Here is a 68460-nt window from a genome sequence, read left to right on the forward strand (position 1 = left end):
GCGTGAGGAACAGGAATCAAAGTGAGGGACTTTCCCACCTGCGTAACAAAACACCACAGGCTTGGTGGCTTAAATAAAAATTAATTTTCTTACAGATGTGCTGGCAAGAAGTCAAAGGTCAAGGTCCTGAAAAATGTGGTTCCTATGAGGCCCCTCTTCCTGGCTTGCAGATGGCTGCCTTCCTGCTGGGATCTCAGGACTTTTCCTCTACGTGCAGAAAGAGAGCTCTGGGGTCTCACTTCCACGCCCTATGACCTCATTTAACCTTAATTACCTCCTTAAAGGCCGTATTATCTCCAAATACAGTCACACTGGGGTTACAGCTTTACTCGATGAGTCCAGGGGAGACAAAATTCAGTCCATAGGCCGGGCGCGGTGGCTCAAGCCTGTAATCCCAGCACTTTGGGAGGCCGAGACAGGCGGATCACGAGGTCAGGAGATCGAGACCATCCTGGCTAACACGGTGAAACCCCGTCTCTACTAAAAAATACAGAAAACTAGCCGGGCGAGGTGGCGGGCGCCTGTAGTCCCAGCTACTCGGGAGGCTGAGGCAGGAGAATGGCATAAACCCGGGAGGCGGAGCATGCAGTGAGCTGAGATCCGGCCACTGCACTCCAGCCTGGGCCACAGAGCGAAACTCCGTCTCAAAAAAAAAAAAAAAAAAAAAAAAAAATTCAGTCCATAACAGGGACTGAGCTGGATGAGCAGGAGGATTTGTAAAGCCTCAGAGGGTGCTGTCCTCAGGAAGTAAACTAGGAGAACACCTAAATTTACCCTTCTTCATTATTCAAGAAGAGATACAGAGGAAGAAAAATGTCTCTTCTGGGAATGCCTCATCACAGCCAACAGTCACAGGTGTGTAGGGCTGAAATCCACATTTTGTGAGTGTGTATACACGTAGGTGTGTGGGTGCAAAAGCTTAAGGAGTAGAAAAGGGAGAGGCAGGGAATCCAAGGTGAAAACTGATTTTGAAGTGGTCTGTGGTTTGTAGTGTCACAAGAAACAAATTGATGCGATAGGAGAACAAAAAATCTTCTCTGTAGGACTATACTTGAAATTTTTAAAAATCTCCCAAAAGAAAGTTCAGAGGAATGTGAACTTAAAATAAAAAATGACTGACCACATTAGGAAACTAGTCACCATAAACTTGTTTCAGCAAAATCAACAAGCAACAAATTCAGATCCACAAAAAATATTGAAATTACCACACACAGAATGTAAAATAAGTACTTTTAATATGTTTAAAGAAAAGAGAAAGAGGGAATAATGGAACTATCCCAGGCAACCCAGGAAAGTTTAAGAAAGAACCAAACAACTCTTCTGAAAATAAAAAAAATAATAACTATAATTAACAACTTAATAGATGGGTAAAATAGGTTAGAGATAGAGTGAAGACAGAATTAATGAAATAGATTTAAAGAAATTATCCAGAATTCAACACCGAGACAGAGAGATGGGAAATACGAAACAGGGATTAAGAGATACGGAGAGGACGGTGAGATCATAAAACGGAAGTGTAATTTGATTTCCTGAAGGAGAGAATAGAGAGAATGAGGGAGACACAATATTCCAAGAGACAGTAGCTGAGAATTTTTCAGGATTTATGAAAAGTACCAATTCTCAGATTCAGGAATCTCAATGAATCCCAACAGGACAATGAAAAGAAATATGCAGCTAAACATACTGTAGTATGGCCACATTTGACTGTAGAACATTAAAGATCTTAAATAAGACTTGAGAAAGAAGGCAGATTAGCTACAAATACTGATCAGACTGGCAACTGTCATTTCAGAAGCAGCAATGGAAGCAAGAAAACCGCAGAATATTATTAAATACTGAGAAAACAGCTGTCAACCTATAATCGTATACCTAGCTAACTTTCAAGGATAATAAAATAGTAAACTTCTAGGTAAATCTACATAAACACTGACTGTACAAAATACTTTTGTAGTTAAACGGAGATAGAACTAGAATTCTAGGCAACAATTTGTAAGTTGAAGAGATCAATCAGACTTTGTACAAAAATCTCTAATGTATAGGAAGAGAGTAAAGATGTTTACTTTAGATTCTGTTAACTATGCAAGTTAAATTTCCTACTAAGCACTTCATTAAAAGTTAATTTTTACATATAAATAAAATACATATCAAAAGTGATTTGGAAACTGGGAAATGTTTAACTTTGAAAGTAGAAGAAAAGTAGATGGAAAAACAAAACAAAAACTCAAGCTGAAAGAAAGCAAGAAACAGAAAAGGTGGGACAAAAAGCACAAGATAAGATATAAATAAATATTAATATATCAGTATTCAAAATACTGATCTTTTTTTTGAATTGAATCATCAATTCAAAATCAAATATTTCATTTGATCATTACAGTAATCTGATGAGCTACGTAGAACCCATAGTATCTCTGCTCAACAGCATAAACACAGCAGAAATGTTACAAACTGGCTGGGCACAGTGGATCATGCCTGTAATCTCAGCACTTTGGGAGGCTGAGGTGGGCAGATCACTTGAGGTTAAGAGTTCAAGACCAGCCTGGCTAACATGGTGAAACCCCTTCTCTACTAAAAATACAAAAATTAGCTGGGCATGGTGGTACATGCCTGTAATATCAGCTACTCAGGAGGTTGAGGAACAAGAATTGTTTGAACCCAGGAGGCAAAGTTTGCAGTGACCCGAGATCACGCCACTGCACTCCAGCCTGGGTGACACAGTGGGACTCTGTCTCAAAAAAAAAAAAAAGGGAAAGAAATGTTACAAATTATGCAGTTATTAAAATTATTTTTTACATGTAAATAAAATACATATTAAAAGTGATTTGGCAACTGGGAAACAGAAGCAAAAGTGTTCACCACTAAAAATATCAAAAGGAAGGTAAATAAACCAACTCTTATAGAAGCTTTGCTGAATAGTTAAAAATGTTACAAGGAAACAATTGAGTATCTTAATGTCTAAAGCTCAAAAAGCCCATCAATTCATTTTGGTTTAGGAAGTCCCTTAGGTATTTATGGAATATATACAAACTTATAAGGTAAAGTATTATTCACATGAGATGAACACAAACTATCAGAAATCTTTGCTATACAAGTTGGGTAGCCACAGTTAAGAATATATTCCCCTCACACATACAATCTTAATTTCTTGGTTACAGCATTCGTTCAATGATGTGTTGGCAATTAATCGCATTCCAAAAAGTGTCTACAGTACAAAGGGAATTTTCATTTAAGGCTCCCCTCCCTTTTCATGTGTAGGATATTTTTGGAAGTATTTTTTTTTCCGTCCACTGAAAGAGAATTAAGAAAATTCCAACATGCCTTGGTGTCAGCAAGTGCGCTTTTTAGTCCAGGTACCAGCAAATGATTGATGAGCCTGTCAAGCCTACAGTAGCGGATAGAGAAAGTTGGCAGAAGTTCAGTGTTACTGAAAAAAAATCTCAAATACTTATTTCATCTCCTCTATTAAGTTTAATCACATTTTCAACATGCAGCCAAGAATGAAGCTTTGACAGTAAGCCATACATTTACACAGGCAGGCACTGTCAATTTTCTGCAGTCGCCACACTGAGATAACACAAGAGAGCTGGATATTTTCTTTCGTGTGCCTTTCTTTACTAAAGAGCAATAAAAAACATGTGAAAGATTTATCCTTACCTCAAATTCGTTTACCATAAATCTCTTGAAATTATTGCATTTACTTTTGCTTGGTTTATGGCAAATAAAAAATCAACTTAGTTCTTCAGTTAGATTTTTTTTTTTTTTTTTGAGACAGAGTCTCACTCTGTCACCCAAGCTGGAGAGTAGCGGTGCCATCTCAGCTCACTGCAACCTCCGCCTCCCAAGTTCTGGTGATTCTCGTGCCTCAGCCTCCTGAGTAGCTGGGATTACAGGCGCACACCACCACACCAGGCTAATTTTTGTATTTTTAGTAGAGACGGGGTTTCACCATGTTGGCCAGGCTGGGCTTGAACTCCTGGTCCTCAAATGATCCGCCTGCCTCAGCCTCCCAAAGTGTTGAGATTACAGGTGTGAGCCACTGCACCCAGCCTCAAATTAGACTGTTAAATGCAGGGTTTTAAAGATCACAGTGATGACAGAACTGGTACATGTTTCATCATAATATACCTGCTTATGAGAACAGACATTAGCACTAAAAAGGATTTACATTTAACATGGACCATTTGCCATGTGGGCAAACACTTCTGGTTCATTCAAAGCCAGGAACTTTATATGGTTCCAGAGGGACTCCCTGGCAGATTTTGTTGATTACTCCACTAAACAGTCGAAACATGTATAGATATTATTTATCTTATAAAGCTTACCCACAGCAAAACAGACACAAAAATGAGGTAAATACTATGGGCAAGATTATAGTTCTTGGAAAAACTAAATGTCAAAATATATTTTTGGTAAGCTGTTCTTACTAAGCATGATTTAAAAGCTGAAAATAGTTAAGTGTTGGAAGGCCACAAAACTTATAACATGTGTCTTCTCATCCACGGAAGCCCGTGGCATTATGCTGCACTGTAAAATGAGCAACCCTTCCCAAAAGGCAGTTCAAATACCAACATGGCCATCTTTGCTGCAGTAGAGACAATGTTTTCACTCTCACCTCTCTGAAAGGTGATGTCTGCTCCAAGGACAGTTGGGTTTTTTTTTCTGGTCTACATTACTCATGCAGTAACACTTTGTACGTTCTTCCAACAGCCAAGGAGGCTATGACAGCTAGCTTCTATACCTGCCCATTAAGCCACAACAATAAACAACTATTAACCCTATACAGAAATGAATTAAATGATCTTTTTAAGAAGTCTATACCTACAGTTCTCTGAGCTAATCAATGGAAAAGATGATCAATTCTGACTAACAAAGAGTACATTTATTCCATTGTCCTTCCTACTCCTCTTCATTCAAATAATCATATAGGCACTTAAAGCTGGAAGATGTAGCACCTTTCTTTAAACATCCAATCAGAACGCCAGTAGACGCTTCTTTCTTCTGATACAAGAGTGCCACTGAATATATTGCTAAGCTTGAAGCAGAGGCTAAATGGTTTGGTGGGAATATTTTTCTGGAGAGAGGTGAACATATTCACATTAATTTGTGATTGTTGTGGTTCAAGTACTTAAAATGTTGAAAATTTCGCTAGGTCCTTCTCCATTTCAGCATATTGTTCTTTAAGCCTCTGCATGGCTTTTCTGTGCTCTTCATCCACTTCAGCCCTTTTGTTGGGTTGCTCCTTCATGAAGTCGTCCCATTGGAGCGTATGCTGTTTCTCACTAGCTACTAAGTGGTCACTATGAATCTGAGAAAAGAAAATTAGAAAGTCACATGACATTTTCCAGACAATAATTTCATAAAGTTATCTCTTGATATTTGGTTACCGTAACAATCAGCTGGGAAGTCACAAGGAAAAAGTTGTGTTATAATATCCAAAAAAAGATGACACATTAGAAACATCTAAGGCTTCTCTCATTAAAATTAAACATGGATATTCTCATTTCTTTCTTTTTTTTTTTTTTCGAGACAGAGTCTCTCTCTCTGTCGCCCAGGCTGGAGTGCAGTGGCGCCATCTCGGCTCACTGCAAGCTCCGCCTTCCCGGTTCACACCATTCTCCTGCCTCAGCCTCTCGAGTAGCTGGGACTACAGGCGCCCGCCACCACGCCCGGCTAATTTTTTGTATTTTTAGTAGAGACGGGGTTTCACCGTGGTCTCGATCTCCTGACCCTGTGATCCGCCCGCCTCGGCCTCCCAAAGTGCTGGGATTACAGGCGTGAGCCACCGCGCCCGGCCTTCTTAAATTTTAAAAGCGGGCTGGGCACAGTGGCTCACGCCTGTAATCCCAGCATTCTAGGAGGCCAAGGCGGGTGGATCACCTGAGGTCAGGAGTTTGAGACCAGCCTAGCCAACATGGCAACACTCCGTCTCTACTAAAAATACAAAAAATTAGCCAGGTGTGGTGGCACATGGCTGTAGTCCCAGCTACCTGGGAGCCTGAGGCGTAAGAATCGCTTGAACCCAGAAGGCAGAGGTTGCAGTGAGCTGAGATGGCACCACTGCACTCTAGCCTGGGTGACAGAGTGAGACTCCGTCTCAAAAAAAAAAAGAAAAAAAAATTTTTTTAAAGCGTCTAGTATAAAATGATGAAATCAAACACAATCCAAGTATTTTTTCATATTTCTATTTCTCCTCAAATACCATTTCACTGCAGATATTTTAAAACCAATTTTAAAAATTACATGCTAAAAGAATCATTGCTATAAGAAGTCAAAGTGTCTGTCTTACATAAAATATTTTTAAGTGCATTAAAAAGAATCATAAATTATTAGTCACTAGAGGAGAACTTGAGAAATCTCTTCCGGGCTGGGCACAATGGCTTGCGCCTGTAATCCCAGTACTTTGGGAAGCTGAGGCGGGCAGATCACCTGAGGTCAGGAGTTCAAGACCAGCCTGGCCAACATGGCAGAACCCTGTCTCTACTAAAAATATAAAAATCAGCCGGTGTGGTGGCGTGCACCTGTGATCCCGGGGCCTGTGATCCCAGCTACTCGGGAAACTGAGGCAGGAGAACTGCTTAAACCCAGGAGACAGAGGTTGCAGTGAGATGAGATCACGCCATCCAGCCTGGGTGACAGAGTGAGACTCCATCTCAAAAAAAAAAAGAAAGAAAGAAATCTCCTGTGGGTCAGTTCTGGTCCTTAGAGCAAATCAGCATCTCAAACATCTGCGTCAAATGTCTCCGTTCTTGAGATGTTCCTTAATCCTGCTATATAAGGATGAAAGGTTTTTTCTTTTTCTTTCTAGCACCACAGTAATACAGATAAAATGCTGTATAAATAAAAAAGGTATAAATTTAGTTTTCTCCCTCCCTCCAAAGTATAATTTCAATTACTAACTTTGAATACGTACATCAAAAATCTAAATAGAGTATGAAAAAATAACTTTACATCCCTATTTCAATTATTCTACATGTATGTCATTAGCAGTTAAGTTTTGATACAGATTAGGTTCTATTAAACAAAAACTGGGATATGCAAACTATAAAAACATACAAGATCGAATTGCTTGAACCCGGGAGGCAGAGGTTGCAGTGAGCCGAGACCGCACCATTGCACTCCAGCCTGGGTGACAGAGCGAGACTCTGTCTCAAAAACAAAAACAAAACACACACACACACACACACACACACACACACACACACACCCCTACAAAGCACCCAAAGTCACTGTTAATTCTGGCATATTAATTCCAGCACTTGAATGAAAAAGAGACACCCAGTGTACTCAGATGCAGGTTAACTCAGATGTCAGCCACCAGAAAAACAGCTACTAGGAAAAAGAAACCATCTTCAGGCTGTTCATCATGTTCTTGCTGTTCTATTTTCTCTCTCATTCAGGTTAGGATGACAAACAGGATGAAGGGCTGAATAAACCAATGTGCTCTAAGTACCCATAAAATGCAAATTTCTGCTAGTTGTTTTGCATAGCTACTTCTAAAAGCCTCTCCTTTAAGATGACATTATTCTCATTTTACAGACAAAGAAATTAAGACTTAAGGACACTTTTATCCTCCATGGTCACTCACCTAATAGCTTGGTTGTAGATTCAAATTTAGGTCTTTCTGATACCCAAACCTACGCCTTTTCTATTACAGAGTACAAATCAGATCTTTCTAGAGGAAGTTTTACGTAGGTAGCTAAAAATCTCTTTCACAAGACAAACGCTCTTGTGAGAGCCTTTTTGCCAGGCTGATCTGAAGCTCCACAGCACCAAGACTGTTCAACTTCAGACTCACGTCAACTTCTTTCCAATTGAAAATTCCTGGTCAAACATTCCTCTAAAATGTTTGACTGCTCCTTTACAGTCAAACATTGCTCTAAAATATGCCCCACAGACACTTGGGATCTGAACAGATATTACAGTGGTGGGGAGAGAGGATTAGGGAGGGGTTTACTCATCCAATACATTTGTTGAACAGGTTAAACAAAATGCAAAGAATTACTTTTTAACTTTTCAGCCTTATAGATTATAACTCTCTAAAAGATGCATGAAGAGTTTATTGAACTATTCTGATGGAACTTTAGAAAAAACTGTTACAGTCTAAGAGAAAAGCCACAGTCACACTAGAAAAAGAAAAAATGCAGATAAACTTCATCAAAATGATATTTAGCTTTAGTTGTGTTTTAATAAATACAGAGAATATTAAACATGCATACTCAGATGTTATTTAATTTGTTCATTTCTTTGTAAATGAAAAGTCATCATTGGCTCAGCTGACCCTGTGATGTGGACCACAAGGCAACAGCCTGTGTTCCCCTTCCCAACCAGAATGCATTTTATCCAGTACAGCCCAAAAAAGAAAAATATAGCTTTGGCAGGCATATAAACCTCGCTTCAAATTCTGGTCCACCTGTCACTAGTTGCATGATGCTGAGCAACTTAGTTTCTTTAACTTTAAAATGAGGAAAATAAATACTCCGCATCCATAAATAATACTTAAAAAGACTAGAGGTAGAACATATCAAGTTCCTAGCTCAGTGCCTGAGGAACTTAATAAAAGGTAAATATTATACAAATCACAAGCAAAGCATCTAGAAGGCAGATCACTCTACTTTTATCCCCCTGCCATTAGTTTTTGTTCTTTAATTTTAATAATTTTAGCAACAGATTATTGTAATAATTCAAACAACATAGACAACTCAAGAGCAACAGACTTTCCCCTCCATTCCCATATTCAATTTAATCCTTGATGTAGCCATTATTAACCATTTGGCTACAAGAACAGTCTTTAAGATACTGCAATATATTAGTGAATAAGATACTGCCAAAGATCAGTATTTCTATTGTGTACTTTCAGAATATTATGAATAAAGATAAACATATTCAAGTAGCCTGTTCACATCAGGCATATCGCTTACTGGCCTTGTAGGCCAAGTGAAAATAAGCTAAAAGGTGACAATCGCCAAATCCAAATAAAAATCTAGTTTTGGAAGGCAGCTATGCTCACCACTATACCACCCAGCCACTGCACTCCAGCCCCAGCGACAGAGCGAGACTCCGTCTCAAAAAAAAAAAAAAAAAAAATCTAGTTTTGCTTCCTTATCAAGAAGTTCTTACCGTCACTCCATGCTATCGTTTCCTAGTCGCCCAGGCTGGAGTGCCATGGCACTATCTTAGCTCACTGCAACCTCTGCCTCCCGGGTTCAAGCGATTCTCCTGCCTCAGCCTCCCAAATAGCTGGGATTACAGGCGCCCACCACCACACCAGGCTAATTTTTGTATTTTTAGTAGAGACAAGGTTTCACCACGTTGGCCAGGCTGGTCTGGAACTCCTGACCTCAGGTGATCCGCCCACCTCTGCCTCCCAAAGTGCTGGAATTACAGGCATGAGCCACCCCGCCCCCCGCCTCCCCCCACCCCCCTTGCCCATTCTTACATTCTTTACAACAATCAGTAAAGAAAAAAGGGGGAGGCGGGGGTTGCCTATACATTCATGTATTGACAATACTGTGGTCTTTACATACAAATAAAACTCAGCTACCTGGAAATAACATGTATCTGAAACTTAGTTGAGAACGTGGTAAGACCTTTAAGTCATCCAAAAGAAAAAGATACTACAAAGTCCATTTACAAATATTGCAGGGCTCATGAAAAGCTCTTCTGATTCTGAGCCTATTTGACCTACATTATATACATTTCTAACCACCTTAGTTAACTAGTTTCTAAGACAACACCCTATTAAAAAATCACAAGTTAGAAAATGAAAAGGCTGATAAATGAGGGAAGAATAACAGGCATCAGCCTTATAGCAAAAGAGGAGGCAGATAAAAAACTTAAAACACACAGTGTCTGAGGGCAGCTGGTACAGAAACACAGCACAGTATCTCTCTTTCTCCTTCCCTAATGACATCACCATATTCACCATAATATAAAATCGGATATTCTCAATAATGCCTGATTCCTACAAAATTATTCTTAACATTTAATAAATTTTTTAAAAAACATAAAAGTATAGAATATCTTTTTAAAGATTTCCATCCAAAGTAATCAAAGTTCATGGTGACAGATGACAAGAAGACCCATCGAGACATGGAGACCTACAACATCTCCATTGAGGAGATGCCCTTCAATGTTGCTGACCTTGTCTGAGAGGCTGTCCTGCTACCTGGCCCCAGTTAGGGGCAGAGGAGCAGCAGGCGTGTGAGGATGGCATGGACATCTTGTCACTTTTTTCTCTGAACAAATACCACTTCTTGAGGCAAAAGAAGTTAACTGTGAACATGTCAGACACCCCTTTTCTTTGGGGTAGGCTCTTGCCCTAGGGGCCATTTCTTCTCCCCAAAAACACTAATTCATTTCCCTAAGCTAGTTACCTCCAGATTCCAGAGGCTCTCCCCACCCCAGCGGAGTTTCTCTGGATATCATTCAAGGGACTATGTCACTGCACTTCATTTGCTGGAACAAATCTGGAGGGAGAGCTCCTAAAACTCCTGAGTGAGGCTGCCCAGGGGATTGTCCCCATGTAGGGGAAGCAGAGGAGAGAAAATGGTAGCCATTTTTACACTGACATTGTTTTGTATAGTATTTATTGATTCAAGAAACATAAAATTCTGAATAAAATGACTTGGAAACTGCTCCTTAAAAATAAAATAAAGAAATCAGAAAAACAAAAAAAGTGGTTAAAGTTATAAGAACATTGTGCTTAAAGAATACAAAAACCTTGGCTTTTACATAGAATTACCATACAAAGCAGCAATTCCACTATTGGGCATATATCCAAAAAATTAAAAGTAGGAACTTGAACAGCTATTTGTACACCCACATTTACAGCAATGTTATGCATAATAGCTAAAGGTGGGAGAACCTAAATGTCCATAGACACAGATAAACAGAATGTAGTCTACACATACAATGGAATATTATTCAGCCTTAAAAAAGAAGGAAATTCTGACACATGCTACAGCATGGACGAATCTCGATATTACACTAAAGAAATAGGCCAGTCACAAAAGAGACAAACGTTATATGAGTCTACTTACACGATGAACCTAGAGCAGTCAAATTCATAGAGCTAGAAAGTAGAATGGTGGTTTCCAGGGGTGGAGAGAAAGGGGAATGAGGAGTTACTGCTTACTGGGTACAGAGTTTCAGTTTTGCAATATGAAAGAGTCCTGTGGGCCGGGTGTGGTGGCTCACGCCTGTAATCCCAGCACTTTGGGAAGCTGAGGTGGGTGGATCACCTGAGGTTAGGAGTTCAAGACCAGCCTGGCCAACATGGCGAAGCCCCGTCTCTACTGAAAATACAAAAATTAGTTGGGCATGATAGCAGGCGCCTGTTGTCCCAGTTACTGGGTAGGCTGAGGTGGGAGAATCGCTTGAACCTGGGAGGCGGAAGTTGCAGTGAGCCGAGATCATGCCACTGCACTGCACACTGGGTGACAAAAGCAAAACTCCATCTCAAAAAAATAGCAATAAATAAATTTAGAAAAAAAAGGTTCTGTGGATGGATGGTGGTGATGGTTGAACAACAATGTGAATATAGATAATGCCACTGAAATGTACATTTTAAAATGGTTATGAAGGTAAATGTTATGTTATATGAATTCTGCCACAATAAAAAAAAAGTAAATCAAGTTTCAGTGGGCTCTTCTTAAATGAAATCAATTGCACTCTTCAAGATAAACTTAGAAAATGCCAACTTCAAAAGAAAATGAAGAGAATTTATTAATAACCTATAACTACATACCAAAAGTAATTAACTATAATGGTGTTATCTCTTTCTACTTAGTAAAATGTATACATAAGTTACAACAGAGAAAGAAATAATAATAAACTGGCACGCATGCAGGCACACACTCACCGCCTTCCACCAGTTACAGATAATTTGAAATAGAAACCAATCCTGAAGATAGGTGTCTAGAACCAGGTACATAAAAGAAGTCTGGATTACAAAATAAAAACACACTTCTGCAGAGATTCGTCTAAGTCAGTGATTTTCAATGGGGGGCAGGAGAGGGCATTTTACACCCCTCTCCCCTAGGAGACTGTTGGTTATTATAACACAGGTTGTGGGGAGGTGCTACTGGCATCTAGTAGATAGAGGTCAAGGATGCTGCTAAACATCCTGCAATGTTTAGCAGCATCCTTGACCTCTATCAAGGATGTGGGACAGCACCCACAATAAGGAATTACCAGGTCCAAAGTGTCAACAGTGCTGAGGTTGAGAAACCCTGGTCTACAGGAAAACTCGGAATAATCCAACTAAGGTCTAAAAGGTCTTTTAGAGCATCTGCCAGTAACATACATGCCATTAATTTTATATACGCCTTACAGAGACACAGGAAAAACCATTTCCTTTGGTAAGGAGTGTCAGTATAACAACTGCCAAAAATGATTTTATGTGGAACAGTATGTACTGATATGTTACTCTATTTTCAAACTCTATTAAAAACAATGTATAAGCCATGTGAACCTGTTGCTCTCATGAAAGTAATCATAAAGAAGGATAACTGGACCTAATAAATATTTGTGGACAAACTGAATCAAAAGCATTCACATTTACTTCATAATCACTTCCAGTCTGGTTGAACAGGGCTTCAAAAGTTGACACCTGTGCATGAAACTGAATTTAAATTATTGACAGATACTATTAACCATCTCATCTCCACCGGTGGCATATTTTTAAGAGCAAGTGAATTTTATAAGCCAATAATATTTTCCTTTCACTATTCTTATTGCTAGTGCCCAAAATGCAACTTTGTACTAGTGGTAGTTTTTAAGACATGTCAAATAACTAGGGAATGTGCATTTATTGTTCTTCTGAATGTACTTTTAGATATCAATTGTGGGAAATATGATTTGTATGAATGACGTTTAACAGTTTACTTCCTACAGAAATCCACAAATTGTCTTGACATAAAAGAATTAATGAATTCAAGATCAGCCTGACCGGCCGGGCGCGGTGACTCAAGCCTATAATCCCAGCACTTTGGGAGGCCAAGACGGGCGGATCACGAGGTCAAGAGTTCGAGACTATCCTGGCTAACATGGTGAAACTCCGTCTCTACTAAAAAATACAAAAAAAAACTAGCCGGGCGAGGTGGCGGGCGCCTGTAGTCCCAGCTACTTGGGAGGCTGAGGCAGGAGAATGGCGTAAACTCGGGAGGCAGAGCTTGCAGTGAGCTGAGATCCAGCCACTGCACTCCAACCTGGGCGACAGAGCAAGACTCCATCTCAACAACAACAACAACAAAAGATCAGCCTGACCAAGATGGTGAAACCCCGTCTCTACTAAAAATACAAAAATTAGCCATGAGTGGTGGTGTGCGCCTGTAATCCCAGCTACTTGGGAGGCTGAGGCAGGAGAACCGCTTGAACCCAGGAGGCAGAGATTGCAGTGAGCTGAGATGGCGCCACTGCACTCCAGCCTGGGTAACAGAGTGAGACTCTATCTCAAAAAAAAAAAAAAAGAATTAATGAGTAATGGCAGGAGTCTATTTTATTTCATTACTACTCCCATCTTTGTTCTGAGAACCTTTCAAATATATAAAATGTACGCAATAGTATAACCAAGGGCAACAATTAACATTAGGTTGAAAATGCAGATAGAGGTCAGGTCTTTCGTTTTGTTTACATTGGCTAGATGAAAAATTAAACTTTATGACATACGTGTGTGTGCACGCACATGTGTATGTGTGGGGTTTGAAATCTCTGCCATGTCACAGTTTCAGAAGAAGCTACATATGGCAGTAAAACAAAAAAGTAAAAGAAAAAGAAAAAAGAAATAAAGACACAACTAAAAGTTTATTGCTCTAATAAAAATGTAAAGAATTTTTACTTTAAAAATGTAAAGAATTATTCTCTGAACAAAGAAGTATATCTGTTTATGACTTTAAGCTGGTTAATTTATTAAATTATCTTCAGGAAAGAAAATCAAGGTAACAAATCTAAGTCTGCTTACAAACTAAGTCTCACAGACTTACCAACTTCTGGTGAAACAAAGTTTCAGTATATTTTAAAATACTAATTTTTAATATATATTCTATAAAAATTAGTTTAAAAATACCCCCGGACATAATATCTATAAGAAATGTCCTTCAGGCTGGGCACAATGGCTCATGTCTGTAATTCCAGCAATTTGGGAGATTGAGGCGGGTAGATCATCCAAGGTCAGGAGTTCGAGACCAGCCTGGCCCACATGGCGAAACCCTGTCTCTACTAAAAATACAAAAATTAGCTTGGATTTCAGGTGTAATCCCAGCTACTTGGGAAGCTGAGGCAGAAGAACATTTAAACCTGGGAGGCGGAGATTGCAGTGAGCCATCGCACCACTGCCCTCTAGCCTGGGCGACCACGGAGTGAGACTTCGTCTCAAAGAAAAGAAAAAAAAAAAGAAAAAGAAAAAAAGAAATGTACTTCATATTAAATATTAAAATATTCTTTTTTTTTTTCCCCTGAGATGGAGTTTCACTCTTGTTGCCCAGACTGGAGTGCAAAACTCGGCTCACTGTAACCTCCGCCTCCCGGGTTCAAGTGATTCTCCTGCCTCAGCCTCCCCAGTAGCTGGGATTAAACGAGGCATGCACCACCACGTCCAGCTAATTATGTATTTTTTAGGAGAGATGGGGTTTTTCCATGTTGGTCAGGCTGGTCTCAAACTCCCGACCTCAAGTGATCCGCTCGCCTCAGCCTCTCAGAGTGCTGGGATACAGGTGTGAGCCACCACGCCCGGCTTAAAATATTATTTCTTGTGGCCAGTGCTTTTTAAACCATGGGCTAGACAGCACTTTTTAATTTGCAAAATCATCAATGGGAAGGTTTCTCAAGTGCTTCTTCACAGACTCTAACAGACTACGGCAGGGCTCTTATCCACACAGTGACTGCTCGCATATTAAACAAATAGCTGGCAGGAAAAAAATGCTACTCTACATTTTGACAGTGAGATACAATTTTCAAAGTCATTTCAAGTAATTTTTACAATGCAATTTACCCTTCGATCTATCAGATAAGTAGAATAGATCATTATTTTGCAGACCAGGAGCTGGAAGCTCAAGGATTTATCCAAAGGCTTATAGCTAGCTAGTAAAGGGAACCAATACCAGAAATAAAAGAAGCCAGGTATTTCTTACCCAATCTGGTCATCTTCCTACTATACATAGGGCCAATACACGACAGTAGAAATAGTTCAAAGCAACAAGAGAAACTGTTCAAATTAAAATTTAATTTTCAGTTCCTTCTGCTCAAGAATGACAAAAATTGCCATTTTTCAAACTATAACTGCTTTGACAATGTCTTAGAAAAACAGACCGATTAATATGCTGGTGCACACTCACCTGAATCTACTTAAATCATATAGCAACATGTCAGAGAGGTAACATGTAGCATGCGATACGTCTTCATTTTTATTTTGAGAGCCAAGAGAATCGCCTGCGTTGAAATGTACAGCCAGTGTTCTATCAGATAGTTATTCGGCTTCTCAAAAAACGGAAAGTTTCTGATGTCCCCACAACAAATTGTTTAATACAGCATTTAAAATCGTCCACAATAATCTCTAGAAATGTCCATTTAGACAGTCTCCATACCAGGTCCACGAGACAATACTGACTTCTCACATCTTTCGCCTTTACTTACAATGTATTCCTTGCCCTATAATATCTCTCTTCTCATCTTCCAGCAACTGAATTCCTACCAATCAAGGTCAGGCTTGAATGCCATCGTCTTCCTAATAAATTACACTTTTGCCAAGATCCTAAAAAGTTATTAGTAATGATCACAGTTCTCACTTTATCCTCTATTATTACAGGGTTAGCGCTTTGGGACTCCAAGACTTTTAGCTCCTTAAGTGTAGGAACTGCCCTAAAATTAACAAAATCCATCATCCCCAGTGGCACCTAGCAAAGCAGAGGAATTAAAAATGTATCTGCTGTCCAGTCTGTCATGGTCCACTTACATCCCCCAGCCCTGCCTGCCTCTCCAGCACTCTCTGCACACTGTGCAAGCACCCCATCCTGACACAAACTTCCCTGACCACAGATCTGCCTTGCCACTTCATCCAGGAGCTCAGCCATGGCCCTGCTTCCCGAATGGCCTGTGGGGTCCCACTATCCTTGGGCAGCATTCCCATCTGTCTTCAATGTCAAGTCCTTTCAATAAAGTGTAAATTAGCAAACTGTTGACTTTTCAAACTTTGTATCAACATTTAGATTTAAGCAGAGGGGACAGAAACTGAAACTCTGAGAAGGCTCATTCCATTATATTTTTATACAGTGACAGATCTGAACTATTACTGTGGATTAACCACAACACATTCCAGATAAATGGAGACAGTAACATTTGTTGGTACACACACACAAGCAAAAAGGCATTATTTTCAGAGTGACTTAGTCTTTTCAATGTTTTTTAATAAGTGTTAAGATGTATCTTCATTAGTTTAGAGCAATGAGTGAGTTACAAAAACACTTGATGATAATTGCAAGTGAAAAACACCAAATTATCACAGGAACTTAAATTCTTGTGCTTTTTCTCCACATCTGAATTTAGTTAACATATAATTCGAATAAGCAAAGCACTGCCCAGCGAATGATTCAAATACTCCTATGCCTATTCATTAAATAGCCTATCCACAGGCATGAATGCTTCCTTTTCTGGAAGAAATATACATAATATACTCGATACTTCAGGCTCAGAGCAAAGATTTATATCTCCAATCTGGTGGATATTTGTTGTTACATGTAAAAGTCCTATTTTCTCTCTCCTCCAGGAGACAATTACCACTTTCAGGGAAAAGATGGAAATATTGAAAAGGAAAAAAGAGAGTTCTGCAATTTCAATTTATAAAAATATTGATGGTACGACCACGTGACCATACCTCCTCAACACATCTTCAATGAATCAGCCATTTTAAAATATGTAAAAATCACTGCATTCAGAGAATTTTCTGATCAAAAGCAATTGCTAATCATATAACAAACATCCAAGACTTATATGCCCCGTTATCTAAATGATCTTTTACCTTTTTTCGTTCCTGCTCCCTCTGTTGGAGTCTACAGACTGAGTCATTAGCTGCTTGCACTGAAATAAAAAAGACATGGGTTTTCAGTCAGCAGACCGTGTTCGAGGAAACACACACCTGGGGGAGGAGTATGTGTGGAGAGCATGTGGATTGTTTTAGATCTCAAAAAACTATGAGAAAACTGACATTATTTTGGTGGTGGTGAGATGGCCAGAAAGGGAAAGTAAGTTTTGCCAATATATTCAGGATGTCATAATCAGAACAATAATTCTTGAGCTTTGAGCTACAAGCTGAAGGACATTTAAATACTAACTCCAGTGACAGACTGTCTACAACCACCTCAGAATTCTCCAAAAAGATATAAAATGCCGATAAATTTATCACAACATTCTGATTATGACGTTACATTGTCTGTCTGTCCCCACCGTCCCCCCTTTCTCTCATTCATACTACTGCTCTCTCACTGCAGTACCTGGTAACTACATGACTTCAACAACTTTCTACTCTTCTTGCCTGTGCTCTCTTGATTTCTAATTTATCCCAGCTGCCACTGCAAGATTCAGCTTCCTCTGGACCATCTCCATTAAGTCACTTCTCTTTCTCAAGAACTGCTAGTAATAATTATTCTAATTATTTATTGAGTATTTACTAAGTACCAAGATCTATGTATTACCCCTCTTAATCCCACATTCCTTCTAGGAAATGATCACTATTCCATTTTACAGATGACAAAACTGAGGTAAAGAGAGGTGAAGCTGTCAATCAAGGAGGTTATACAACTAATAAGTACAGGAAACAGGATTTCAAATCAGATCTTTCTGGCTCTAAAGACTTGGCTCTTACTATCAACACTCTACTGCCTCTTTAATTATTTCATCAGTGAAACCACTTGTAATTCTTCCCTTATTTAAACCTTTTCATCTGCCACATGCATTTTTTTTTCTGTTCATAAATGTTCTCTTACTTCATCCAAATAAAGACATGTAGTGTGCAGGCTAAAAGTGAGCCTTAGTCAGTCAAATTTGGCACTCAGTTGTGTGAACGATCTTGGGCATGTTTGCTCGCTCAGTTACTCATTTGTCAAATGTTTACTGAGCATTTGCTTTGTGCCAGGCACTGTTCTTGTTGGCACTCCTATCTCTCAGCACCTTAGTTCCTCATCTGTAATATGAACATAACTACTAATGACAGGGCTTCAGAAGTGACATAAAATTTAAATGAGAACACAGTACATACTATGCTTAAAAGTAAATAATTTCAATATTAATAATGATAACCACTTAGAGTAGTTCTTTATATAAAATAAGCAGTCAGGCCGGGCGCGGTGGCTCACGCACGCCTGTAATCCCAGCACTTTGGGAGGCTGTGGCGGGCGGATCACCTGAGGTCAGGAGTTCGAGACTAGCCTGACCAACACGGTGAAACTCTGTCTCTACCAAAAATACAAAAATTAGCTGAGAATAGTGGCACATGCCTGTAGTCCCAGCTACTTGGGAGGCTGAGGCAAGAGAATCGCTTGAACGAGGAGGCGGAGGTTGCAGTGAGCCAAGATCGTGCCACTGCACTCCAGCCTGGGTGACACAGCGAGACTCCATCTCAAAAAATAAATAAATATATATATATGTGTGTGTGTGTGTGTGTATGTATGTGTGTGTGTATATATATATATATATATATAAAATAAGCAATCAAGAACTGTTCACTGTTACCAATATTCTATTTATTGTACTATCCTAAAGAAAATCCTTTCCTTATTTCTTTTCACTAATTAAACTGTTTTGTTTCAAAAGCCCAGTTCAAGGTTTACTGTCTTCATAAAGCCCTCCTGACTAGTCTCTTCCCTCTGAGGATTTTCCCTATTTGAAATTCCTTTATCAGGTGTGTGTGTGTATCCTACCATTTATTAATATCTTGCATTTGCTGAAACTGGAGGTTTGTCTAATTGTTTTAAAATTATGTCTTCCTACCCCACCCCAATCCGGCCCCAACTAGATCACAAGTTCCACAATAGGGCAGGGACTGTGATTTCTCTTTCAGAGAAATGTTAGGCCTTTCCCTCGGGGAATATGGTAAAAGAGAAGAATTTTGTTTTCAAAAAGTTGTGTTTTTACCAGTAACCATTAATTTTAGCTATATCAAAGGTAATATTTAAGTATGGAAAATTAGGTTCCCAATCATTGTTTTTTTATAAAAGAAAATATTTTTTAGAAAAAGAGTTGATTAGATCTGCCTTCTTTCTGTGGTATATTAACATGACATCATTTTTCCCAAGCAGTGCTTCTATCATTTCCTGGGCTGGTTTTTTTCCCCCACGGCTCTGCGAACATAACTTAAAATCCATTTGGCAGTTGTTAGGAGCTTCATCACTTTCAGAAGATTCTGAGCCTAACCTAAAAGAAAAGTTACAGGCTTCTGCCACCTACTTTGTGATTTGTAACGTCCTTTAAAATTGTCATCAGAACACATCTGACAAAGGTGCACTTCTGTTCTGCATCAGGATGGCTACGTTTAGACAGAATATCCACTTTCAGAAATCACAGTCCCTGTGAAGCAATTCACCTTTTAACTCTTCAGGCACACAATGGAAAAGGTTTACTTTCTGAATTTATGAAACTTGCTTTTCTAAAGTCGAAGACAGTCATCAGACTGCACCAAACATTCCCTTTTTGATCAGTTAGTGACAGCAAGAAGGCCCATTTCTCTAAACCTTCCTATCACATCTGCATCAGTTACTGGTTGTATAACTCAGTACGAAGCCATCTGCTCTGTTGTCTCAGTGTTTTAGGAGAGACTTAAAAAAAAAGTCAAGAATTTATCAAGTGCTTTTCTCTTAACCAAAAGATTATTCAAGTAGATCTGTGCCACGCACCACAGTTAACAATGTCCTATTTTCCTCACATAAAAGAGAAACAAATTCATTCTATCATGGTGTCTATAAGTAAATCTCAAACACACACATAAGAAAATAATTTCAGGACTTGCAGCTCCAAAATGCGGGTATAGAAGTGAGCTAGCTTCACTCTCCACAACAGAAAACGAAAATCAGGTACACACTGCCAGCAATACCCCAGAACTCAAACATGAGGATGAGACAGTTCTCAGGCCACAGAGAAGTGAAAACACTCTAAGGAGACAGGAACAGAATCGGACTTTCATCTCTGTACCATTCCTTCCCCAACCTGCCTTGGCGCTAAGCACATGGGAAATTTCCCTGACTCATGGTTTCTATGCTAAAAGAGGGATCATGGTGGATGATCAGCTTCCCCGCCATCTTGGGCTCCCTGGCAGGAGAACTGTCCCTGCCTTAACCCATGGAAAGCATTGGTGAGGAGGACAGCCAGAGATAAAGGAGAGAGGTGCCACTTCCACCCCCAGCCTTTCAGAAACTCTGTTCTGTAACTCAGCCAAAGAAGACACCAAATCAAAGTGGCTACTCAGCAGCACCACACTGCAGGAGGTTCGTTCCACAGGTGCCCTGGGCACAGAGGCTGCCTAGCCAGCCTTCTCACACTAACAAGATATCCCTTTGGGGACCTCCCCTATTCAAGATGAGTGTCATTTTGATTGTTTACTAGAACTAAGGCAGACGGGTTTAAGATGCCGTCTGGTGTTGAAAAGAAGCAGTGACCTAGTGAAAGAAAAAAGAAATCTGCAGGTAAAATACAAAGAATCTCTAAGCAAATGGATCCAATAAAAACAGAAATAAGACAGAGGAAATGGGAATAAATAACTAATGCTTCAATGCAAAGACACAGATGTACATCCACAAGAAACAACAGCAAATAAGGAACGAAGACCTCCCTAAACAGACAAAGCAAAGAACCAGTCAGTGAATGACCTCAGTGAGATGGCAATAAATGAACTCTCTGACCAACAACGCAAAATAGCAGTTTTCAGGAAACTCAGTGGTCTCCAGGATAACACAGAAAAAATAATTCAGAAATTTAACAAAGAGATTAAAATAGATTTTTTTTCTTTTGAGACAGCTGTTGCTCTAGCTGGAGTGCAGTGGCACAATCTCAGCATACCACAACCTCCGCCTCCCGGGTTCAAGCGATTCTCCTGCCTCAGCCTTCTGAGTAGATGGGACTACAGGCGTGCGCCACCACGCCCAGCTAATTTTTGTATTCTTAATAGAGACGGGGTTTTTACCATGTTGGTCAGGCTGGTCTCGGACTCCTGACCTCATGATCCACTCGCCTTGGCCTCCCAAAGTGCTGGGATTACAGGTGTGAGCCACCACACCCAGTCAGATTAAAATAATTTTTAAAAATCAAACAGAAATCTTGAAACTGGGAAATACATTTGCTGAACTGAAAAATTCACTAGAGACTCTCAGCAGTAGAATGAATCAAGCAGAGGAGAGTCAGTGAGCTCAAGAAAGGCCAGACACAGTGGCTCACTCCTATAATCCCAACACTTTGGGATGCCAAGGCAGGCGGATCACTTGAGGTCAGGAGTTCGAGACCAGCCTGACCAACATGGTGAAACCCCATCTCTACTAAAAATAGAAAAATTAGCTGGGTATTGTGGCAGGCGCCTATAATCCCAGCTACTCGGGAGGCTGAGGCAGGAGAATCGCTTGAACCCAGAAGACACAGGTTGCAGTAAGCCAAGATCACGCCGCTGCACTCCAGCCTGAGCGACAGTCCAAAAAAGAGAAAAAAAAATCACATCTCAACAGACTCAGAAAAAGCAATCGACAAAATCCAGCATCCCTTTATGATTAAAATCCTCAGCATAACTGGTACAGAAGGGACATACCCTAAGGTAAAAAAGCCATCTATGACAAATCTACAGCCAACATTATACTGAATGGGAAAACTTGAAAGCATTCTCCCCGAGAACCGGAACAAGACAAGAATGCCTACTTTCACCATTTCTATTCAACATAGTACTGGAAGTTCTAGCCAGAGCAGTCAGACGAGAAAGAAAGGGCATCCAAATCGGTAAAGAGGAAGTAAAATTGTCACTGGTCGCTGACGATATTATTGTATACCTAGAAACCCCTTAAGACTCATCCAAAAAGCTCCTATAACTGATAAATGAATTCAGGAGGTTTCAGGATACAAAATCAATGTACACAAATTAGGAGCACTGCTATACACCAATAGCAACGAAGCTGAGAATGAAATTCAGAGCTCAACCCCTTTTAGAATAGCTGCCAAAAAAGCAAAATACTTAGGAATATACTTAACCAAGGATGTGAAAGACCTCCACAAGGAAAACTACAAAACACTGCTGAAAGAAATCGCAGACAATACATATGGAAACACATCCCATGCTCAGGAATGGGTAGAATAAATATTGTGAAATGTCCATAATGCCAAAAGCAATCTACAAATTCAATGCAATTCCCACCAAAATATCATTATCAATATTCACAGAACTAGAAAAAAAAATCCTAAAATTCAGATGGAACCAAAAAAGAGCCCACATAGCCAAAGCAAGACTAAGCAAAAATAACTAACCTGAGGTCATCACATTACTTGACTTCAAATTACACTACAAGGTTATAGTCACCAAAACAGCATGGAACTGGCATAAAAACAGGCACATAGACAAATGGAACAGAATAGAGAACCCAAAAAGAAAGCCAAATACTTAGTCAAATGATCTTTGACAAAGACAACAAAAACATAAACTAGGGAAAGGGCACCCTATTCAACAAATGTTGCTGGGATAATTGGCATGTCACATTCAGAAGAATGAAACTGGATCCTCATCTCTCACCTTATGCAAAAATCAACTCAAGATGGATCAAAGACTTAAATGTAAGACCTAAAATCATAAAAATTCTATAAGTTGGCAGTGGAAAAACCCTTCTAGACACTGGCTTGGGCAAAGACTTCATGTCCAAGAACCCAAAAGCAAATGCAACAAAAACAAAGATAAATAGATGGGACTCAATTAAACTAAAAAGCTTCTGTACAGCAAAAGAAATAATCAGCAAACAGACAACCCACAGAGTGGGAAAAAAATCTTTGCAAACTATGCACCCCACAGAAGACTAATATGCAGAATCTACAAAGAACTCAAACAAATCAGCAAGAGAAAAATAATGCCGTCAAAAATGGGCTGAGGACGTAATAGACAATTCTCAAAAGAAGATATACAAATGGCCAACAAATATATGAAAAATGCTCAACATCAATAATTTTTGGGGATATGCAAATCAAAACCAGAATTTGATACCACCTTACTGCTGCAAGAATGGCCATCACTTTAAAAAAATTTTTTAATTGATGGAACATATCTCAAAATAGTAAGAGCTATTTTATGACAAAGCCATAGCCAATATCATACTCAATGGGCAAAAACTGGAAGCATTCCCTTTGAAAATCGGCAAAAGACAAGGATGCCCTCTCTCACCACTCCTATATAACATAGTGTTGGAAGTTCTGGCCAGGGTAATCAGGTATGAGAAAGAAATAAAGGGTATCCAATCAGGAAAAGAGGAAGTCGAATTGTCCCTGTTTGCAGATGACATGATTGTATATTTAGAAAACCCCATTGTCTCAGCCCAAAATCTCCTTAAGCTGATAAGCAACTTCAGCAAAGTCTCAGGACACAAAATCAATGTGCAAAAATCACAAGCATTCCTATACACCATTAACAGAAAAACAGAGAGCCAAAGCATGAGTGAACTCCCATTCACAATTGCTACACAGAGAATAAAATACCTAGGAATCTAATTTACAAGGGATGTGAAGGACCTTCAAGGAGAACTACAAACCACTGCTCAATGAGATAAAAGAGGACACAAACAAATGGAAGAACATTCCATGCTCATGGATAGGAAGAATCAATATCCGTGAAAATGGCCATACTGCCCAAAGTAATTTACAGATCCAATCTATCCCCTTCAAGCTACCAATGACTTTCTTCAGAGAATTGGAAAAAACTACTTTAAAGTGCATATGGAACCAAAAAAGAGCCCACATTGCCAAGACAATCCTAAGTCAAAAGAACAAAGCTGGAGGCATTCAAACTATACTACAAGGCTACAGCATGGTACTGGTACCAAAACAGATATATAGACCAATGGAACAGGACAGAGGCTTCAGAAATAATGCCACACATCTACAACCATCTGATCTTTGACAAACCTCACAAAAACAAGCAATGGGGAAAGGATTCCCTATTTAATAAATGGTGCTGGGAAAATCGGCTAGCCATATGTAGAAAGCTGAAACTGGATCCCTTCCTTACACCTTATACAAAAATTAATTTAAGATGGATTGAAGACTGAAATTTTAGACCTAAAACCATAAAAACCCTGGAAGAAAATGTAGGCAATACCATTCAGGACATAGGCATGGGAAAGGACTTCATGTCTAAAACACCAAAAGCAATGGCAACAAAAGCCAAAATTGACAAATGGGATCTCATTAAACTAAAGTGCTTCTGCACAGCAAAAGAAACTACCACCAGAATGAAGAGGCAACCTACAGAATGGGAGAAAATTTTTACAATCTACCCATCTGACAAAGGGCTAATATCCAGAATCTACAAAGAACTCAAACAAATTTACAAGAGAAAAACAAACAACCCTATCAAAAAGTGGGCAAAGGATATGAACAGACACTTCTCAAAAGAAGACATCTATGCAGACAACAGACACATGAAAATATGCTCATCATCACTGGTCATCAAAGAAATGCAAATCAAAACCACAATGAGATACCATCTCACACCAGTTAGAATGGCAATCATTAAAAAGTCAGGAAACAACAGGTGCTGGAGAGGATGTGGAGAAATAGGAATGCTTTTACACTGTTGGTAGGAGTGTAACTTAGTTCAACCATTGTAGAAGACAGTATGGCAATTCCTCAAGGATCTAGAACTAGAATTACCATTTGACCCAGCAATCCCATTACTAGATATATACTCAAAGGATTATAAATCATGCTACTATAAAGACACATGCACCCGTATGTTTATTGCAGCACTATTCATAATAGCAAATACTTGGAACCAACCCAAATGTCCAGCAATGACAGACTGGATTAAGAAAATGTTGCACATATACACCATGAAATACTACGCAGCCATAAAAATGGATGAGTTCATGTCCTTTGTAGGGACATGGATGAAGCTGTAAACCATCATTCTCAGCAGACTATCACAAGGACAGAAAACCAAACATCGCATGTTCTCATTCATAGGTGAGAATTGACAATGAGATCACTTCGACACAGGGCAGGGAACATCACACGCTGGGGCCTGTCATTGGGTGGGGGGCTGGGGGAGGGAAACCTGCACGTTGTGCACATGTACCCTAGAACTTGAAGTATAATAATAAAAAAGATTGATGTTGGCGTGGATGTGGTGAAAGGGAAATACTTTTACACTGCTGGTAGGAATGTAAACTAGTACAACCACTATGCAAGACAGTGTGGAGATTCCTTAAAGAACTAAGAGTAGATCTACCATTTGATCCAGCAATCCCACTACTGGGTATCTACCCAGAGGAAAAGAAGTCATCATACGAAAAAGACACTTGCACACACATGTTTATAACAGCACAATTCGCAATTGCAGAAATATGGAACCAGCCCAAATGCCCATCAATCAACAAGTGGATAAAGAAAATGTGGTGTATATATATACACACATGCACACAGATATACACACACACCATGGAATACTATTCAGCCATAAAAAGAAATGAAATAATGACATTCGCATCAACCTGGATGGAATTAGAGACCATTATTCTAAGTAAAATAACTCAGGAATAGAAAACCAAATGTCGTTATGGTCTCACTTGTAAGTGGGAGCTAAGCTATGAGGACACAAAGGCATAAGAATAATACAGTGAACTTTGGGGACTCGGGGAAGGATAGGAGGGAGGCAAGGGATAAAAATCTACACACTGGGTACAGTGTACACTGCTCAAGTGATGGGTGCACCAAAATCTCAGAAATCACCAATTAAGAACTTATCCATATACCCAAATACCACTGTTCCCCAAAAGTCTATTGAAATTTTTAAAAAGGAATAAAAATCCATTTTTTTTAAAAAAAGGCATAGAGTGGCTGAATAAACAAGACCCATCTCTATGCTGCCTATGAGAAAGGCACTTCACCTATGAAGACATGCAAGCTCTATGTGCTGATGAAAAGAACACATATTCTGCAGCAGTTGGGTGAAATGTTCAGTAAATGTCAGTTAGGCTTCATATTTCCATGCAACCAGAAAAAGATATTCCATGCAACTGGAGACCAAAAAGAGCAGGAGTAACTACACTTAAATCAAATAAAGCAGACTACGAATCAGAGACTGTAAAAAGAGACAAAGAAGGTCACTATATAATCACACAGGGGTCAGTTCAGCAAGAGGGTGTAACAATTATAAATATCTATGTACTCAACACTGGAACTCCCAAGTACATAAAGCAAACACTAATAGATCTAAAGGGAGAGACAGAAAGCAATACAATAGCCGCAGGAGACTTCAACTTCCCATACTTAGTAATGGACAGATAATCCAGACAAAATCAACAGAGAAACATTGGAGAGTTCAACTACAAACTCGACCAGGCCTTAGTGACACTTACAGAACCTTCATCCAACTGCAGCAGGTTACATGTTCTTTTCATCACAACACAGAACATTCTCCGGAACAGATCATATCTTAGGCCACAAAACAAGTCTTAACAAATTCAAAAAGACAGACATCATTATCAGGTATATTTTCTGATCATAATGGAATAAAATTAAAAATCAACAACAAGAGGAAACTTGGAAAATACACACACACGTGGAAAGTAAACAACATGCTTCTGAACAACCAATGGGTCAGGTAAGAAACTAAGAAGGAAATTTAAAAATCTCTTGAAACAAATAAAATGAAAATACAACATACCCAAATCTATGAGATACAGCAAAAACAGTACTAAGAGGGAAATTTATAGCAACAAAAGCCTGTATCGAAAAAATAGAAAGACTTCAAATAAACAACCTAACATTGAACCTCAAGGAACCCAAAATTAGTAGAAGGAAAGAAATAATAGAGACCAGAGCAGAAATAAATAAAATTGAGGCTAAAAAAATCAAAGAATCATTAAACGATTATCAACAACTATACACCAACAAATTGGAAAAGCTAGAAGAAATAGATAATTTCCTAGACACATACAAGCTACCAAGCACAAACCATGAAGAAACAGAAAGCCTCAACAAGCTAGTAATGAATAACAAGGCTGAAACCATGATAAAGTCACCTGTCAAAGAAAAGCTCAGGACTCGATGGCTGCATTGCTGAATTCCAGCAAACATTTAAAGACAATTTAACACCAATTCTACTCAAGTTCTTCAAAAAACTTGAAGAGGAGAGAATATTCCCAAACTCATTCTACAAGGCCAGCATTACCTCAATATCAAAATCAGACAAAGACAAAACAAGAAAAAAAAAAAAAAGAAAACTACAGACAATATCACTAATGAATGTAAAGGCAAAAATCCTCAACAAAATAGTAGCAAACCAAATTCAACAACACATTAAAAAGATCATTCACCATGGTCAAGTGGGATTTATCCCAGGAATGCCAGGATGGTTCAACATATGCAAATCTATAAATAAACCATATGGTAATTGCAATAGATGCTAAAAAAGCATTTAATAAAATCCAACATTTTTATGATAAAAACTCTCAACAAACTGGGTATAAAAAGAACATAGCTCAAAATAATAAAGGCCATATATGGCAAACCCACAGCTAACATCATATTGAATGAGGAAAAACTGAGAGCCTTTCCTATAAGATCTGGAACAAGAAAAGGATGCTCACATTCACCACTTTTATTCAACATAATACTGAAAGTCCTGCCAAAGCAATTAGGCAAGAAATAAGGGCACACGAATTGGAAAGGTATTAAGTCAAATTATCTTTGTTTGCAGATCACATGATCTTATATTTAGAAAAACCTATTGACTCACCAAAAAGCTCTTAGAACTAATAAATGTACTCAGTAAAGTTGCAAGATACAAAATCAACATACAAAAATCCATAGCATTTATATATGCCAACAGCAAGCAATCTGAAAAAGAAATCAAGAAAGCAATCCTATTTACAATAGCTACAAAGAACATAAAATAGCTAGGAATCAATTGAACCAAAGCAGTAAAAGAGCTATACAAGGAAAACTATAAAACACTGATGAAAAAAATTGAAGAGGGCACACAAAAATGGAAAGATATCCATGCTCCATAACTGGAAGAATGCCATTAAAATGACAATAATACCCAAAGCAATTTACAGACTCAACGCAATCCCTATCAAACTACCAATGACATTTTTCATAGAAATAGGAAAAATAAACCTTAAATTTATACAGAACCACGAAAGACCCTGAATAGTCAAAGCAATTTTGAGCAAAAAGAACAAAGCTGGAGGCATCACACTACCTGATTACAAAGCGTATTATTAATACAAAGCTATAGTAACCAAATCAGCATGATACCGGCATAAAAACACACAGACCATGCATGGCACAGAATCAATAACCCAGATATAAACTCGCAAATTTATAGCCAGCTCATTTTCAACAAAGGTACCAAGAACATACAATGGGTAAAGGACAGGCTCTTCAATAAATGGTGCTGAGAAAACTGGATATCAATATGACTGGGAAAAATGGATATCCATATGAAGAAGAATGAAACTAAACCTCTATCTCTCACCACACACAAAAATCAAACAAAAATGGATTAAAGACTTAAATCTAAGACGTGAAACTATGAAATTACTAGAAGAAACTCTAGGGGGAAACACTGCAGGACACTGGTCTGGGCAAAGACTTTTTTCCTTAAGACCTCAAAAGTGAGGCAACCAAAGCAAAAACAGACAAATGGGATTACATCAAGCTAAAATGCTTCCGTGAAGCAAAGAGAATAATCAAGTTGAAGAGACAACCCACAGGAGAAGAAAGTATTAGCAAACTATTCATTTGACAAGGGATTAATAACCAGAATATATAAGGAGTTCAAACAACAATACAGCAAAAAACAATTTTAAAAACAGGCAAAGATCTATTTCAAAAGAAAGAGACATTTCTCAAAAGACATAAAATGGCCAACAGGAATATGAAGAAAATGCCCAAGATCACTAATTGTCAGAGAAATGCAAATCAGACCCACAACTAGATAGTATCTCTAGTTAAAATAGCTTTTATTAAAAAGACAAAGAATAATGGATGCTAGCAAGGATGTGGAGAAAAGGGAACTCTCGTACACTGTTGGTCAGAATATAAATTAGTACAACCACTATGGAGAACAGTTTGGAGGTTCCTCAAAAAACTAAAAATAGAACTACCATATGATCCAGCAATTCCACAATACTGGGTATATATCTAGAAGAAAAGGAGAGAGACATTTGCACTCATGTGTGTATTGCAGCACTAGCCAAAATATGGAACCAACCTAAATTTCCATGAATGGGTAAGAAAATGTGGTATACACAATGGAATATTATTCAGCCATAAAAATGAACGAAATCCCATCATCTGCAGCAACATGGATGGAACTAGATGTTACTATGTTAAGTGAAATAAGCCAAGCAGAGAAAGACAAATATTGCATGCTCTCACTCATATGTGAGAGCTAAAGAAATGGATCTCATGAATATAGAGAGTAGACTGATAGTTACCAGAGGCCAGGAAGTATAGTGAGGAGGAGGGCATGAAGACAGTTTGATTAATAGACATAAATATACGGTCTGATGGAAGAAATAAGACCTAGTATTTGATAGATCAGTAGGCTGACTATAGCTTACAATAACCTATTATGTAATTCAAATAGGTAGAAGAGAATAATTTGAATGTTTTTAGTGAAAAGAAAAGACAAATATTTAAGGTGATGAATATGTGAATTACACTAATTTGGTCTTTACAAATTATATGAAAGCATTAAATTACCATAAGTACCCCCAAAATATGTACATTATACCATAATACAAAAGTAAAGTTATTTTTAAAAAGCTAAGTAAATGTAGTATTAACTTTGAAAAAAGAAAATAATTTCAGCTTGGCATTAGGAACAGATTTTGGCCGAATGCTCACTCATTCACTTCAATGAACAAATAACTACTGAGTGGCTATAAAGTAGCAGGCACTGTTCTAGGTGCCTGAGATACCACAGTGAACAACCAGAGTCCTGAGCTTACAGGACTCAAATTTTAGTTGGGAAGACAGGCATATGGGACCAGGCTAAAACCACAAATGTGGAATTTAATTATTGATTGGTATACAGATGATATTGAAAGGCGTGATTCTGTATGAGCTCACCAAGCAAGTGAGTTTAAACAGGAAAGGACTCACGGAACCAAGCCTGCGAGCACCCCAAGGTTAAAAGTCATGAAGGTAAGTGGGAACTAACAAAGTAGACTGAGAAGGAGGAGCCTGTGTTGTAGGAGGAAATCCAAGAAAAAGTGATAATCCAGGAATAAACGCAGACTTTTCTCACTACCTTTTCAAAGATATATAGAAGTAACATCCTGCAGTGGAACTTGAGCTCTGGAGGCAGAAGAACTAGGCTTGCATGATAGTTCCTCCAATTATTATTGGAGAATCTGGAGTGTTCAACCACTATAAATTTCGGTTTTCTCAACTATAAGGTGGGGAAGATGATAAACACTTATTTTACTGGGTTATGAGAAAAAAATGAAAAAATACAGGCGAGAAGTCTAACTAGCAAAGTGCTATATAAATTAGTTTGTATTTTAAATTACAGTGTGTTCTTAAAGATTTCTAGGTAAAGACAGCAGAGTGAAGCAAAACCACACAAACTTAGTCCCTTAGATGACTCTCAAAACAAATAAAGTTTTTTAAAAGGTAAAATACTTCACCATTTACTAAACAGTAAAGAATTATAATTGCATACAATAAACTTTGAAAAGTAGTAACCAAGAATAGGAACACAGATTGTAGTCAAGAACTGAGATTCCTGGTGGCTCACGCCTGTAATCCCAGCACCTTGGGAGGCCAAGGCAGGTGGATCACGAGGTCAAGAGATTGAGACCATCTTGGCCAACATGGTGAAACCTCGTCTCTACTACAAAATTGTTAGAACTCTAATATGCTTTAATTTGTAGAAAAACAGATGGGGGAGGGGAGAGGAAAGAAAGGAAAATAACATATGAAAGACAGATAAGACAGACAAAGTATCCATCCTGGAAGAAAACCTAATACAAGTCTCCATAAGTCCTTTGCAATAGAAAGTAGCATTATAAGCTCAATAAATGTGATCAAACCTGATGATAAAAATACAGAATGAAATGAAAAATGAAATTACAAAGCTAAGGAAACAGAGAACTATAACAACATCATTACAGATACAATAAATAAAATCAGAAACAAAGGAATTGAATCAGGCTGGTTGTGGTGGTTCATGCCTGTAATCCCCAGCACTTTGTAAGACCAAGGCAGGTGGATTGCTTGAGCCCAGGAGTTTGTGACCAGTCCGGGCAACATGGCAAACCCCGTCTCTACAAAAAAATTAGCCAGCATGGTGGCGCATACCTGTAGTCTCTGCTATTTGGAAGGCTGAGGTGGGAGGATCACCTGAGTCCAGGGGGTTGAGGCTGCAGTGAGCCGTGACCACACCCCTGCAATTCAGCCTAAAAAAAAGGAATTGAATTGTCTACAACTAAACATCGGCAGAATTTTAACTGTAGAACAGAAAGCAAACATTATAAACCCTGACAAAGTTAAATACACAAGTGAGAGAGTAGTGGAAGAGTCGCAGGAAGGGAGGGTTGAAAATCCTCCATCTCTCATGGCAAGGCATTAATTAATGCTACTAACAATTTGAACATAATACAAATGAACAGAAATAACATGACTATAACTTTTAATTGTTTTCTATAATTATTTTCCTCATAATGATCTTTTAGTAACTACTATATTTGATGGTAAGAAGTACTTGTTTCAAGGTACTGTCTTCCATTTTACTTTAATTTTTGTTCTAATTCAAATGAAATTAAAGTTAATACTTTAACTTAAAAGTTATATGATCCCATTCTTATCAAATGTTTTCTCTCCCTCTCATACCTTCCCCCCAACTTCTCCTCTCCCCTGCTCATTTATCCAGCTATCATTCTCCATACATCGTTCTATTTGAATACACACAAAGATGTCTGGGATGGTGTTCACCAAAGTTAAAAAGCAATAGCTTTTTAAAGTAGGTTGTTGTTGCTGTTGGTTAGAGACAGGATCTCAGGCTGGAGCGCAGTGGCATCATCATAACTTGCTGCAGCCTTGAACTCCTGGGCTCAAGCAATCCTACCACCTCAGCCTCCCAGGTAGCTGGGACTATAGGTGCGCCTCACCGCACCTAGTTAATTTTTTTCAATTTTTTTGGTAGAGAGAGTGTCTTGCTTTGTTGCCCAGGCTGGTCTTGAACTCTTGGCTTCAAGCAATCCTCTAGCCTAGGCCTTCCAAAGTGCTGGGATTATAGGTGTGAGCTACCATGCCTGGCCTGTTTCTTTCTTTTTACGATTTATTTTCTTCTTTATTTTTTGCTTATTACTAAAATATATTAGGTTTTATTTTTAAATAATGCAAAAATAAAGTCATTGTTCTTAAAAAGACAGAGGGAGACAAGGAGGGAGGGGATATTCTTTTATTATGGTCATGTTAGTTTATTTGAATGAGGAATAACCTAGAAGCTGTCCATCCTCCTTACTCTCTAAAAATCAAAGGCTGAGTCCTTGATATTAAGACAAGATCTCCTGACACCAAACGTGGTGAAATTTACAAGTCTATTAAATAATTAATAAATAGAACACAGACACCTTGTCTTAAGGATGAAAAACAGGTAATAGCTATATCTTCATAACAAGTTACTTTATGGGTTGCTCTTACATACCTTGATGGAGCTCCTGTTTACTTTTTTGTGGTTCTTAAGGAATTACAGAAGAGTTTTGGTTCTAAAGCCTCTGCTTACCTAATCTCAGGACACTCTGCAAAGTAGGTGGCAATGCAGCCAAAAGCAGAAATGGTTCCAAGCCGAGTTCTGTACTAGGTCTCCATTCAGAGAGTTCTAGATGGTCCCACCTTCTTGGCCCTTCATCTATTAGTTTTGTGCACAATGTCAGAACAATGTGTAAGACCCACATTTGTAGTGTTCTGAGAGGCACAGCTGACCACACACATAGTGTCAAACACGTATATGAACAGATAAATGTGATGGTTCTACTAAAAGGCACAAAATGAAACCCAACTTATCAATAGTCTTGTACTATTAAATACTGAGATCAATATATTCTATACAAAAACTTGCTTAAATGATTTTGCACAACTCCCAGATCGATTAGTAGTGAAAATAAACAAGTCAATATATCATTTAAAATGTCGCTTTTAAACATAAAATTTGCCATGAAAGACAGCTGGGCCCAGACTAATTTTCAAAACTACATCAGTTTTAAAGGCAGTGACACTCAGCGATAAAAGGTACAAGATCCCAGCACTGTGGGAGGCCGAGACGGGTGGATCACGAGGTCAGGAGATCGAGATCATCCTGGCTAACACAGTGAAACCCCGTCTCTACTAAAAAATACAAAAAACTAGCCGGGCGCGGTGGCGGGCGCCTATAGTCCCAGCTACTCGGGAGGCTGAGGCAGGAGAATGGCGTAAACCGGGAGGCGGAGCTTGCAGTGAGCTGAGATCCGGCCACTGCACTCCAGCCTGGGCGACAGAGCGAGACTCCGTCTCAAAAAAAAAAAAAAAAAAAAAAAGGTACAAGAAAATATTTATGTCAGAGCTTACTACAGAAACTTTTCCTGCTTCCAGCAGAAAACTGTTCGGAAAGCCATTGCCTGGTTTCTACAGCTGGCAAGACCCAATGTATTCCACACACAATGGAACCTCAATTACTAACTTCACATTTTTATGTTTTAATTCTGCCTTTCAAGAAAACGCACTTAATCTGGATTCCAAATTATCAGTAATACTTTTGTACTTCTCTGAGAAGACTGTAATTTTAAGAGGCTCATCCTCACATCTTCGATAACTTTAGCCCCAGAATGAAGTAAGTCAAAATAGTTTTCACTCAGTTTTACAAAATTTAGTTTTATATACTTACAATGTGGAAAAGGAAAGGTGTATGCATGTCTGCAAGGCATACGTAAACATCTTATTGATAACTGTTGGAGTTTTCCTTTTAGCATGCTAACTAGAATGTTTGACAGGGTTAAGGATGTGGTTATGAACAAATGAGGGCATGTTTGTTGTAAAATGCAAAAGCCTAAGGCCAATTTTATACTTCTGCTGTTCCACTCCGAGAAACCAAATGTGACCTGGGAGATCTATGTTTTCCAACCTCCTTTTAGCATTAGAGTACACAAGAGCATTAACTTGGACCTGGACACAAAGACGTATTTAATTCAGTTATTAACCAAGATCTCTCTGCTGCCTTTCTTCACCAGCCATTCTACTGCAGGTCAGTTTTTTTGTTTTTTGTGGGGTTTTTTTTGGCTTTTTTTCCCCTTCAGAAAGATCTGCTTCCATTTTATACTTCAGTAACCCATCATTATTTACCAGCGTTATCCCCACTTGTTGCTCTTGAATTCCTTCCTGCACAACACTTGGACAAGCTGAATATTGGCAATATAAATCTGGATTTTCTTAAATACTTCAAATTTCTAAATCAGTTACTAATAAAACTTTTATTTATTTTGTTATGGTTTGATATTAAAAATACTCATTTTGATCAACTATCTCTCCACATTAAAGTATTTTACTTAATGAAAAAAAGTGATAAAGTATAAACATTTATGAAAACATTATTTTCTAAACAAAGCTAAAACCTCTAGTCCCCTGTGTGAAAAAGAAGTTCATCTCAGATCTTCCCAGTTCCTGGTCATCAATTTTTTTTTTTCTTTTCTGAGATGGCATCTCGCTCTGCTCACTGCAACCTCCGCCTCCTGGGTTCAAAGGATTCTTCTGCCTCAGCCTCCCAAGTAGCTGGGACTACAGGCACGTGCCATCACGCCTGGCTAATTTTTGTATTTTTAGTAGAGACAGGGTTTTATCATATTGGCCAGGTCAGTCTCAAACTCCTGACGTTGTGGTCTGCCTGCCTTGGCCTCCCAAAGTGCTGTGATGACAAGCATGAGCCATCGTGCCCAGCCTCAAATTTTATATATATATATATATATAAATTTTTTTGTAAAAATAGACGGCCATAGTGGCTCATGCCTGTAAAAAATTCCAGCACTTTGGGAGGTTAAGGCAGGTGGATCACTTGAGGCCAGGAGTTTGAGACCAGCCTGGCCAACTTGGTGAAACCCTATCTCCACCAAAAACACAAAAATTAGCCAGGCGTGGTGATACACACCTGTAGTCCCAGCTACTCAGGAGGCTGAGGCACGAGAACCACTTGAATCTGGGAGGCGGAGGTTGTAGTGAGCCGAGATCCCACCACTGCCTTCCAGCCTGGGAGGCAGAGTGAGACTGTGCCTCCAAAAAAAAAAAAAAGAAAAATTTGTAAAAATAGGTGAAAAATATTTTGACTTTCTCACATACTAAACAGACTGTCTCGTGTACCACAGATGCACACAACTCACTTTGGAGATTAATGCTGTTTGGAGATTAATTAATGGCAACACACATTAATCACTAGAAAACCACTTTCTCTGTAACTGAGCTTCCCTCTCATTTATCCAGGTTAAGAACTTTCCCTCTCCACTTCTCATCATAATACCCAAGAAAATACATTGTGGTGTAGCATTCATTTGAAATGAAAAGCAATTAAAAAAAAAATCGCTAACTCACATCTCTGGAGAACTTGGCTGAGGCTGTCCCGCATTGTGTCTCTACATTTGGGAAGAGTATGTTCATGTGTTTCATGGATCATATTCTTCAAATTTTCAAGAACTCGCATTTCTCGAAGACCACGCTTTTCCTATTAAAAGAAAGTAAATGACTAATAAATATGGTGTCTTTTTCTTTTTCTTGTTTTTGAGATGCAGTCTCACTCTGTCGCCCAGACTGGAGTGCACTGGTGTGATCTCAGCTCACTGCAACCTCCACCTCCCGGGTTCAAGTGATTCTCCTGCCTCAGCCTCCCAAGTAGCTGGGACTACAGGCTACAGCCACTATGCCTGGCTAATTTTTGTATTTTTTTTTCTTTTAGTAGAGATAGGGTTCCACCATATTGGCCAGGCTGGTCTCAAACTCCTGACCTTGTGATCTGCCCACGCTGGCCTCCCAAAGCGCCGGGATTACAGTTGTGAGCCACCACGCCCAGCCTATTGTGTCTAAAATCTTAGTAATTACTTTCTAAGATATCCACCTAGGTTTTGGTTGTTAGGGTATGACTTATTACTGAAAATTTATGCAGCCTTCTTCTAATTATTTGGCAATAAATGCCTCATAACCCAGAGGCATTTTTAAAATTATGAAATGCTCCAAAAGTTGCAATATGAGTAATATTTTTATAGCAATGTTAAAAAATTGGCAAGAGAAATACTAAGAGAATCAGAAAAATGGCCCAGATGGCCACATATTTTATTAGAAGGAAATTAAACACCCCGATCTGATCTTAAATTTCATTTTGTCATTCTTACTATCATATAGCTTCTATTATTATGTGCTATATTTTTTTATCTGATTCCTTTTTTTTCCTCAAAATAAAAATGGGTAGTAAAAGCAATATGTAGATACTTCCCTATATAGAAAAGAACACTGAAGGCCTGAGGCTATTATCATTAGAAAGACCTCCTCATAAGGTTGGCCCTGGCTTGGGGCTGGAAGCTTGACTAGTAAACAGTTCCCTATGTTGGTATAAAACCCTTCCATAAATTACAAAAGTGGTTTACTGTGCCTAAATGGTTTACACCAAGCTTGTCCAAGCCGTGGCAGATGGGCTACAAGCGGCCCAAGACGGTTTTGAATGCAGCCCAACACAAATTATAAAACTTCCTTAAAACATTATGATATATTTTTGTGATTTTTTCTTTTTTAGCTCATCGGCTATTGTTACTGTTAGTGTGTTTTATGTGTGGCCCAAGATAATTCTTCTTCTTTCAGCGTAGACCAGGGAAGCAAAAAGATTGGACACCCCTGGTTTACACAAACAATGTGATTAATGTTGAATACCTCTTTCCTTCTGGAAGTCTGAAAATGTCGTACATGCTAGGCAGAGGATGCCTCTTTGACCAGCCCCCAATAAAACCCCTGGACACCTAGGCTCAGGCAAGCTTCCCTGTAAGATTACACTTTACATGTGTTGTCACAACGTGTCACAAGGGGAATTCAGTGCATCCTGTGTGACTCCACTGGGGGAGGACTCTTGGACGCTTCTACCTGGGTTCCTCCAGACTGCTTCCCAAGCACCTTTTCCCTTTGCTGACACTGCTTTGTATTCTTTTGCCATAACAAAGCTTGCCACAAGTATGGTCATATGCTGACTTCTGTGAGTTCTTCTAGTGAATCACTGAACCTGCAGGTGGTTTTAGGAACTCCAGAAACATCTCCATTACAGAAAGTAGAGCAAAACCACCCTCCCTGCCCAAAATGAGGGTGGGCTATACTTAGTAACATGCTTCCAAAGAATAGAACAGGGAAAGGGGAAAATATTAACATTATAGTAGAGAAAACTAGTAACATGATAGTTGAGAAAACCAGCAAATGCAGTAATACCTCAACCAAGCCAAGAAGGTTCATATTATCAGTGGTGTCGTGTTGATAGCATGCACTCCTTCATATAATGTGATAAGGGTACTTTACCTCTGTGGTATTCTTTCCCAATACCCAAAACCCCAGTCTAGTCATGAGAAAAACAACAGACAAATCCAGATTGGATACCTAGCCCATACTCAAGACTTATGTAAAGGTCATAAAAAATAAGGAAAGGCTGAGGAACTGTCACAGACCAAAGACTAAGGTGGCATGATCATTCAATGCAATGTGGTACCCCAGATTAGATTCTGGAACAGAAAGGGGACTATAATAGAAAAACTGGTAAAATTCAAATAAAGTCTGGTGTTTCATTAACAGTAATGTATCAATGTTGGTTTCTTAGCTTTTACAAATGCAGCATGGTAATAAAAGAAATTAAATAACGAAAGAAAGTGGGTGAGATGTTGATATGGTTTGGCTGTGTCCCCACTCAAGTCTCAACTTGAATTGTATCTCCCAGAATTCCCACATGTTGTGGGAGGAACCTAGCGGGAGGTAACTGAATCATGGGGGCCAGTCTTTCCCATACTATTCTCGTGATAGTGAATAAGTCTCTGAGGGACATATCAGGGGTTTCCACTTTTGCTTCTTCTTCATTTTCTCTTGCTACCACCATGTAAGACGTATCTTTCAGGCCAGGCGCGATGGCTCACGCCTGTAATTCTAGCACTTTGGGAGGCTGAGGCGGGTGGATCACGAGGTTAGGAGTTTGAGACAAGCCTGGAAGCCTGGCCAACATGGTGAAACCCCGTCTCTACTAAAGATACAAAAAAATTAGCCAGGCGTGGTGGCACGTGCCTGTAGTCCTAGCTACTCAGGAGGCTGAGGCAGGAGAATCGTTTGAACCTGGGAGGCAGAGGTTGCAGTGAGCCAAGATTGTGCCACTGCACTCCAGCCTGGGTGACAGAATGAGACTCCACCTCAAAAAAAAAAAAAAAAAGGAAGTGTCTTTCGCATCCTGCCATGATTCTGAGGCCTCCCCAGCCATGTGGAACTGTAAGTCCAATTAAACCTCTTTTTCTTCCCAGTCTTGGGTATGTCTTTATCAGCAGAATGAAAACAGACTAGTACAGTAAATTGGTACCAGTAGAGTGGGGCATTGCTGAAAAGATGGCAGAAAATGTGGAAGCGACTTTGGAACTGAGTAACAGGCAAAGGTTGGAACAGTTTGGAGGGCTCAGAAGAAGACAGGAAATGTGAGAAAGTTTATCAAAGCTGAAAGGCTTTGATAAAAATGCTGATGGTGATATGAACAATAAGGTCCAGGCTGAGGTGGTCTCAGATGGAGATGAGGAACTTGCTGGGAACTGGAGCAAAGGTGACTCTTGTTATGCTTTAGCAAAGAGACTGGTAGCATTTTGTTCTTGCCCTAGAGATTTGTGGAACTTTGAACTTGAGAGAGATGATTGAGAGTATCTGGTGGAAGAAATTTCTAAGCAGCAAAGCATTCAAGAGGTGACTTGGGTGCTGTGAAAGGCATTCAGTTTTATAAGGTAAGCGGAGTATAAAAGTTCAGAAAATCTGCAGCCTGACAATGCGAAAGAAAAGAAAATTTCATTTTCTGAGGAGAAATCCAAGCCGGCTGCAGAAATTTGCATAAGTAACGAGGAGTCGAATGTTAATCCCCAAGACAATGGGAAAAATGTCTCCAGGTCATGTCAGTGGTCTTCATGGCTGTCCCTCCCATCACAGGCCTAGAGGCCTAAGGGGGAAAAGTGATTTCACGGGCCAGGTCCATGGCCCCCGTGCTGTGTGCAGCCTCCGGACTTGGTGCCCTGTGTCCCAGCCACTCCAGCAGTGGCTGAAAGGGGCCAACATACAGCTTGGGCTGTGGCTTCAGAGGGTGAAAGCCCCAGGCTTTGGCAGCTTTCAAGTGATGTTGAGCCTGTGGGTGCACAGAAGTCAAGAATGGAGGTTTGGGAACCTCTGCCTAGATTTCAGAAGATGTAAGGAAATGCCTGGATGCCCAGGCAAAAGTCTGCTGCAGGAGCAAGGCCCTCATGGAGAACCTCTGCTAGGGCAGTGCAGAAGGGAAATGTAGGGTCGGAGCCCCCACACAGAGTCCCTACTGGGACACTGCCTAGTGGAGCTGTGAGAAGAGGACCACTGTCCTCCAGATCCCAGAATGGTAGATCCACTGACAGCTTGCACCATGCACCTGGGAAAGCCGCAGACACTCAACGCCAGTCTGTGAAAGAAGCCAGGAAGAAGGCTGTACCCTGCCTTCCGGCCACAGGGCCAGAGCTTCCCAAGACCATGGGAACCCACCTCTTACATCACACCTGAATGTGAGATGTGGAGTCAAAGGAGATCATTTTGGAGTTTTAAAATTTGACTGCCCCACTGGACTTTGGACTTGCGTGAGCACTGTAATCCCTTTGTTTTGGCAAATTTCTCCCATTTGGAACAGCTGTATTTACCCAATACCTGTACCCCCATTGTATATGGGAAGTAACTACCTCGCTTTTTATTTTACAGGCTTATAGGTGAAAGAGACTTGCCTTGTCTCAGTGGAGACTTTGGACTGTGGACTTTTGGGATTAATGCTGAAATGAGTTAAAAATCTGGGGGACTGTTGGGAAGGCATGAATGACATGGTTTGGCTCTGTCCCCACCCAAATCTCAACTTGAATTGTATCTCCCGGAATTCCCGGGAATAGAATTCCAGGGAATTCTATTGTGGGAGGAACCCAGGGGAGGTAATTGAATCATGGGGGCCGGTCTTTCCTGCACTATTCTCCTGACAGTGAGTAAGTCTCACGAGATCTGGTGGGCTTATCAGGGGTTCCTGCTTTTGCTTCTTTCTCATTTTTGCTTGCCGCTGCCATGTAGGGAGCACCTGTTCCCTGCCACCATGATTCTGAGTCCTCCGAGCCATGTGGAACTGCAAGTCCAATTAGACCTCTTGTTCTTCCCAATCTTGGGTATGTCTTTATCAGCAGCATGAAAGTGAACGAATACAGGGGTACATGGGAATTCTCTGCACTATCTTTGCAATTTTTCTACAAATCTAAAATTAATACAAAACAAGAAGTTACTAAAAAAAGAGTGGTAAACTTGACTGTGAAAAAATAATAGGTTAGTTATGTTACTGAAGTGTTTTTATTTTTTTTGAGCCATTCTTATATGGCCAGCTTCTTACTTTTTCTAATTTTCCCATAATAAGATATTAACAACTTATACAAAAGTTGCAAGAGAATAATATAATGAACTCTCATATACTCATCACCAAGCTTCAACAGTTCTCATGACTGATTTGTTCCCCTCCATAATGCTCCATACACCTCATCCCCTCTAGATTATTTTGAAGCAAATCCAAGAAAGTATATCATTTCAACTGTTAAATATTTCAACCTGTATGCTTTTGTTTGTTTGCTGTTGTAGAGACAGGGTCTTGTTCTGTCACTGAGATCACACTACTGCTGGAGTGCAGTGATGTGATCATGGCTCACTGCAGCCTTGAACTCCTGGGCTCAAGCAATCCTCCTGTCTCAGCCTCCCAGTAGCTGGGATTACAGGTGCACACCACCACACCTGGCTCATTTTTCCTTTTTAAAAATTTTGTGTAGAGACAGGGTCTCACTTTGTTGTCCAGGCTGGTCTCAAACTCGTGGGCTCAAGCAATCCTTCCACCCTGGACTCCCGAAGTACTGGAATTACACACGTGAGCCACCACGCTTGGTCTCAACATATATTAGTATCTTTAAAATACAAAACTTGCCTTAAACAAACAGTAAGACCACCTCTCTCTCTCTCTCTCTCTCTCTCTCTCTCTCTCACACACACACACCACACACACACACACACACACACACACACAGTTACCAGTAATTTTTTTTTTTTTTGAGACAAGGTCTGGCTCTGTTTTCCAGGCTGGAGTGCAGTGGCACAATCTTGGCTCACTGCAACCTCTGCCTCCCTGGCTCAAGCGATCCTCCCACCTCAGCCTTCCAAGTAACTGGGACTACAGGCGCACATTATGACACTTGGCTAATTTTTGTATTTTTTATAGAGACAGGGTTGTATCCATCTCTCCATAAAAGACATTTGCTGACCACGTCTGGCCAACAATTGTTTAGTATCATGAAATATCAAAGTAATGTTCACATTCCCTCAAATGTCCTATAAATGTTTTTTATCCCCCAGTTTGTTTGAACCACAACCTAAACGAGTTTTATATACTGCAATTGATTAGTATGTTTCTTAAGTCCGTTTTAACCAATAGATTTCCCCTTTCACTTTTTTCCTTTGCAATTTGTTGGGAAAAAGTGAGTCATCTGTTCTGCACAGTTTCCCACAGTCTGTTGTTTGCTGAATGAATCCCCATGGTGTAATTTAACATACTCCTTTGTCTGTTCTCTTTCCTGTAAATTAGTCGTTAGAACTAAAGCCCTGATCAAATTCAGGGTTCTATTTTTTGTTTGCAAGAATTTTTCAGACATGGGTTGTATACTCTCAACAGCATCTTGGTAGCATTCTGTCTTTGTTTACTAGCAGAAATACTCTATGAAGAGAAACTGCCCCTATCAACAACTTGGTTACTCCGAGGAATGTTCACATACAAAAGGCAAAACAGAACACTTGATTCTTTCTCCCTTATTTACCAGTTTCAAAAATAATGAGTTCACTCCCTAGTATTCACTAAAGGTGATTAGAAAGGTTTTTTGTTTGTTTGTACATATCCCTATGACTCATAGATTTAAAGATATTTGAAGTTTTTCAATCCATTGCAGTATTTCTCACAGGATGAACGCAAGGCCTTTTGCACCAGATAATTGGTACTCAGATTATCCCAGCTTTGTCCAGTGGGAGCCTATTCAAGCTGGCTCTGGAATGCTTCACACGAAACTCTAGTATTTTGTAGTAGGTCATTTGCTTTCTGGCATGATCTGATACTCCAGGTTCATCCTCTCCATCTCCTGCTCTGGACTTGGAATGAGCAGGTGTCTAACTCCCACTGGAGAAATGGAATTCGGGGACTGAACACTAAGGCTGCTCACTGCTATTGGGTTGGTCACTATTTCTAACTTTTCAGTGGACAAGGCTAGGAAATATGTATTTTTAAAAAGAATAGATATATTTTGAGTTCATATTGATAGTCAAACTCAAATTTAAGACCACAGAATTTCTAATTACCCTCTTCTGTCTTATCTCTTTCCAGTTATCAAAACACCAACATAATTATTTGTTTTATCACTGATTCAATCAAGTCGTAATACCAATACTAGCATCAACAAAATGATTACTAAAAAAAGAAATTCAAGATTTTTTAAAAAAATTTTTTGTTTTGAAGATACATTTCACTAGGATGTAAAGTCAAATCACTGTGCCTTGAAATTACGTGGAAGAGTTGGCTGGGCACAGCGGCTCATGCCTGTAATCCCAGCACTTTGGGAGGCCGAGGTGGGTGGATCACCTGAGGTCAGGAGTTCAAGACTAGCCTGTGAAACCCCATCTCTACTAAAAATACAAAAATTAGCTGGGCATGGTGGTGCGCACCTCTAATACCAGCTACTTGGGAGGCTAAGGCAGGAGAATCGCTTGAACTCAGGGTGGCAGAGGTTGCAGTGAGCCGAGACCACACTACTTCACTCCAGCCTGGGTGAACGAGACTCCACCTCAAAAGAAAGAAAAGAAAGGAAATTAAGAAAGAAAGGAAAGAGGTCGGGCGCAGTGGCTCATGGCTGTAATTCCAGCACTTTGGGAGGCCAAGGCAGGCGGATCACCTGAGGTCAGAAGTTTGAGACCAGCCTGGCCAACATGGTGAAACCCCATCTCTACTGAAAATACAAAAATTAGCTGGGCATGGTGGCAGGCGCCTGTAATCCCGGCTACTTGGGAGGCTGAGGCAGGAGAATCTCTTGAACCCGGGAGGCAGAGGTTGCAGTGAGCTGAGATTGCGACATTGCACTCCAGCCTGGGGCACCAGTTGTCTAAAAAAAAAAAAAAAAAAAAAAAAGCAAGAAAGAAAGGAAAGAAAGAAAGAATGTGGAACAATTAATCTCTAAGTAGCAGTGTCGCCATCCAAAAACACAGGCTTGTTTCTTTAAATTTTACTTGATTTTTAGTAATTGCTCTTTAAATTTAAAGTTTATTTTAAATTATGTAAAATATTTATATGGGTCCAAAACTACATCTGTAAAACAAAATACATTCAAAGAAGTCTAGCTTCTACTCCTACCCTTTGCACCCTATCTCCTCCACAGCTTTCCCTTTAGGTAATTATTAACAACTTATTCAACCACTGTTTTAAGTATACACAGGCATATATAAGTGCATATGTGTCAATGTGTATATAATTACGTATATACTTTTTTTCTTTTTTTTGGCGATAAGGTTTCGCTCTGTTGCCCAGCCTAGAGTAAAGTGGCGTGATCCTGGCTATTTGCAACCTCCGCTTCCTGGGCTCAAACGATCCTCCCACCTCAGAACCCAAGTAGCTGAAAGAACAGGTACAAGCGACTATGCCTGGCCAATTCTTGTATTTTCTGTAGAGACGGGGTTTCATCATGTTGCCCAGGGCTGGTCTCAAACTCCTGAGCTCAAGCCATCCACCTCAGCCTCCCAAAGTGCTGGGATTACAGGTGTGAGCCACTGTGTCTGGCCGATGTATATACTTCTAAGTGTACACAAGCATACCTCACTTTACTATGGTTTGCAGATACTATGTTTTTTAAAAATTGAAGGTTTGTGGCAATCCTATCTCAAGCAAGTCTACTGGTGCCATATTTCTATCAGCACGAGCTCACTTTGTTTCCCTGTGTCACATTTGGGTAATTCTCATAAAATTTCACAAGTTTTCATTATTATTACACCTGTTAGGGAGATCTGTGATCAGTGATCTTTGATGTTACTGTTGTCATAGTTTTGGGGTGCCACAAACCACAATCACATAAGACCACGAACTTAATCTATAAATGTTGGGTCTGTTCTCACTGCTCCACTGACCGGCCATTCCCCCATCTCTTTCCCTCTCCTTGGGCCTCTGTATTCCCCATGACACACTGAAATTAGGCCAATTAATAATCCTACAATGGCCTCTTAAATGTTCAAATAAATAGTCATACATTTCTGACTCTAATCCAAAGCTAGAAATGATTACACTTAGTGAAGAAGGCATGTTGAAAGCCAAGGCAGGATGAACGCGAGGCCTTTCGCACCAGATATTTAGCCAAGATGAGAAGGGAAAAGAAACATTTTTTTTTTTTTTTGAGACAGAGTCTCTCTCTGTCACCCAGGCTGTAGTGTAATGGCATGATCTCAGCTCACTGCAACCTCTGCCACCCAGGTTCAAGCGATTCTCCCACCTCAGCCTCCCTAGTAGCTGGGACTACAGGCGAGCACTACCGTGCCTGGCTAATTTTTTTGTATTTTTAGTAGAGACAGGGTTTTGCCATGTTGTCCAGGCTGGTCTTGAACTCCTGACCAGGTGATCCTCCTGCCTCGGCCTCCCAAAGTGCTGAGATTACAGGCATGAGCAACTGCACCCAGTGGAAAAGAAAGATTATTGAAGGAAATTTAAAATGCTATTCCACTGGGAAGCCAAGACGGGCAGATCACGAGGTCAAGAGATCGAGACCGTCTTGGCCAACATGGTGAAACCCCGTCTCTACTAAAACTACAAAAATCAGTTGAGCATGGTAGCGCACTCCTGTAGTCCCAGCTACTCAGGAGGCTGAGGCAAGGGAATTGCTTGAACCCGGGAGGTGGAGGCTGCAGTGAGCTGAGACTGCACCACTGAACTCCAACCTGGTGACAGAGTGAGACTCCATCTCAAAAAAAAAAAAAGTTATTCCAGTGAACACACAAATAAGAAAGTGAAACAGACTTATTGCTAATAGGGAGAAAGTTTGAGTGGTCTGGATACAAGACGAAACCAGCCACAACATTCTCTTAGCCAAAGCCTAATCCAGAGGAAGGCCCTAACTCTGTTCAATTCTATGAAGGTTGAGAGAGGTGAGAAAGCTGCAGAAGGAAGGTCTGAAAGCAAGCCAGCAGAGGCTGGTTCATGAGATTTGAGGAAAGACACCATCTCCATAACATACAAGTGCAAGGTGAAGCAGCAAGTGCTAATGTAGACTGCAGGATCTAGCTACGATCATTGGTGAAGGTGGCTACACTAAACAACAGACTTTTAATGTATATGAAACAGCCTGCTACTAGCACAAACACCATCTAGGACTTTCACAGCTAGAGAGAAGTCAATGCCTGGCTTCAGAGCTTCAAAGGACAAGCTAACTCTCGTTAGGGGTTAATGCAGCTGGTGACTTGAAGTTGAAGCCAGTGCTCATGTACCATTCCAAAAATCCTAGGGTCCTAAAGAATTATGCTAAATCTACTCTGCCTGTGCTTTATAAAAGGAAGAACAAAGCCTGGATGACAGCACATCTGTTTACAGTATGGTTTACTGAAGCCCACTATTGAAACCTACTGCTCAGAAAAAAAAGACTCCTCTCACAACAGTACTGCTCAGTGACAATACGCCTGGTTGCCCTGGAGGTCTGATGGAGAGACACAAGAAGATGAATGTTGTTTTCATGTCTGCTGATACAACATCCATTCTACAGCCCATGGATTAAGAAATCACTTTGACTTTCAAGACTTATTACTTAAGAAATAAATTTCTTAATAGCTGCCATAGACAGTGATTTCACTGATGGATCTGGGTAAAGTAAATTGAAGATCTTCTGGAAAGGATTCACCATTCTAGATGCCATTAAGAACATTAATGATGCATGGGAAGAGGTCGAAGTATCAACATTAACAGGAGTTTGGAAGAAGTTGATTCCAGCCATCATGGGTGATTTTGAGGAGTTCTAGGCTTCAGCTGAGTAAGCTGTTACAGATGGGGTGGAAAAAGCAAAACAGTCAGAATAAGAAGTGGAGCCTGAAGGCCAGGCGCAGTGGCTCATGCCTGTAATCCCAGCCCTTTGGGAGGCTGAGGCTGGCGGATCACGAGGCCAGGAGACCGAGATCATGCTGGCTAACACGGTGAAACCCCGTCTCTACTAAAAAAATACAAAAAATTAGCCGGGCGTGGTGGCGGATGCCTGTAGTCCCAGCTACTCAGGAGGCTGAGGCAGGAGAATGGTGTGAGCCCAGGAGGCGGAGCTTGCAGTGAGCCGAGATTGTGCCACTGCACTCCAGCCTGGGCAACACAGCGAGACTCCATCTCAAAAAAAAAAAAAAGAAGTAGAGCCTGAAGATGTGACTGAATTGCTGCATCTCATAATAAAACTCGAACAGATGAGGAGTTGCTTCTTATGGATAAGCAAAGAACGCAGTTTCTTGAGATGGAATCTACTCCTGGTGAAATCAGGCCAATTAATAACCCTACAATGGCCTCTACATGTTCAAGTAAAGAAGAGTCGCACAACTCTCACTTTAATCAAACGCTAGAAATGATTACACTTAGAAAGACGTGTTGAAAATGCTGTGGGCTGGGCGCGGTGGCTCAAGCCTGTAATCCCAGCACTTTGGGAGGCCGAGACGGGCGGATCACGAGGTCAGGAGATCGAGACCATCCTGGCTAACACGGTGAAACCCCGTCTCTACTAAAAATACAAAAACTAGCCGGGTGAGGTGGCGGGCGCCTGTAGTCCCAGCTACTCGGGAGGCTGAGGCAGGAGAATGGCGTAAACCCGGGAGGCGGAGCTTGCAGTGAGCTGAGGTCCGGCCACTGCACTCCAGTCCGGGCGACAGAGCGAGACTCCGCCTCAAAAAAAAAAAAAAAAAAAAAAAAAACAAAATGCTGTGAACACTATTGAGATGACAACAAAAGTTTTAGAATATTATATAGACTTAGTTAACAAAGCAGCAGCTGGGTTTGAGACGACTGAAATTTGGAAAAAACTTCGACTGTGGGTAAAACACTACCAAGCAGCATTTTATGCTACAGAGAAATCTTTGTAGAAGGAAGAGTCAATTGATGTGGGAACTTGATCGTTGTTTTATTTTAAGAAATTGCCACAGTCACCCCAACCTTCAGCAACCACCACCCTGATCAGTCAGCAGCCATTAACGTCGAAACAAGATTCTCCACTAGCAAAAAGATTATGACTTGCTGAAAGCTCAGATTATTAGCAGCCTTAACAAGGAAGTATTTTTAAATTAAGGTATGTACATTGTTTTTTAGACATAATGCTACTGTAAATTTAAAAGACTACAGTATAAACATACTTTTCTATTAATTGGTTACCCAAGCAATTTGTTTAACTTGCTTTATTACAATATTCACTTCATTGCAGAGGCCTGTAACCAAACCCACAATATTTCTGAAATATACCAATAATATTGTACACATTTTAAAATTACCTTCCTTAAACAGAAACGTGATACAGACTTTTGTTATTTCATGAGTCAAATTCATACACACATACATAATATATATATAAAATCTTTCTCTATGTGATCTTTGTTTTCTCTTTTTGGTGCATCTTTTCGTTATTTAGAAAAGTTGGTGTTCTTGTTCTCATGGTTATGTTTATACTAACACAGATGAAGGATCCCTAACTCGAAAATCCAAAATCTGAAATGCTCCAAAATCCAAAACTTTTTGAATGCTAACATGATGCTCAAAGAAAATGCTTATTGGAACATTTTGGATTTTGGAATTTTTGATTAGGGACACCCAACCTATACTTTATATAACTCTGTATATAACACCTTCACTTTTTTGGTGACTGTTTATTGGTTCCCTACTTATTAGCAATATTAATATTAGGTGTTAATCTTCTCTTTTCCCAGTTTTTCCCTCCTTTTCGGGATCCAATTTGAAACAGCATCCTTTTACTTCCAGTTAATATTTACAAGGCAATTGGTAAGGAAATCCTGCTTTTCACAGACGCTCACCATTTCCTTCTATTTTCTGTTACACTACATCTTCACTGTCAGAACACAGAGTCACTGGATATTACACTGTCTGCCTTTAACTATGGTTTAGTCTTAATTCTGAAAGTGAATATATATTGAACGCTTACCCACTGTTGTTAGGTAGAAGTCTCTCTAATCATTTTGGTTAGCTGAAATTCATTCTGTTGTATAACAGATTCCTTAGGAAAGGCTCATGGGAACAATCATCCCAGAGTCCTTGCGTGATCTAATAGTGTGTGGTTCCTGTACCTGGGGGTCAATTTGGCTGGATATAAAACCCCTGGCTGTTATTCTGTTGTCTTCTGGCATGAGACAGATACATCTGTTAACAACTGCGTTTTCTTGCCCTTATAAAGGACTTAGCTATTTTGTCTGGATGCCCAAAGGACTTTTTTCTATTAAGTCTAATAGATTTATTGTTAACTATCTTAGTGTTGTCTGTTCTGGGTTAATTTTCCCTGAATGTAGTGTGCCCTTCAATATAATTTTAGTAGTATTGTACTTCAAGGAAGTTTTTTTGACTCCTAGTTTTATATTTATATTTTATATTTGCTCTATTACATTGCTTTGGTTTTCTTTTCTAGTGCCTCATTATCACACATATTTCAATTTTTCATTTCAATTTTCAACTTCACTTAAGGACTCTTCAGTTGTTTATTCACTCATGTTCCTTTTAGTTTAGTTTTCATTTATGACATGTTTTTAAATTTTTTTCCTGAATTCTTTCACCTTACCTTTTATTTTTGCTAATTATTTTACCTGATCATTTCTGAGTTTTTCCTTTTATGAGGTATATTGTTCTTTCCTTGCTTCTACAATTTTCTTATGCTCCCAGAGCTCATCTTAAAATACCAGGTTTGGCCGGGTGGCTCACGCTTGTAATCCCAGCACTTTGGGAAGCCGAGGCGGGTGGATCACCTGAGGTCATGAGTTTGAGACCAGCCTGGCCAACATGGTAAAACCCTATTAAAAAATACAAAAATCAGCCAGGTGTGGTGGCGGGTGCCTGTAATCCCAGCTACTCGGGAGGCTGAAGCAGGAGAATCACTGGAACCCGGAAGGTGGAGATTGTAGTGAGCCGAGATCACACCACTGCATTCCAGCCTGGGAGACGAGTAAGACTGTCTCAAAAAGTATATAAAATAAAATACTAGGTTATAGTTTTATTTTTTGTGTGGTCAAGTCTTTCTTATTTCCTTGAGAAATATTATTCTGTTCTTTATCCTCTAATAAATTGTGTGGGATTTGACTCTTGCTCAACTTTAAGTGAAATTAGTTTTCCACTATTTTTAGAAGGGAGGGGTGGTCACAACAGTCTTTTTAACTTCAGAGTTGTAGAACTCCCTTTTTTGTTTCATAAAGTATTCAGTTTCCTACAGCTTTTCTACAGTGTAAAACATTATTGTGAAAGGGTGTTTTGGTTTGGGAGTTCCAAAGCCCCTGACTGCTTCAGCACCATTGGGTTTTCAACAGCCCGCTAGCACCTACTCCTAAGTTGGAGCCTGTGAAGTCCCCTCCCAGTTTCTGCTGCTGTTCTCCAAATGGCCCACTGCTACAGTTTGAATGTATCCCCCAAAACTATGTGCTGGAAATATAACACCCAATGCCACAGTGTTGGGAGGTGGGGTCTGGGCCTAAGGAGAGGTGATTAGTTCATGAGGGCTGTGCATGACATAGTCAGAAGGCACTCACCAGATGAAGCCCCTCTGATAACTTCCCAGCCTCCAGAACTGTAAGCAAAATACATTTCTCCTCATTATAAATTACTCAGTTCCAGGTATTCTGTTATAGCATCACACGACAGACTAAAACACCCATCAGGCTTCCCAAATCTATCTGGTGGGAATTTTGAGGTTGTCTAGCACTCAACGCTCTCACAAGTCCCTCTGCATTCTTTCCACCCCCTCTGGCAGTTCTCATACCACAGAAGCCTTTTAGCTGTTGGTGACTTGGCCACTGGTATCATGGGTACCCTGTCGCCTGGTTTTATTACAGATGTAGATTGGTTTTGCTATGCTAATTGCTCTGTTTTTAGACATATTCAAAGAGAAAAAAAAAAACCATAAAACGATGCCACCACCACTGCCACCTTCTCCAGATGGCACTGTAATACGGAAAAATCAAGAGAGTAGGGGAAACTACTTCATTGCTTATGGCAGACTAATTTACATGTATAAGAAAATGATCTCTCAATTCAAAGACAAACAAAACTAAGAACGGAGAAGGGAGCTATGTAGTTCCATTCACAGGACGGATTACTCTAGGGCCTATAAATGGGCTTTGGGCTTCCAGGGTGCTCCTGAAATTGTAGTCAAATTGAAGACGTATGTTCTCTATGCATTTTTCTGGGGGAAAAAACTCTTAAAGGAGTCTGTGACCTACCAGGAGAACCACTTATTTAAAGGGTTATTTATTGTAGCAGGCAAACTGGTACTTACACACAGTAAGTGAATTAGTAGCCATACCTGTCTAACAGCCCATTAATAATTAATTTAAAAGACAAAAAAAAGGCCCAGCGTGGTGGCTCACGCCTGTAATCCCAGTACTTTGGGAGGCCAAGGCAGTTGGAGCACCTGAGGTCAGGAGTTCAAGACCAGCCTGGCCAACATGGTGAAACCCTGTTCTCTACTAAAAAATATACAAAATTAGCTGGACGTAGTGGCATATGCCTGTAATTTCAGCTACTTGGGAGGCTGAGGCAGGAGAATCGCTTGAATCCGGGAGGCAGAGGTTACAGTGTGTTGAAATCGCACCATTGTACTCCAGCCCGGGCAACAAGCGTGAAACTCCATCTCAAAAAAAAAAAAAAAACCCATGACACTATTACACAAAAAAGACATTAGAAAGTCTCTTCCCTTAAACTCACCATCTGGTATGCGTTTGTTTTTATGCTGATATTTTTAACTGAGGGGTACTGTTCACACTTATCACACAAGGAAGAATATAAACTAACATTTGTTTATTTATATATGTATGTTGTTTCTGGTGTGAAAATTCTCAGAGCAAAGCTCAGCACTCATAAAGCTTGGTTTCTGATGTAATCTGAGAGCATTAGAGAGAAAATGAGAGACTGATATAATTTAAGTTTTTCTTTCAGTCACAAGATTTTAAACCATATAGTGTATACATATACTTATCACGTGTTATATGGAACAGACACTCTGACAAAATGATGTTTTAACCTGACAGTGTCTCTAGTAATCTAACTAAAAACAAGAAATCAGGAGGTCAAGTGAAATTCTTATGCTGCCTTTGGAGGAATTTTCTCTTGATCAACTTAACCCACATTGGAATTAATTAAAACAATCCCTCTCAACTCCTATACTTATTGCACTGTTAAATACTTTTCTTTTTGCCTCAAATTTTAACCAACATTTCCTTTACTTTTTCTAACTCCTATTTTTCTTTCAGTCCAAACATCACCTGCTCTATGAAAATTTCCCTGAGCTCTCTTGGAAGTTGTTTCTCGAGTTGTTTCCTCTTCTGAGCTCTCAAGTCTTTTGTGCTTATTTTATTATAATAATTACACCACGACGATTCTTTGTTTATGTGCCTTTCTTCTCCCTAGATGGTAAACTTCATGGAGGTAGGAATTGTTTCCTATTTATTTTTTACATGTCTGGTATGACAGGTATCTCTGCCTCCATTCTCTTCTCTCTCATTACCAACATCTAAATTTCATTTCGAGTGGTAACATGCCTAGAACAGAGACTGCTAGCTATTTCCTACCTGCCTTCCTTTTTGCTACATGAAATGCACATGTAGTGGGGTGGAGGTCCAAAAGCCACCTTGTAGGCTGAACATGGTGGCTCATGCTTATAATCCCAGTACTTTTGGAGACTGGGGTAGGAGGATCAATTGAGCCCAGGAGTCCAAGTCCAGCACGGGCAACACAGTGAGACCCTGTCACTACGAGAAAGGCCAGCCATGGCACTGTAATCTGGAAGAATCATGAGAGAGCAGGGTAAACTATTTCATTCCTTATGGCAGACTAATTTACATGTACAAGAAAATGGTCTCTCAGTTCAAAGACAAACACAACTGAGAACAGAGAGGGGAGCTATGCAGCTCCATTCAGAGGATAGGTTACTGTGGTCCCAGCTACTTGGGAGGCTGAAGTAAGAAGACTGCTTGAACCCAGGAGGTTGAGGCTGCAGTAAGCCATGATCCTGCCACTGCACTCCAGGCTGGGTTACAGAGTGTGACCCTGTCTTAAAACAAAACAAAACAAAAATGTCAACTTGTAAGCATAAGGACAAAGGCAACATCCCAGGGGGACAGAAGGTAAAACTGGAAGAAAAAGCTTGACATCATAGGGCCACCATTCCAGCCCTACGCTAACTCTAAACTCTGCATATTGTGATAGAAAATTAAGCACTTGTTAAATCCACTATTTTTCAGATTATCTGTCACTATCAACTAAACATATTCCATACTGATATACATAGGTATTCAGTAACTATTCCATAAAGCATTGCATGAATAAAGTTTGCTAAAAACTAAACAATGAACTTATACAGGATTATATACTCTATAAGCATGTCTAAATACTTACGGACTACCATGAGTCTCTGCTCTTTTCTACATGAGAAAGGCCATAACAGTTCTTCCAAGTCTAGAAAGACAGTGGCACAGAGGACAACGCCTTTACCCACTGATACTATGACATGAATACTCACTGGAAGGATTCCACCTGAAAGGTGAGATCCTTATGAATCTCTGTCCATAATGTCCATTGGAATCAAGGGGAAAAGAGTTTGTATAAAGCTAGGAGAAAGACAGTCAACTGCCCTTAAATACTAATGAAAACAAAAAAAGAGCTTAAAATAGCCTAACAGTACTTCAATAATTTAAGTAATGCTGCCACCATGTGGCACTTACTCCCTTCTTTTACAAGTAAAATTTTATAAAGAAAAAGCTAATTGTTGCCATATACCTTAAGTTTTTTAAACATATAAACTTTAGCTTTAAGTGCTAGCCAGTTTTTCTTAAAGTAAACAATATTCAAATGGTACAGAAAAGACGAAACTTCCAGGAGGTACCAGCAGCTCTGCTTCACCACTCTTCTCTAACTAACCATGCCACTTTGGGCAAAGACCACATTTATTAATTATCTGATATCATTGTTTCAGCCAAGATAGAAAAGAAGTACAAATAATGCAGATGTATATTCAAACCTAAAGCCTCTGAAACACGTTGAGCTTTTTCCTTCTAATCTGAGAGGAGAGTATAACAGACAGAAAAGGCATTTGAGCCTGAGGTTCTGTGCTACACTAAATCCTGAGGAAGACCAATGGGAGAGGGAAGACCAATTGCTCTTGTGTTGGTCACTGTGTGAAAAGACTGGATCAAGCACTTCTCAAGAAAAGCAACTCAAACTTAGCTGATAAAATGTTCTTGAGCCCTTCAGAGATCATTCTTCAATAATAAAGACCATTCCTCAAAGCACTGTAAGAATGAAGGGTGGGACTACGTCTGTCTTATTCACCGGTAAATCGTTACTTCCTGATATCACGCCTCACATAAAATAAGTGCTCGATACATTTTGTTTGACTTTATATAATCAGCTGTTACTATAAGCTGTTTTGACCTGTTAAATTTGTAGTAATTTATTACATAGACTTAGAAAATGAATACAGTGCTATATAGAGAAGTAAATTAGGGTGACATGATAGACTATACTGGTGACTGCCTTGGACTAAAGGGCTGGAGGTGATATTTAACCTGCAATCTAAACCAAAAATAACGAGTCCTGCGAAAAATGAGAAGTAGCAGCATCTTAGGAAGATAGAATTGCTGATGCTTAACAATAGTGATGTGTTAAAAGAAAAAGAAAGGAAGAATTGTGGCTGAAACACAAGGAGTGAAGAGTTGTATACAATAAAGTCTGAAAGACAAGGAGAGGTCAGAGATCATCTAGGATTTTTTTATTTTATTTTATTTTATTTTGAGATGGGAGTCTCGCTCTCTCTGTCACCCAGGCTGGAGTGCAGTGGCCAGATCTCAGCTCACTGCAAGCTCCGCCTCCCGGGTTCACACCATTCTGCCTCAGCCTCCCAAGTAGCTGGGACTACAGGCTTCCGCCACCACGCCCGGCTAATTTTTTTTTGTATTTTAGTAGAGACGGGGTTTCACCGTGTTAGCCAGGATGGTCTCAATCTCCTGACCTCGTGATCCGCCTGTCTCGGCTTCCCAAAGTGCTGGGATTACAGGCTTGAGCCACCGCGCCCGGCCTCATCTAGGATTTTTAAGAACAGCCAAGGAGCTGGAGTGCACTGTCCATGTAAAGAAAAGCCATAGTAAGAGAAGGCTAAGCAAGGGTGTGGTACAACCGTATCTGCAGACCATTTGGCTACCGTGGGAGAAAGGCTATTTTCACAGATATAAAACTGAAATCAAGAAGACCAGATTGGGGCGTACTGCAGGTGGCCAGGTGAGGGCTGCTAGTGAGCTGGGTTGGGATCGGGGTAGTGCCAAAAAGGGTAAGTAGAAAGATTTAAGATATGTTTTAGAGGTAGATTTGCTGATAATGTGGTTGCTGAAGTGAAGTAAAAAGAAGAAAATGTAACTCCCACATTTAAGAACTAAATCCACACTCTATAAATGTGAAACTCAATACAATTTTTAAAACATATTTATACAAAACACCGTAAAAATCTTATAGCAAGTTTGTATAGAAATTTCCACTTTCTTCTTTTTTTGTTTTTTTTGAGACAGAGTCTCGCTCCATTGCCAGGGCTGGAGTACAATGGCGCATTCTCGGCTCACTGCAACCTCCACCTCCTGGGTTCAAGAGATTCTCCTGCCTCAGCTTCCCGAGTAGCTGGGACTACAGGCACATGCCACCATGCCCGGCTAATTTTTGTACTTTTTTTTTAGTAAAGATGGACTTTCGCCACATTGGCCAGGCTGGTCTCAAACTCCTGACCTCAAGTGATCTGCCCACCTCAGCCTCCCCAAGTGCTGAGATAACTTGAGCCACCTCACCTGGCCTCCACTTTCTTCTTACTAAGGAATTGGTAATCTTCTTTAGGCAGCACGGTAAAGGAATAGTCTCTGGATAATTTTCTGTGTCTCTCACATTATTCTTATTCGTAATAAGAATAATAAATAGGCCGGGCGCGGTGGCTCAAGCCTGTAATCCCAGCACTGTGGGAGGCCGAGACGGGCGAATCACGAGGTCAGGAGATCGAGACCATCCTGGCGAACACGGTGAAACCCCGTCTCTACTAAAAAATACAAAAAACTAGCCGGGCGAGGTGGCGGGCGCCTGTAGTCCCAGCTACTCGGGAGGCTGAGGCAGGAGAATGGCGGAGAAGCTCGGGAGGCGGAGCATGCAGTGAGCTGAGACCCGGCCACTGCACTCCAGCCTGGGCGACAGAGCAAGACTCCCTCTCAAAAAAAAAAAAAAAAAAAAAAAAAAAAAAAAAAAAAAAAAAAAGAATAATAAATAATGATGACAAATAAATAAATATCAAAAAGATAAAAAAGACTTAATTTTTTTTAATGATGACGATGTGGTATAATCAGATTGTGGGAACTTACTGCTTAATGAACAATGAACCATTATGCACGTTAATTAACATATTAACTAAACCAATTCTATTTACACGTTAATTAACATACATGTTATTTAACATGTATAATTAACTTGGTTATGTACCTAGTTAATTCCTAGGTACCAGACATTATTCTAAAATGCACATATCCTGTAAAGTATTACACAGTTTTTGAGTCACAGCATCTTTTGCACCCAGAAATGGTTATCTAATGCAACAGCTCTGGCCCTCTACCTTGAGTGCTCTGTACCAACTGGGTTTACTAAAAGGTTCTCTCCTTTTGGCATGTTTGCACATCCTGATTGGTCAGTCTCATTTGCAAAAAACTGAAACTTACACAGAATCACAAAATTGTCTGTGTAACACCATTTACCATCCCAACGGTCGTTTGAGAAGTTACCGCTTAAAGCACAATAAACCAATTATACATGTACAAAACTACAGTAATATGAAACAAGATGGCATGTTCGTGCATCACTGTCACTGAAACATAGTATGTAAGGTAGACTGGCAGGTGGTTAAGCTAGAAAAGCAGGAGTCAGGTCACAGAACAATGCTTGGACTTTATCCTGCTGACAGAAATGTTATCAAAGGTTTTAAAAAGTGAAATAATGTTAGATTCCCCTGGCAGCAGGGTGAAAACTGAATTTGACTTGGTTGATAAAGCAGGCAAACCTGTCAGAAAGAATGGACATTTATGAGGTAAACATCTAGGTAACGTCTAAAAGATGTGGTCACTGAATGTGGAACCTATAAGAAAGGATATAGCCAAGGATAATTCTCAAGTTTTAATTTGACTGCTTGAGTGATTGGTGATGTCTCAATTGAGGGAAAAAAAAATACAGAAAATGAGTCTGGAAAATTCAGACCCATCAATCTCTAAAATCACTTTTTTTTCACTGTATCTCATTTTACAGATTTAAAAAACCTGAGATCGACAGATATTAAATGCCCTAGAGTAGGCACCAGAACTTATGTCTCCTGCTGTTTAGTATGGAATTTATGCCATTAAAAACAACAATTTTTACCTCTTCATCATTTTTACTTCGTATATTTCATGAACACATGAACTAAAATCAGATTTTAAAACTGGGGAAATTCTCTTCTGTATAATAACACACTAACAATTAGGGAAGTACTTTCATAAAATAAGTTTAAATACTCACTTCAAATTCTTTTACAAAATAACGAGTTTCACCTTGAATAACTGGTCTGTGATCCAAAAGCCTTGAATGAATTTCTCCAAGATCTATAAAGATAAAATGAAATTTAGGGTTAATCCATGCTAAATGGCATCATCTCTAGCTTGTTTTACTCTCTCTCTTCCCCACCAAGAGATGAAGGTTAAAATCCAGTTTAGACTATGGACTAAGAGGAAATCTCATCCACTGCCAGTGGATGTGTGCACTGATGCAACTGCTTTTGAGAACAATCTTTCAATATCTAATAAAGTTGAAGACATGCATACCTAGCATTTTCATGCCTAGGTATGTAGCCTGGAAAACTCTTGCACAAATTAATAAGGCCATTCATACATATTTATTACAGCATAGGTGTAATATCAAAAGAAAAAACAGGAAATATCTTAACCATACTCATATAATGGAATTCTATGAATCACCAAATAAAAATAAATACATCAGTTACACTTATCAACATAAATATAATAAAAAATACGTATTTTATAATAAATATAAAAAGCAAGTTTCAGGAGAATTAAAGCCATTTACATAAACCTTTAAAAATATTCAAAATATTCCCTTTTGGGATAGAGATAGATAGAAGCCACAAAACTATAAAGAAATGCACAAGAATAATAAACACCAAATTCTGGATGGTGGCTACCTTGAGAGGAGGGAGGGGAATGAGTGCAATTAGAGCAAGACACATTGGGGCTTTTAGTAATTTATTTATTACGGTGGATGGTGAATGTTCATTGTAAGTCTCTTTTTCGTAAGTCTGAAAAAGTCATTAAGAAGGTCTGAATTTAAGTCTTGGTGACTCAATTTATTATTCTTCTTAGTTACAGCTATGTAGTTTAAAATGTAAATGTCTAAATTCCCTGAGAAATTAAAGAAAATGTAGTATTTATGTTCATTCACTGGCAATGTTCCCCAAATTTTTCATTTTTGCAGACATACAATGGGCAGATTTCAATTCTCTATTTTAATGAATTTTATTAGGACATCTCTTCTTAAGTATGTCAAGTAGAAAAAATACGAATACAAACACTGTATATAAGCACCGTATATATCTGGTATACATAAAGAACTACACAACTCAACTGTCAAAGACTTTCCCGCAGGAAACAGCGTTGTGAGCTTTAGGAGTCAAACCTAATGCAGGTTCTGTGAGAATCTAGGTTGTAACCTTCTCCGAGCTCAAAGCACACAGGACACACGGACATTCTGAACGTGAATGGTTCTTTACGGTGCTATAGGGCGCTTTCGTAAGTGTATCTCACTCCTCGCGCGACCAGGAACAGATCGGGTAGGAGAGTGCGTAAATCCAATGACCCGAAGTCACTCAACTCCTAAGCGACTGCCCCCCCGCCTCCCAGGTCCAATGCCCTTTCCACTATACGTCGGTCACGAGGCTGCCCAAAGGCTCTGCGCCCAGGGGTCCTGAGCTTCCGGAATGGACGTGGGCGGGCCTGATAGCTCAGGTTGAGGCAGAGCAAAGCGGGGAAGCACGAAGAGTTGGGCTGGTTGGTTGTAGTGGGACGCATTTCGAGCGGGGATAAAGAAGGGAACCAACCACGACGCCCCCACCCGCACAAACGCACGCGCGCCAGCCCGTGAGCCGGGGGTCGGCCCGGGTCAGAGGGCGCCGCCTGGGAGGTGAGGCTGTGCTAGGAACCACCAGGGACTATAGCCCTGACACTCCGTACCCTTGATAATGAGGTGCGCTGAGCCTGCAGTCCCCAGGGAGTCCCTCTTCTTGCTGCCACCGCCCAGGGCGGCCTCACAACCCACAGGGGTCTCTGTCCCTCCGCCACTCATCCCGACCAGTTCCGCCCACCCGCGGCCGCGCTGCGCCTGCGCAAACCTGGCCGCCCTCTTTCAAGGCGCGCTCGGGGTTTTTTTTGCGTCATCACAGGGCGCCGGAGAAATTTAATCTACTCAGCGGGCGGTTCCGGAAAGGCGTCTGCCGTGTAGTCAGGGTGTTAACTGGCAGAAGCTCTTGCCGCCATGCTGGCTCAGGGCGGATGCTGCTGGAATAGGAAGGTGCTTGAACGTTGGAGCTAAACTCAGAGCCCTGATTATTTGGCTCAAGGCTGATGCAGTCCAGTGCAGTTGCCACCTATATCTACTGAGAATACATTCCAAGACCCCCAGTAGATGCCTGAAACTTCATACAGTACTGAACCATGTATATACTATGTGTTTTCCTACATATACATATGATACAGTTTAATTTATAAATTAGGCACAGTAAGAGATGAACAATTAGAACAATTTAATGAAAGTTATGTGAATGTAGTCTCTCTCTCTCTCAAAATACCTTATTGTACTGTCCTGCAGGTAATGAAGCCACAGAAAGTGAAACCTCAGATAAGGAGGGACTACTGTATAGCAAAGTCAATCAGTTGGGGGCTGTTTCCTACTATGCCATGAGTGTGGCAGACTATTCCTGCCTTTCTTTTTAGACACCTGTTTCCTAGAATGCTTTTCTTGCGCCCTCTGCCTATTCAAGTCAGTAAACTTATGCTGTATAATAAAGAATTTGACTGGACTTTGACTCTGGTTCCTGGGAGGTACCCTCAATCCTTGGAATTTCCCAGGTGATAGAATTGTCTTTGTTATTCATGCTGGGCTTCTGGGAATACATCTGCGTTTATGCTAATGAGATGACTCATGGAGGGCCCAAGATGATTTCAGAATGGAGGTTGGCCACACCAGAGGGGCCGGCCAACCATGAGGGCTTAGGCTTTGAGCCACATAAACAGGCCCACCTCTGGGGAGCAGATGGGGGCTGGAGACTGAGTTCAGCCATGTGGCCAATGATTTAATCAACTATGCCTACATAATGGAACCCCAATGAGTACTCTGGACATGGAAGCTCAGGTGAGCTTACTGGTTGGTAATCATTCATCAAAGTGCCAGGAGGGTGAAGCGTTCCTGAGGACACATAAGCTTCTATTTGAGAAATCTCCCATATCTCGCCCTATGCATCTCTTCATTTGGCTGGTCCTGATATGTGTCATTTATAATAAAACTGTAATAGTAAGGAGAACACTTTCTTGAGTTCTATGAGTCATTCTGTGAAACCTGAGGGAGTAAAGCGAATAGCAATGAAACATCATGTGTAGAGAGAAGCTGCATGGGTGAGAACTGAGGCACCCTAGCAGAAAGTGCTCAGGCCCTGGGCATATGACAGAGACAGCTGGTCAGAAATGCAGGTGGCCTGGGAACCCCAGAGCTTGTGGCAGGTGTCTGAAGGGGAGTCTTGAGGAGGAACATGCTTTGACCTCTGAAGGCTGTGCTAACTTTGGATAGCACTGCGGTTTAACAAACACTTACATGGCACTTGCTACACGCCACGTAATACTGTAAGTGGTCTACAAATTTGCATTCGTTTAATCCTCATGGCCGGCCTTTGAAGTCGTTATTATTTTTGTCCTCATTTTAGAGATGAGGAGGCTGAGGCACAGAGAGGTTAAATGACTGCCTGACTTGTATGTGGCAGAAACATCTGACTCTGTGTATGTGTTTAAGTATAGGTGGTGGGTGAAGAGAGAGTGGGGAGGGGAGATTTGGAGAGAAGGAAGACCGAAGCCATATTAACTTTAACAGGCCACATGGGCTTTTCATTTTTTCTTTCAAAAACATTTAACAAATACGTCACTGAGCAGCTGCTATGTGCCCAGCACAGTGCTAGGAACTAAGATATAGTGGTGAACAAGACTGATGCAGCCTTTTCCTTTCCTCATGGAGCCTGCAGGGGAACCAACACTGAATAAGTACACAATTACTTTTCTGCAAGTCTGTTGCTTGTAGCCTGTGAATATGTGTTCTAGCCATTTGATTATACACTATTGAGTTGTATTGTTCTCTGGGATGGTGAGGTCCAGCATATGCCTCTGTTCTCTCTCTGCTTTTACAGAAATCTTTACACTGCAGCTCAGACAGCTAGGAGACTGAGAAGCAACACTGGCAGTGCCATTTCACCTGGCACATTCAGCTGCTATGAGTGTGTCCTTGGTCTTTGAACCATGAAATCTCAAGAGTTTTAGGACTCTTATCCTCTCCCTGAAGATCTTGTATTATCTCTTATTGTCTCTGGATTGACGAGACTTTTCTTGTGTTTTTTAATGAAATTCATATTGAGATATTTGTAGATTCTCATGCAGTTGTAAGAAATAATAGAGTTTCCTTTTACACTTTGCCTAGTTTCCCCCAGTGGTAACATTTTGCAAATGCTAATATTACAACCAGGATATTGACATTGATACAACCCACCGATGTTATTCAGATTTCACCAGTTTTCCTTGTATTCATTGTGCGTGTATATGTTTAAGTTTATGCAATTTTATTATGCGTAGATTTATGCATCTCTCATCACAGTCAACATGCTGACCAGTTCTGATGCCATAAGGATCCCGTTAAGGTTCCTGTTTATAACCACATTTACCTTCCTCCCTGTCCCCACCCTGACTTCTGGCAACCTATCATCTGTCCTCTATTTCTAAAAATTTTTTTACCTCAAAAATATTATAGAAATGAAATCATACATTAAGTACCTTTATATTTTTAAGAATAGCTGTACTCACATCATAACCTCTAAATCGATATCATATACAGATATAACCATGGGATTATAAAGGGATTTTTCCAATTACTGTACTTTTTGAGAGTCAAGACATCTAAATCATGGAGATATTGTCAATTTAGTAGAAGTAAAGTTCTGACTTTGGGGATAATTATTTGCTGTAATCCCATATTGAATCTTGTGAAAATTAAAAAATAAATGAGTAATTACATGTATACAATGAATACAATTATAACTTATTCCTTAGTATAAGCCCATCAAGGGGAACCATAACCGGCACAGGGTGGGAGATGGAGGGACTCCTAAGTTTATTTTGTGTTCTATCAAATGCACTCCACGAGATTTCCTCTGCAACATCTTCTATTGACATTATTTCTTATCTTCATTTGTCTAACCTATTTTAGAAATGGGTTATAAAGGCCGGGCGCGGTGGCTCAAGCCTGTAATCCCAGCACTTTGGGAGGCCGAGACGGGCGGATCACGAGGTCAGGAGATCGAGACCATCCTGGCTAACACGGTGAAACCCCATCTCTACTAAAAATACAAAAAAATTAGCCGGGCGAGGTGGCGGGCGCCTGTAGTCCCAGCTACTCGGGAGGCTGAGGCAGGAGAATGGCGTAAACCGGGAGGCGGAGCTTGCAGTGAGCTGAGATCCGCCACTGCACTCCAGTCCGGGCGACAGAGCGAGACTCCGCCTCAAAAAAAAAAAAAAAAAAAAAAGAAATGGGTTATAAAATAAAAAATAATGCAAAAACTGATTAAGGCAAAGGAGGAGAAAAGAGTAGGTAGTCTTGCTGTTCGCGATGGCTCATGCCTGTAATCCCAGCACTTTGGGAGGCTGAAGCGGGTGGATCACCTGAAGTAGGGAGTTCAAGACCAGCCTGACCAACATGGAGAAACCCCGTCTCTACTAAAAATACAGAATTAGCTGGGCATGGTGGCACATGCCTATAATCTCAACTACTCGGGAGGCTGAGGCAGGAGAATCGTTTGAACCCAGGAGGTGGAGGTTGTGGTGAGATGAGATTGCACCATGACTCTCCAGCCTGGGCAACAGGAGCAAAACTCTGTTTGTCTCAAAACAAAAACAAAAACAAAAAGAGTAGGTAGTCTTTTTGGGTGAGGTACTAAATATTACTGTGTAGCAATCTCATAAAGTTTTGGAAATGTGGCCCGGTGCGGTGGCTCACACCTGTAATCCCAGCACTTTGGGAGGCTGAGGCGGGTGGATCACCTGAGGTCAGGAGTTCAAGACCAGCCTGACCAACATGGTGAAACCCCTCTCTACTAAAAATACAAAAAAATTTTAGTATTAGCACTGGGCGTGGTGGCAAACACCTGTAATCTCAGCTATTCGGGAGGCTGAGGCAGAAGAATCGCTCAAACCTGGGAGGCAGAGGTTGCAGTGAGCTAAGATTGCACCATTGCAGTGCAGCCTGGGCAACAGAGCGAGTCTCTGTCTCAAAAAAAAAAAAAAAAAAAAGTTTGGGAAATGCTTAGGGCACACCGGGCATGAAAGCCAGCTTACTGTGAGGTAGCATGCTTTGTATTAGCATTAGCGGTCTTTTAGGCTGAAGCAACTTTATAATCCAGTACTGAATCTTCCTGTACCAACTGCTGCTAGTAGTTCCCCCTAGAGAAGCTTCTGGTGTAGCGCCACCATTCGGAGAACATGCAGGGCTTACTGCAAGAACTACTAGAAAGTAACTCTTCCAGTGACAGAGCCAACCCACTGGAACATAGAATGCATTCCCTCCACCACCCTGGGCACACCTTCATTAAACTGGACTCAGCTGTGCAAAAAGACAAAAGTATGAGTTGTTGTGTACATGCAGCTAACTCTGTGTATGCCTGTCACCTAAGCTTTGGACAGGTGTAGTGCAGTGGTTTGCATGGTATGGTCATCACAGCAGCAGTATTAGAATCCTCCTGAATCAGGCCGGGCGCGGTGGCTCAAGCCTGTAATCCCAGCACTTTGGGAGGCCGAGATGGGTGGATCACGAGGTCAGGAGATCGAGACGATCCTGGCTAACCCGGTGAAACCCCGTCTCTACTAAAAAAATACAAAAAAACCTGCCGGGTGATGTGGCGGGCGCCTGTAGTCCCAGTTACTGGGGAGGCTGAGGCAGGAGAATGGCGTAAACCTGGGAGGCGGAGCTTGCAGTGAGCTGAGATCCGGCCACTGCACTCCAGCCCAGGCTACAGAGCGAGACTCTGTCTCAAAAAAAAAAAAAAAAAGAATCCTCCTGAATCAGAAACTCAAATTGGAGCCCAGAAATCTGTGCCCCAGGTGATTCCCATGCATGCTAAGGTCCGAGAACCAGTGCTTTATTGCAGTGTCTATTACCTGTTCCCTCAGCATCTGATAATGAGAGTCAATGATAGAATTCTTGTATCCAAGTGACAGGGCTCAAGTCAAATGGTGAAAGCGGTCAGGAACTGGAAACCTCATGAGGTCAGTCTGAGAGTTTAAAACTTCTAAGGGTTTTTAAGACAAGGTATGTGTGTTGCAGAAGGTCAGGAAAAATGGGGATGGGGAGAAGGAGAACTTACATTACATGAACAGACTAGTTCATAGACTGCACCAAAGAAGCTTTGGAATTTGTAATCAGGTGGCTGGAAGTTTCTCATCTTGCTCAAAGCAAGCCTGTGGCCTTACTGTTTAGAGCTACGTATGCCTTGTCAAATTGGTCATATGGCTACTGTATTTCAAGCTTAACTTGGATAGACAGGCCTGCCAGGCACAAATTTCTCAAGCTGATGATATTGGGGAGAACAAAAATTATCCACTGCAAGACTCCGAGGACAGATGACACCCAGCACGAATGGCAAACCAAATCTGCAGGAGCCATAATACTATTGGCTAGCCCTAGGGACCTGGCCTCTTTGAAGTGGGAGAGACAGCACGAATGAGCCATCAAATTAACTCACTGGGCTGAAAAAGATGCAATGCTTTCATTACCCCCAAAGAAACAAAAGTTTAAAAGATTAAAATATTCCTAAAGGAATCATGATAATGGAAGCAGAAATCCTTGAGATAACAGCAAAAATGGCCAGCACCTCAAATTCTCCTGCCTTCCTGCCTACCTTCTTTTGGCCTCCCTTCCTTAAGTGAAAGATGAGTTTTGCTAGATTAGGTAGAGTTAGAATTAGTTTTATTTCTAGCAGTATTGGGAATAAAGGCAAAGCCTGCAGGAATGTGGGCGCCAGCAACAACTAATCATTATTGCAAAATCAAATTCTCCATCTCATCTCTGATATGCCTGTATGTAACCCTAGAGCTGGGCTTCACAGTGTTATAAATCCAGCATACAAGCCACAGAGCAGTGGGATGTGGAGCCCCTTGTGTATCTAAAAGCTCTGCCCAGCAAGAGAGATATATGATGGTAACTTTCTCCCCATTGCTTTTGCAATAAAATTCACCCAGTGCTGCAGGAAGAGTTAGGAATGTAATTCAGCTTCAATAAATCAAGACGAAAATTAAGATGGCCAGATATGTAGCAGTCTGCTCAGGTGTATGGAGAATTTGAAATTTAGTGCCCTGGTAATGGGTACTAGCAGATTATCTAATTATAGAGAGAAAGAAGAAATATTGCTCTCTGGGGTAAAAAGCTAAATGCTCTAATCCATTAAACTACCACCTCCCTGCCAAAGCTAGATTAATATTAAAGTTCATGTAACATCTGACTTTTTTAAGAAAGGAATTAAGTCAAATATTAGAAAAAAATGTAAACGAAAAAGCTATAGTTCACAATAATTCTAATTTGACCACCTGTCAAATAGTGTATTTTGTCTTTGGGTGTGATGTACATGTACCTGATTATAATAGAGTTCTATTCCGTCTTAACAACATATCTGCTTAAATTTTTATCAACATATCTTGAAGCTATTCTGGGCAGACTTGCTATTCTGGATGGACTTTCAGCGAGTCTCTCATGAATGACTTTTTTTTTTTTTTCTTGAGACGGAGTTTTGCTCTTGTTGCCCAGGCAGGAGTGCAATGGCACGATCTCGGCTCATTGCAACCTCTGCCTCCCCGGGTTCAAGTGATTCTCCTGCCTCAGCCTCCCGAATAGCTGGGATTACACACATGCGCCACCACACCCGGCTAATTTTGTATTTTTAGTAGAGACAAGCTTTCTTCATGTTGATCAGGCTGGTTGCGAACTCCCGACCTCAGGTGGTCCGCCCACTTCGGCCTCCTAAAGTGCTGGGATTACAGGCGTGAACCACTGCGTCTGGCCATGAATTACATTTTTAAGGATGCACTGACAGTATGACGCACTGGCAGTGGGTGATGGTTCACATTCATTCCACTCCTCCTTTCCTGCCTGCTTCATCCCTGTGGGAGATCTAATGTGCTTATTACTGACTGTGGTTAACCGTGGGTTCAGGTGTAATTGGGTGGGGTCAATGGAAGATCAAGGTGTAACTGGGAGTAAACATGAGAATTCCTATATATCTGCTAAAAACCTTAGTGAATAATGTTATTGCTGAACTGGGGGTGGGCCATGGGGTGTCTAACTAGGAAGTCAGGTCATGGATGGATGATTATGTCACTTGGAGCTATGTCACCTTTTCTACCATATTGAGATAGTCGTCGCTTGGGAAGAGACTCGCAACCACAAAACTACACAAAACACTTCATGATCTCTTGGATGCTTGGGTATAACCATGGCTGTGGTCATTTAACATTGTTCCCATTCTAGAATTTGTTTGTTTTAAAACTCGTTTTTATTCTAATTAATGAAAAAGTTCACGGATGTTTGACTGAAGAGTGATTCTTCCCTACTTGGAATTTTGGGTCTGTTCTTGAAAGTTACACATAGAATAGGGACATATATCTAATCAGGGCAGTTGAATCAAATCCAGTGAACATGGCAACAGATGGTCTTCCAACCCTGAAATCATACAGATCCCATTTCCGCCATGGTCTAACCAAGGTGGTGGTTAGTATGTGGGTTAGTCTCTGCCTCCTCTCTAGCTCCTAAATTAACATGAGATAATATTAGTGTTGTAAAATTCCCATACAGAGCTCAGAACATATTAAATACTCAGTAAATGATATCTAATTATTTACTTTCAAACAATGCTGAGTGGCTGGCAGCCTCCCAAAGAGTGCTCTATACACCCTGTTTCAGGAATACGTTCACAGACCATTGGATTGTAAACTTTATGAGAGCAGGGATGTGACTGTGTTATCTGCAGGGCCTAGCAGAGTGTCTGTTACACAGTATGGCCTAAATAATATTTGAGTTATCATTGACTGGTCAGTGCTGTAGGCTTCTCGGAATTACAGAAAGAAAATCCTTGGAAAGGGGCTTTCACTTTTCTGAAGGAAGATCATACACAAAGATAACTGTACTGTATCTTAGACAGGTCTCATCAATCTTTGTTTTTAAGAGACAGGGTCTCACTCTGTTGCCCAGGCTGGGATCCAGTGGCACAATCATAGCTCACTGTAATCTCAAATCCTGGGCTCAAGTGATCCTCTTGCTTCAGCCTCCCAAAGCACTGGGATTACAGGTGTGAGCCACCACACCTGGCTCACTGATCTATTAGAAACAAAATAAGAAAGACAACATGGTCCTTTTTTTCAACAGCTTGAAAAATGTAAGAATCAGACTTTATTTTTTTATTTTTTGACACAGAGTCTCACTCTTTCACCAGGCTGGAGTGCAATGGCACAATCTCAGCTCACTGCAACCTCCGCCTCCCGGGTTCAAGTAATTCTCCTGCCTCAGCCTCCCAAGTAGCTGGAATTACAGGTGCCTGCCACTACACCCAGCTAATTTTTTGTATTTTTAGTAGAGATGGGGTTTCACCATGATGGCCAGGCTGGTCTTGAACACCTGATCTCGTGATTCGCCCGCTTCGTCCTCCCAAAGTGCTGGGATTACAGGCGTGAGAGACTTTTTAAACTGGTAAGTAATGTAAATTCGTGTTTTATCAAAATCTCAAGATGCTCTGCCACCATTTATCTCAGATAGGCTTACACGTTGAGCAGGTTGGTACCTCAGGGATGACTGGCAGGTGGGAAAAGTCTTAATAATTTTATGATTTTACAACCTTCCATAGCAGTTGGTCCTTTACTCATAACTTTCTACATATTAGGCACAGTGCTGGGTAATTTTTATACATTCTCACTGCAAATTAAATGAGATCAGTTATCTTTACCCCTACTTCATATGAGAAATTCCATGTGCAGTAACTTGAGTGAGGTCTCATAGTTAACACATGGTGAGGCTGGTGTGCTTGACTCCACTGCTTCCCCACCCCCAAATGCTTTCATGCTGTAATTCACATATTACAACATTCACCATTTAAAGTGTACAAGTTAGAGGTTTTCCATATATTCCCAGAGTGGTGCAACCATTTCATTTATTCTTAAAATTATGTACCCATTTATTTTATCTAACACTTAGGGCAGCTTTTTTCTAGGTTGGCAAAAACTGATGCCACAAGTTAATTAACTGGCATTTTATGGCACCCCCTGTCAAGTCGTTTACAGGTGAAGTTTGAGCAGACATTTGTGTTTGAATCTCATCCAACCTTGACTATTGGT

The 68460-nt window shown here is 40.3% G+C and overlaps 1 protein-coding gene across 2 annotated transcripts; it reads right to left on the reverse strand.

Moving 5' to 3' along the window:
* Window positions 1–4647: 4647 nt before the first annotated feature.
* BLOC1S5 (biogenesis of lysosomal organelles complex 1 subunit 5) lies at window positions 4648–59182 on the reverse strand. Of its 2 annotated transcripts, XM_033216154.1 has the most exons (5): window positions 59014–59180; window positions 57290–57372; window positions 35785–35914; window positions 17009–17067; window positions 4648–5302 (listed from the first exon to the last, which is right to left on the reverse strand). In XM_033216154.1, the coding sequence occupies exons 1-5, from the start codon at window positions 59123–59125 to the stop codon at window positions 5123–5125; spliced, it is 564 nt and encodes a 187-aa protein (XP_033072045.1). In that variant the 5' UTR covers window positions 59126–59180; the 3' UTR covers window positions 4648–5122. The 2 variants fall into 2 exon arrangements, with proteins under 2 accessions (XP_033072045.1, XP_033072046.1); XM_033216155.1 differs by lacking the exon at window positions 35785–35914 and having other exon boundaries at window positions 59014–59182.
* Window positions 59183–68460: the final 9278 nt, after the last annotated feature.

Source organism: Trachypithecus francoisi, unplaced genomic scaffold, assembly GCF_009764315.1.
Source record: "Trachypithecus francoisi isolate TF-2019V2 unplaced genomic scaffold, Tfra_2.0 Lachesis_group10, whole genome shotgun sequence".
Lineage (NCBI taxonomy): Eukaryota > Metazoa > Chordata > Mammalia > Primates > Cercopithecidae > Trachypithecus > Trachypithecus francoisi.

Coding starts and splice junctions, on each gene's coding strand:
- BLOC1S5 (XM_033216154.1), bottom strand. CDS start 59,125: ATGAGTGGCGGAGGGACAGAGACCCCTGTGGGTTGTGAGGCCGCCCTG. Junction 17,068..35,784: donor CAGCCAAGTTCTCCAGAGAT/GTGAGTTAGCGA, acceptor TTTTTATTTCAG/TGCAAGCAGCTAATGACTCA. Junction 5,303..17,008: donor GGGAGCAGGAACGAAAAAAG/GTAAAAGATCAT, acceptor TTCTTTTCTCAG/ATTCATAGTGACCACTTAGT.